At 39.3% G+C, this 72089-nt stretch overlaps 1 protein-coding gene across 1 annotated transcript in view; it reads right to left on the minus strand.

Moving 5' to 3' along the window:
- The window catches only part of LOC308296665 (uncharacterized protein), an 11752-nt gene extending 10684 nt beyond the window's left edge, over positions 1–1068 (minus strand). The window contains exons 1-2 of the mRNA XM_080739993.1: positions 1012–1068; positions 524–553 (exon numbers count right to left, since the gene is read on the minus strand). The gene's annotated coding sequence lies outside the window, so the exon portion shown is untranslated. The remainder of the gene's footprint in view (positions 1–523; positions 554–1011) is intronic.
- Positions 1069–72089: the final 71021 nt, after the last annotated feature.

Consider the following 72089-nt stretch of genomic DNA (forward strand, 5'->3'; position numbering starts at 1 on the left):
TGCATAAAAAAAAACACTTTTATGTTTTACACTTGTATGACTGGGACTAAATGTTTAAGTAGTGCAGAAACCAGTGGTGGAAAAAAGTACTCAATTTTTTTAATTAAAATAATATGAGTGAAAGTGAAAGTCTGGTATTCAAAAGCTTTAAAGCCATTTTCAGAATGATGTAGCTTTCAAGATGTTATCAATTTTCTTAACCATCTTGACAAAGGCTAGATCAATACATCTTCAACAGCACATCAAATGAGTTGAGTACAGTTGGTATTCATATTAAGAGAATTCTCCACATGCATCCGTTTGTAGCATTTACATAGTTGTGTGTTTTATTCAATCACTCAAGAGTCAACTAGTAGTGCAGCTACATATTTTGTAAGTAACTTAGTAGCTTTAATAACGAATAACTTAGTAGAATGGAGAGCCACATTGTTTAATTTGTCCAACACTGAACACACTTTATTAGTACAACTAATATCATGTATTATTAATTGTGAGTTGTGTGTTTTAAGTTGTTGGTACTCACTGCTAGGGAGGTGATGAATGGCAAAGAAACCTGTAGCATAAGGGTGAAGGGGGGGGGGGGGGGGCATGAAGAAATAAATGCATAATACAATCAAATATCATCATGATCAAATATAATATTCCAGTGGCCACCATGGACCATTACAGTTCTATAACTAAACAATACGCACTGATATTCAGAACCTGGCTTTATAAACAAACTTAAACAAGCACAGGGTAGTTATGATAAATAAATACACAGATGAAGGCCGACATTAGACGCGATACACTATAGTAGCCTGGTTGGTTTAGATTGACATGCTGAACGCATGACCAGTGACCACTTACTAGTCGGGAGTAATGGCTCGAGACGTTGCTTCATATGTCCCACAAAACACAGTCTAAAGCGTCACTCCCACCAGATAAAGATAACTATAACTTTATGTCGGCGTAATCATGTATTTACTGTATTACATTTACATGCAGACAAGCATAGATATAAAAAATTACCTACCGTCCTCAGTCGCTGGCCGCTATCTGTAAAATGTAAACATAACAACTTCTTCACTCTTCAGTCAGTCTAAACTTCAGACGGAAGTGCAGAACTCGAATCGTCGCTCAGTGCCAACTAGCCAATCACAGCGCGGCCTTTGCGAAAAGACCCGCCTTTACCTGCCTCTGATTGGCCTACCCAAACGTCAGTTATAAGGAAGCTTGCCTCGTTTGGCTTGGCTCCCATGTTGCTTCCTTATATGCATCCGGTCTAAATAGGATACGGAAATAGTCTAAGTGTGTCAATGTAGGTATGCGTTGTGAAAAACAGGATGCAAAACAATTCAGAGCAATTGGGCCGTAACGTGATATATTTATTAAATATTATTATTTACAATACACATTTATCACATGTATCACATGCGATAAAAGTGTCAGAAAAAGTAATTTATTAAAACACACTGAGCTAGATAGGTTCTTCAGATCTTTATTGACAACAAAAATAGTATCAGTTAAACAAGCTTCTGAACGGAAGTATTGCATGTGATGTCTAGAGGCGTCAATTGGGTATGGCAAGCTATGGCGGCTGCCATACCTTGGCTACAGGGGGAAATAATAAAATGTACTTTTCATCGTGCCTGTTGCTAAGGTATGGCAACATGACTGGTGTCTTGCACGCGCGCGAGGGCGCGCGTGCAAGACACCAGTCATGTTGCCATACCTTAGCCTTTTCTGAACTGACGCCACTGGTGACTGCTTTCCAAAGCGGCGTCAATTGGGTATGGCAAGCTATGGCGGCTGCCATACCTTGGCTACAGGGGGAAATAATAAAATATACTTTTCATCGTGCCTGTTGCTAAGGTATGGCAACATGACTGGTGTCTTGCACGCGCGCGAGGGCGCGCGTGCAAGACACCAGTCATGTTGCCATACCTTAGCCTTTTCTGAACTGACGCCACTGGTGACTGCTTTCCAAAGCCGTGAGGCTTTGGAAAGTTAATATAAACGTTCTTTCTCAACAAAATTAGCCATAGAAATATGACCAAATTAGTACCGAAATGCTGAGGAAAATAGCAGGATTCTGTGGGTGGTGGTGTGTGGTCTGGTGCATTTAAAACAAGCTTTTTATCGCACGTTCTGTAAATCCAGTGTTGTTGTCAATGGGACGCCTAAAAAGGCAGATTTACGCCAGCTCGGGGACGCCTAAAAAGGCAAATTTACGCCAGCTCGGGGACGCCTAAAAAGGCAGATTTACGCCAGCTCGGGAATGAACCAGCATGAACCCTGAAAGGCGCATTTTGCCTGCACAGGCGTCCCGCGACGGCAAACTGCTCCATTTGCGGATACTGTCCCAAAGGCCATATTTGACGTTTTAGGTATGAGAGTGTGTTGACAGTATACAACTGGAACCAAGTCCATTTGTATACAGCCAGTTAAGGGGAGACCTTGAAATCCAAGTTAGAGAAACAGTGCTCTAGTTTAGTGTATAACAAGGGCAACACTCCCATTATCTTATATATACATTCCTCTAAGAGCCGCATCCCACTTCACGCCCCCTTTACATCGACTTCAACTCATAGGTAGTCGTCTAGGACGTAAGGAGTACCGCCCCTAACCCTATGCCGTCCGCTCATTCGCTAAGCACGAGAGAGAGGAGGCAACAGGGGAGGGGGTGCGGGCAAGCAAGAGAGAGAGAGAGAGAGTGAAATTTGACACCACTGTGTTTGCATGTGCCTGCTGCAGAAAAATAGCAGAGGCTTAACAGTCACTTCTCTCCAGTGCGTCCGGCGGTCAAATATGTCCAACCGGAAACGTGCGCTGCGGCACAATAGTTCCGCCACAATAGTTCCCCCCCCCCCACATTTTTTTTTTTTTTAACTTTTTTTTTAAACTTTTTTTTTTTTTTTTTTTTTTTTTTACTTTTTTTCTTATATATTTTTTTTAATTTTTTTTTTTTTTTTTTAGCGGGCGTGGACTCTAGATGTGAACCTGGGTAAAATCTGGACTCTAGATGCGAACCTCTAGTGTTACACAAATGAAAAGAATCCATACAGGGCTAAACTGTGTATTGCAAGCACAACAACAAAGACAACATACAAGACAGGGCAACATGTAGAACAACACTCTGCCTTCATAAGTGCAAATGATAAAATGACAAAACATTTACAAAACAATGCTGCTCCGTATGTTTTTAAACCAAATTATGTAAGGTATATGCACCTTTCTAAAGTGACAAATTAACTACTGTTTAATAGATCTAAAAAAAATAGCCGTTGTGAGCATGTTGATGTGCTATTTTCACAATAGAATAGTACAGGGGGGTCTTCAACGTTTTCAGGCCAAGGATCCCTTGGTTGAGAAAGAGATGGAGCGGGGACCCCCACAACCTTTTCATAGATTCCATAGTTTCACCAGTGTATGTTGGATTCATGACAATTTGTGTTTTAACTTAACTTGATATTTCACTCTGTACTTAGTCTGCTCTTTTTCCCCTCTACACCAAATGTCTTTGCCGAAAGTATCCGATCTAGAAGCTCACAACGCCGCACAGCGCGAGGCGTTGAGCTTGATGTAGAGTGATGTAGGTATGTACGTCACTAGAATTAAGTTATATGATGTGAATACAGCTAACATGCTAGTTTTCACCACCCTGTGTTAGTCATCAAATGCGGTAATATCGAGACTCCATTACTTATAGCGATGCAAACCACACTATTTATCTCGTTCATTTAATGCCACGTATGTTCCAAATGAACCACGTTACGTTGTTATAATGATTTAATCTATTATTTATTTAATTATTATTCCGGTTTTCTTCTTCTCTTGTGTGGAAAAAATGATCTGTTTCCTGCCTGGAGGCGTCTGTGATTGGCTTCGACTCGTTTTACTTCCGCAAACGGTGCAGTCCTTTGTCGTTGAGTTAGCTTAGCATTGAATAGAATAGTGTCATCGTAAACTATCTATCTATCTATTTAACATTCAGAGCGTTTTTTTAGACAATAAAACATTGACAGGAATGACAGCCAGGGGAAAAAATCCATCAGAAGGACACATGGAATGCAATCGTTCCCTCGACGTCGGAAAGTTGACTTATTAGACTATTCTGGATGACTGTCTATTAGTGGCTAACAGCTAATGCTAACGCTAGCTAAGCGCTAGCTGCAGGCTAATGTAGGCATGGTATAAACATGGAATAAAACGCGACCCAACTATTGTTGCTCTTCTACAAGCTCACAACGCCGGGGCGGTTAAGCCTGTAGATTGTGGTTTATTATAGGGTCAGAACCGTCAGATTATCCTTCTGACTGAAGTTACACAAACACAAACACTGATGTTACATAAAGCACTTTATAGCACAGTTAGCTGACCAATTTCGATAGGTCACGAGTTATGGTGTTGCGCATGTAGCTTCCCGTAGAGCAACGTGGACTGACGAAAACGGGTGCCCCATAGAACTTTGTGCCGCTATAGGAAGAAATACTTTTCTTGTTTACTTAAGTAAAAGTATATGCCCACTGCAATTTAGATATACTCTGTTACAAGTAGAAGTCTGGTATTAAATACATATATTTTTAAAATAGCAGATCTACAAGCTCACAATGTGAGCTATTTTCAAATGGCCAAAATGTGTATAGGCTACAATATCAGCTGAAGTGAAATCTTCAAAGCAATAACTAAAGTTTTGAAATAAATGTAGGCCTAGTCGAGTAGAAGTTAAAATATTGGAAATTGGATTTACTAAAGTAAAGTACAAATAGTCAAGTTCTCCAAGTTAGAATGTATGCAAACGTTTGTGTTCTCATGTCAATAAAGCTTCTTTGAATTGAAGATTGCTCTCTACTTCCCCATGTGGTAGAGTCAGGTCATTGCAGGTTAGAAATGTATTTAAAACTTGAATATCTCAAAAGTACTATTTCTGCATGGCATAACTCTATAAGCCATATCTACAAAACTGTTGGGTCAATCTTCACAACCAATATATCATTTGTAGCTATGATTCCCAGCTTTCAAATTAAATGAAAAAATGAAAATGAAAAAAAAAATTCAATGACTAGCCCTCAGCTGTGTTCGGTCACATATATTCAAGAATTAAAGGGCGAGGTAGCATGTCACCCTGAGGTCGCAAGTCACCCTCAGGTGTCTTGTAGTAGTATCATTGTATTAATTAACATGGTTACAAAACAAAGGGTTAGGTAGATCAGACTTCCATTCTTTCTCCGTATTAGAGGGTTTTATTTATTTGTTTATCAGGGACAAAGCACATTAATCAACACACCAGTTTTTTTTTCATGAGTGTAAATGGGCCAGAGTTAAACATTTTCATCTGTAGTCCCTGAGCAGGCTATAAAAGGGTAGATAATTGTCCTCTTTGGGGGCATTTACACATTATGAGATACCACGTTTGATCACCCAGAATGCAAATGGTGAACACATGGTGGCCCATCGACACCTAGGAGGCATTGAAATGCTAAGTCTGACCTGGTCTATGAAGACCGATGGCTGTTCTGTATGACATTCTTGGCTGTTCTGTATGACATTCTTGTACAGAAACCAGACCACTGTCTTCTATTAAGTCAAATCAATTTAAAGGATGGAGTAATGTGTGTTCATGGCAATTTAGCACAACCTTTGGCTGTACTACCTGTACTGTTAATAATCATGGTTTCTATGCAAGATTTGACTTTGCCTTGTTAGAAAGGATCAGAAACATATAATTGAATATGAAATATGAGAATATGAACCAGAGGTGTGTGTATGGTGCAATGTGGGTGATATTAGTTAGTTACCGCTTAGGTATATTAGCAACTTCAGTGTTAATAATGTGCATTAATTTTGTCTTGCTTTTTAAATAAACATTGAAAGTCATGAGATGCATTGTAATATGTGGTTTATATGAGTAGGCCACTGTGATTTTAGCATAACCTTTATAACCTTTGGCTGTACTGCAATGCTGTTCATAGTAATACTTATAACACCACAGTAAGGTGGTGTTCTGGTGGTGTAGCCAGTTTCTGGTTAGTGTGAAGACTGGAGTTCAAAACTGACTCTCATAAATCTTCATGATCTCTGCCTCAGTTACCTGTCTATACAGTCTTATTTAAATAGGGCAAAAGAGTACAACCCACATCATAAAAAGGGCATTCTTGTACCGCTGAAAAACATGTATCAGAGTGCCAAAAATACAATGAATCTTTATAAAAGAATATACATTTTGTCAGGGTCAAAACTCACCAAATAAGCTAAAATTAGCTACTTCAGAGCAGGTGTGAAAACCATCGTAGATCCCCTGCTCATATCTCCTAATCCAGTACCAAAGCTGAAAGCCCAAAGTTTTGGCTCAAATCCAAATAGTAACAGAATGTCCACTTGAATTATTTTTATATGTGCCATAGTGTATCCACCCATACATATATTGATTTGATAGATATGTGTCATCATAATAGAGATATGTTCATACTGTATATTGATGCTAAAAATGCTTTTTTGTCATAGATAGGCTATAGTTTAATTTGTTGCCACTTCATTTGTACAAGGTTGCATGGATCATATCTGGGGGGAGGACGGAGGGGTGGAGCAATGTATGTCACTCTGTGATTGGTGGAGAGATGGTTCTATTGTTCTCATTGGCCAATCATTCATAGTAGTTAGTGTTTTCACCCCCAGACTCTCTAATATAAGAAGAGTTGGTCTGTGACATGTCTCCACAAGTCTTCCAGGATATCATCATTTCTGATCAAATCTTACTGTGGACTCCAGACTTCAGGGGAAGATGAACTCTCTCAACCTCAACTCTGCTGAACAGGAGGAAAACAAAGACTTTGGTATGTTACTTACTCTGCCTACCCTTTTGCTCATATTTTTTCCAATAGTTTCATTATTCAATGTGGTCTCAGTATTTCATGTTGTTTCATTGTAATTGTGTTAAATTGACCTTCTTAGATGAATATCATTTATGTGGGCACACAGAATAGCCATTATATAATGCTAGTTATTTTAGTATTACTTAAGTCTTAAGTAACCACTTGCCTAGTTTAGTTTGTATCATGCCATTTATTTAAGGATATTTTTTGTGCAAGGTAATCCACAACAATTAACTTTTTAAGTACTGTTAATAGTACTTATTAATAGAGTTCACACTAATAGAGAGACCTGTTTTTCCCCCTTTTCAATCTAGTGTTGCATCACCAGTCTGTCTTCCCTGTCCTACAAGAGGTGAATGGAAAAAGAAGGTTGGCTAAGGAAAAACAACACTACTGTGATCAGTGTGGAAAACACTTCCCTGCCATCTCCAAACTTAAAAGCCACCAGAGAATTCACACTGGAAAGAAACCCTATGGGTGTGATCAGTGTGGACAACAATTCTCTCGAATGTCACACCTTAACATCCACACAAGAGTTCACACTGGAGAGAAACCATATGGGTGTGATCAGTGTGGACAACAATTCTCTATGATGGCAAACCTTAAAAGCCACCAGAAAATTCACACTGGAGAGAAATTGTACAGATGTGATACGTGTGGACAACGCTTTGCTTACATGGAAAACCTTAAAAGACACCAGAAAATTCACACTGGAGAGAAACTTTATGGATGTGATACGTGTGGACAACACTTTTCTCTAATGGCAGGCCTTAAAAGCCACCAGAGAATTCACACTGGAGAGAAACCATATGGATGTGATCATTGTGGACAACAATTCGCTGACATGCAGAGCCGTATAAGACACCATAGAATTCACACAGGAGAGAAACCATATGGGTGTGATCAATGTGGACGCCACTTCTCTCAAATGTCTAGCCTTAAAAGCCATCTGAGAATCCACACTGGAGAGAAACCTTATGGATGTGATACATGTGGACAACACTTCTCTCAAATTTCCAACCTAAAAAGACACCACAAAATTCACACATTGTGATGTTTCCTTGTGGTCAGTGTGGAAAGAGTTTTACTGCCTCACACACCTGAAAACGTCATGAGCGCAGTCATATGAAAGAAAACATTTGATCAGTGTGAATAGTAAAACAATACCTTCATAATAGACAAAGAGAAACATCAGTACATCCACATAACAATGTGTGAAAATGTATTTAGTGCGACATATCATTGTTTTTAGTGTGTTGTCAAATTAAAAAAAATGTTGATTGTGCAGTCACAAATAAAGGCAAACATTCAACTTCAAAAAGAGGTGTTTTTGAGCGTGTGTGTGTGTGGCAAATAGTCAATCACATTAAAGTATTATGTGTATGTGAAACAAAGCATGTTTCCTCTATCCTGTAAAATAACAATTAATTGAAGAAACATGTTTTTCTTAGACTATGGAGACTTTTTGTGGTTCTTTTACGTTTGGCGGTCATATATGTCTATACTATATTAAAAGGATTCGTTTGGGTAAAAGCTTGATAGAATCACTCCAGGGATGTATAAACATGTTTAGGATTTATTTAGAATTGGGGTAGTAGCGTTGGCTACTTCACCGCAACTTGACAGTATACAACTGGAACCAAGTCCATTTGTATACAGCCAGTTAAGGGGAGACCTTGAAATCCAAGTTAGAGAAACAGTGCTCTAGTTTAGTGTATAACAAGGGCAACACTCCCAGAGCCGCATCCCACTTCACGCCCCCTTTACATCGACTTCAACTCATAGGTAGTCGTCTAGGACGTAAGGAGTACCGCCCCTAACCCTATGCCGTCCGCTCATTCGCTAAGCACGAGAGAGAGGAGGCAACAGGGGAGGGGGTGCGGGCAAGCGAGAGAGAGAGAGTGAAATTTGACACCACTGTGTTTGCATGTGCCTGCTGCAGAAAAATAGCAGAGGCTTAACAGTCACTTCTCTCCAGTGCGTCCGGCGGTCAAATATGTCCAACCGGAAACGTGCGCTGCGGCACAATAGTTCCGCCACAATAGTTCCCCCCCCCCACAATTTTTTTTTTTTTTTTAACTTTTTTTTAAAACTTTTTTTTTTTTTTTTTTTTTTACTTTTTTTCTTTTTTTTTTTTTTTTTCTTTTTTTTTTAGCTGGCGTGGACTCTATATGTGAGCGGGCCGAAGGCCCGCGAACCTCTAGTGTTACACAAATGAAAAGAATCCATACAGGGCTAAACTGTGTATTGCAAGCACAACAACAAAGACAACATACAAGACAGGGCAACATGTAGAACAACACTCTGCCTTCATAAGTGCAAATGATAAAATGACAAAACATTTACAAAACAATGCTGCTCCGTATGTTTTTTAAACCAAATTATGTAAGGTATATGCACCTTTCTAAAGTGACAAATTAACTACTGTTTAATAGATCTAAAAAAAATAGCCGTTGTGAGCATGTTGATGTGCTATTTTCACAATAGAATAGTACAGGGGGGTCTTCAACGTTTTCAGGCCAAGGATCCCTTGGTTGAGAAAGAGATGGAGCGGGGACCCCCACAACCTTTTCATAGATTCCATAGTTTCACCAGTGTATGTTGGATTCATGACAATTTGTGTTTTAACTTAACTTGATATTTCACTCTGTACTTAGTCTGCTCTTTTTCCCCTCTACACCAAATGTCTTTGCCGAAAGTATCCGATCTAGAAGCTCACAACGCCGCACAGCGCGAGGCGTTGAGCTTGATGTAGAGTGATGTAGGTATGTACGTCACTAGAATTAAGTTATATGATGTGAATACATTGTGTGCACACTGTAATGTATAGGCATACACCTACAAAGGTGATACCACAGCAATTCGTGTTTTGTATCTTGTAAAAATGTTCATAAAACCTACATTGGTTCATGGTGACTTGTTCTGAAAGTTTCCTGTTTACAAAAGTACTGTGTGATTGCAGAATGTTAATAAAGTTTTCATACAACTTCTAAATGACTCAAATATTAATTAACACAACTCAAACCTGGATTCCATTTCATGATCTGCCATCAAAGTGGTCAAACAAACTGTATCCTATGTTAAGACCTACATGATTTGTTCCATTCTATAAACATTTGAGTGTGCCACTCAGTCAACCCATAGTGATGTCCTTCTATTGTGTATGAGTTCTCACTTACAAACTGAATTGCAAATCAATGGTAAAACAATAGACCGAACAATGACTAATGACACATCATTATGGCTTGACTCACCTTTAATGACAATGAACCATCATCATTATGCAGTTACCTGAATTACATGTGAATAGTAAAGCTGTAGACTAATCAATGGCACAGTCTAATCTCACTTCCAAGGCAAAGGATGTTTTGTTTTTAAAGCGACAATGTTTCGATCTCACAGTTCAGTAACCTAATGAGTATATAGTCTAATATATATATATATATATATATATATATATATATATATATATATATATATATATATATATATATATACATACACACACTTTTGTACGTTCTTTCATAGTAGTTCTAATTCTATTGCCCCACTGCCCAGTATCCACCGCCCATACTGTATGTGTGGCAATAAGTATGGTTTAAAGGGATATTTCACTTTCAAAAACATTTTTGGTAATTTTATCATCTAATCAGGCTTTTATGAACACCCTCAACAGTTTTTAATTTGCTTGATTAAATATTTAGTATTTGCCATTATGACGTTTTGTTTAGTTTTTTCTCTAAAATGTAATAACGCCACAACAGCATCTCAAAATATCTAGGCTACATTTCACTTAAACGCCAGAGCTTAACTGCATGTAAATAAGACTTTTTTTTTATTAATGTGAGAGATCGGGACATAATTTTGTTGGTCCTCCCGGAATACAGCTAACATGCTAGTTTTCACCACCCTGTGTTAGTCATCAAATGCGGTAATATCGAGACTCCATTACTTATAGCGATGCAAACCACACTATTTATCTCGTTCATTTAATGCCACGTATGTTCCAAATGAACCACGTTACGTTGTTATAATGATTTAATCTATTATTTATTTAATTATTATTCCGGTTTTCTTCTTCTCTTGTGTGGAAAAAATGATCTGTTTCCTGCCTGGAGGCGTCTGTGATTGGCTTCGACTCGTTTTACTTCCGCAAACGGTGCAGTCCTTTGTCGTTGAGTTAGCTTAGCATTGAATAGAATAGTGTCATCGTAAACTATCTATCTATCTATTTAACATTCAGAGCGTTTTTTTAGACAATAAAACATTGACAGGAATGACAGCCAGGGGAAAAGATCCATCAGAAGGACACATGGAATGCAATCGTTCCCTCGACGTCGGAAAGTTGACTTATTAGACTATTCTGGATGACTGTCTATTAGTGGCTAACGGCTAATGCTAACGCTAGCTAAGCGCTAGCTGCAGGCTAATGTAGGCATGGTATAAACATGGAATAAAACGCGACCCAACTATTGTTGCTCTTCTACAAGCTCACAACGCCGGGGCGGTTAAGCCTGTAGATTGTGGTTTATTATAGGGTCAGAACCGTCAGATTATCCTTCTGACTGAAGTTACACAAACACAAACACTGATGTTACATAAAGCACTTTATAGCACAGTTAGCTGACCAATTTCGATAGGTCACGAGTTATGGTGTTGCGCATGTAGCTTCCCGTAGAGCAACGTGGACTGACGAAAACGGGTGCCCCATAGAACTTTGTGCCGCTATAGGAAGAAATACTTTTCTTGTTTACTTAAGTAAAAGTATATGCCCACTGCAATTTAGATATACTCTGTTACAAGTAGGAGTCTGGTATTAAATACATATATTTTTAAAATAGCAGATCTACAAGCTCACAATGTGAGCTATTTTCAAATGGCCAAAATGTGTATAGGCTACAATATCAGCTGAAGTGAAATCTTCAAAGCAATAACTAAAGTTTTGAAATAAATGTAGGTCTAGTCGAGTAGAAGTTAAAATATTGGAAATTGGATTTACTAAAGTAAAGTACAAATAGCCAAGTTCTCCAAGTTAGAATGTATGCAAACGTTTGTGTTCTCATGTCAATAAAGCTTCTTTGAATTGAAGATTGCTCTCTACTTCCCCATGTGGCAGAGTCAGGTCATTGCAGGTTAGAAATGTATTTAAAACTTGAATATCTCAAAAGTACTATTTCTGCATGGCATAACTCTATAAGCCATATCTACAAAACTGTTGGGTCAATCTTCACAACCAATATATCATTTGTAGCTATGATTCCCAGCTTTCAAATTAAATGAAAAAATGAAAATGAAAAAAAAATTCAATGACTAGCCCTCAGCTGTGTTCGGTCACATATATTCAAGAATTAAAGGGCGAGGTAGCATGTCACCCTGAGGTCGCAAGTCACCCTCAGGTGTCTTACTAGTATCATTGTATTAATTAACATGGTTACAAAACAAAGGGTTAGGTAGATCAGACTTCCATTCTTTCTCCGTATTAGAGGGTTTTATTTATTTGTTTATCAGGGACAAAGCACATTAATCAACACACCAGTTTTTTTTTCATGAGTGTAAATGGGCCAGAGTTAAACATTTGCATCTGTAGTCCCTGAGCAGGCTATAAAAGGGTAGATAATTGTCCTCTTTGGGGGCATTTACACATTATGAGATACCACGTTTGATCACCCAGAATGCAAATGGTGAACACATGGTGGCCCATCGACACCTAGGAGGCATTGAAATGCTAAGTCTGACCTGTTCTATGAAGACAGATGGCTGTTCTGTATGACATTCTTGGCTGTTCTGTATGACATTCTTGTACAGAAACCAGACCACTGTCTTCTATTAAGTCAAATCAATTTAAAGGATGGAGTAATGTGTGTTCATGGCAATTTAGCACAACCTTTGGCTGTACTACCTGTACTGTTAATAATCATGGTTTCTATGCAAGATTTGACTTTGCCTTGTTAGAAAGGATCAGAAACATATAATGGAATATGAGAATATGAACCAGAGGTGTGTCGTGTGTATGGTGCAATGTGGGTGATATTAGTTAGTTACCGCTTAGATATATTAGCAACTTCAGTGTTAATAATGTGCATTAATTTTGTCTTGCTTTTTAAATAAACATTGAAAGTCATGAGATGCATTGTAATATGTGGTTTATATGAGTAGGCCCTACTGTGATTTTAGCATAACCTTTATAACCTTTGGCTGTACTGCAATGCTGTTCTGGTGGTGTAGCCGCTAGCATTAAGCTAGCATTAAGCTGGTGGTGTAGACAGTTTCTGGTTAGTGTGAAGACTGGAGTTCAAAACTGACTCTCATAAATCTTCATGATCTCTGCCTCAGTTACCTGTCTATACATTCTTATTTAAATAGGGCAAAAGAGTACAACCCACATCATAAAAAGGGCATTCTTGTACCGCTGAAAAACATGTATCAGAGTGCCAAAAATACAATGAATCTTTATAAAAGAATATACATTTTGTCAGGGTCAAAACTCACCAAATAAGCTAAAATTAACTACTTCAGAGCCGGTGTGAAAACCATGGTAGATCCCCTGCTCATATCTCCTAATCCAGTACCAAAGCTTAAAGCCCAAAGTTTTGGCTCAAATCCAAATAGTAACAGAATGTCCACTTGAATTATTTTATATGTGCCATAGTGTATCCACCCATACATATATTGATTTGATAGATATGTGTCATCATAATAGAGATATGTTCATACTGTATATTGATGCTAAAATGCTTTTTTGTCATAGATGGGCTATAGTTTAATTTGTTGCCACTTCATTTGTACAAGGTTGCATGGATCATATCTGGGGGGAGGACGGAGGGGTGGAGCAATGTATGTCACTCTGTGATTGGTGGAGAGATGGTTCTATTGTTCTCATTGGCCAATCATTCATAGTAGTTAGTGTTTTCACCCCCAGACTCTCTAATATAAGAAGAGTTCGTCTGTGACATGTCTCCACAAGTCTTCCAGGATATCATCATTTCTGATCAAATCTTACTGTGGACTCCAGACTTCAGGGGAAGATGAACTCTCTCAACCTCAACTCTGCTGAACAGGAGGAAAACAAAGACGTTGGTATGTTACTTACTCTGCCTACCCTTTTGCTCATATTTTTTCCAATAGTTTCATTACTCAATGTGGTCTCAGTATTTCATGTTGTTTCATTGTAATTGTGTTAAATTGACCTTCTCAGATGAATATCATTTATGTGGGCACACAGAATAGCCATTATATAATGCTAGTTATTTTAGTATTACTTAACACTTTGACCGCCACGGAGGTCATATGACGTCACGCTTTTACCCCCCCCGCGCTGCCACCGGCGTCAGTTGACGCCGGAATGTCTTTTTTTTAATTAACACAAGATTAGGAGCATATGTATCACTGACGCTTGGATTCAGCCGTCCTGGGCCCTGGAATGACTAAAATCACCATGGTTACCATTGTGTGGCCAATCAGCTTGTGTTACCTTGTGTTACCATGGTGATTTGGTACATGACCGTCCTCCCCAGGCCTGGGATTGCTGGATGGACGGCATTCACGGAAGGAGCAGCAGCCATGTGTTTGGGGGGTGGTTTAGTTTAGTGCTTTACTATAATACTGAGGACTACTTCTACAGCCGTTACATGTGATCTGAAAAGTTTTACTGGATCGTCATGGTTCATCGACCAGGCCACCAGGGACCACCGAGCCGCGGCGTCGCAGCGAATAGAACTGCTATATAAAGTAAGTGGTTGTTGCTAGATTGATTGATTGATATACAGTGGTGTATTGGCGTGTTTGGGGGGGTCGCCGACGTCGCTCCGAGAGCAAGCATGAGATGAGAGATGATTATGCTCATCTCGGATCACAACAGGTGGTCCGCGCGCGGACCACCGATCGAGCAGGGCGTTTAGCTCAGCTGCGTCAGTTCAGAAAAAGCTAAGTTATGGCAACATGACTGGTGTCTTTCACGCGCGCGAGGCTCGCGTGCAAGACACCAGTCATGTTTCCAACAGGCACGATTACAGTACATTTTATTATATTCCCCCTGTAGCCAAGGTATGGCAGCTGCCATAGCTTGCCATACCCAATTGACGCCTCTTTAGCTTAGCTTGGTGAGAAAGGAGGACAGATTTAGTGCAAAACAAACACATCCCAGCAAAACAACCACTATAAGTCACTCGCAAACGTCGCAGTCTGACCAATCCAGCGAGATGGAGATCGAAAAAGAATCCCAGTGGTAATCCTCATTGTATGTTTATAGTTTTATCGTGTTTTATTCTAAAGGTAACCCATCGAAGCGGTGCCAACGTTGTTTGCTAAGCCTGCTCAGATTTCCTCTCTCTCTTCCTCTCTCTCTCTCTCTCTCTCTCTCTCTCTCTCTCTCTCTCTCTCTCTCTCTCTCTCTCTTTTTTTTCGCTAGAGAACCAACTGCGTTAGAATAAACCTTACAGCCATGATACAAGAGAGAAAGTTGGGGAGAGAGAGATTGATTGATTGATTGATTGATTGATTGATTGAAGACTTAGAAGTTTGCATAGGAAAAGGTACAGTTTCATGACGGTACAGTTCACTGGTACAAGGTCTACTAAAAGGAGATCATGAGATCCATGAAAAGACTATGCTTATTTCCATAGTAAACCATTGCAGTATCTCATATAACATTGAATGACAGACGGATAGAACACAGTACTATGCAGTAGATATAGTCAGGAAAAAAGAGGGAAATAAAAAACAGTATAAAAACATACAGTAGGTAAATACAAAGAAGGGATTGATTGATTGATTGATTGATTGAAGACTTTATTAGAAGTTTGCATAGGAAAAGGTACAGTTTCATGACGGTACAGTTCACTGGTACAAGGTCTACTAAAAGGAGAGCCATGAAAATACTAAGCTCATAGTGCCTTGCTGGGCTATGAGCTTGTAGATCGGCTATTAGGCATCATATGTAAATGGCAGATCTACAAGCTCATAGCGCGGTGCCGGGCTATGAGCTTGTAGATCTGCTATTTTGGAAATATATGTACCTGTGTATATAAAATGTATAGCAAATAATTATATATACCTTATGGTAATTATGTTTTTTTTTTCATAATTACTCTTACTTGCAGTTGCCTGGTCTGGATTCTAACATGGTGAAGTTTGTCGCAGTTGGCTTGACTTTGTCAATACAAACATTTCCATATGAATGTACATAAATTTTTATTTAATTTTATGTATTATGACTTTGAATTGCTCAGGGTAGTTTGACCGTTTTAGTTTGAAGTGACTAAAATGATGATTGCAATGGAACACATCTACAACTATACTGAAGTGAAACAGCAATGTAAAGTTTTTTTTTAATCTTTATCAGAGTTTTTATCTTTATTTTTGAGATGTCTGATGTCTAACTGAAGGCTTGAATAAAAAATCCCAGGTCAAAACACAGTGGATTCTACTCTGTCTCTCCTTCATCCTGGGAAGATGAAAAAAGAGCCTCTGTCAGTCTCCTGGCTTCTTCCACTTTCCTGCCTTATAACTAGACCACGGTACAACTTTTTTTAACTTTTTTTTTTACAGCATTATGGTCGGCACCCTGTTCTTCATTTAGAGGTACTGTGTGTTCTTGTACCATTTACCAATTTGTTTCTAGGGCTTCTGAAAGTTTTTTTCCTTTGACCTCAATTATCTCAGAAAGTAAATTTCTGATGCTCCTTTTTCATCTGTACAGCTTTCGCTCTCCCTCAGGTTTCTCCACAGCAGAACACCACAGCAGGACGAAATTTTTATGGTGAAAGCTAAGGTTCCGACTCTATATTCTCTGAAATTTTTGTCAATTTTCGTACATCCTACCATTTTCAATTTATTCCGTCAAAAATGAATGGGCCTCTATGGTGGCAAGGGTTTTACCCTTAAAACCCTTAACATTGTGGCAGTCAAAGTGTTAAGTCTTAAGTAACCACTTGCCTAGTTTAGTTTGTATCATGCCATTTATTTAAGGATATTTTTTGTGCAAGGTAATCCACAACAATTAACTTTTTAAGTACGGTTAATAGTACTTATTAATAGAGTTCACACTAATAGAGAGACCTGTTTTTCCCCCTTTTCAATCTAGTGTTGCATCACCAGTCTGTCTTCCCTGTCCTACAAGAGGTGAATGGAAAAAGAAGGTTGGCTAAGGAAAAACAACACTACTGTGATCAGTGTGGAAAACACTTCCCTGCCATCTCCAAACTTAAAAGCCACCAGAGAATTCACACTGGAAAGAAACCCTATGGGTGTGATCAGTGTGGACAACAATTCTCTCGAATGTCACACCTTAACATCCACACAAGAGTTCACACTGGAGAGAAACCATATGGGTGTGATCAGTGTGGACAACAATTCTCTATGATGGCAAACCTTAAAAGCCACCAGAAAATTCACACTGGAGAGAAATTGTACAGATGTGATACGTGTGGACAACGCTTTGCTTACATGGAAAACCTTAAAAGACACCAGAAAATTCACACTGGAGAGAAACTTTATGGATGTGATACGTGTGGACAACACTTTTCTCTAATGGCAGGCCTTAAAAGCCACCAGAGAATTCACACTGGAGAGAAACCATATGGATGTGATCATTGTGGACAACAATTCGCTGACATGCAGAGCCGTATAAGACACCATAGAATTCACACAGGAGAGAAACCATATGGGTGTGATCAATGTGGATGCCACTTCTCTCAAATATCTAGCCTTAAAAGCCATCTGAGAATCCACACTGGAGAGAAACCTTATGGATGTGATACATGTGGACAACACTTCTCTCAAATTTCCAGCCTAAAAAGACACCACAAAATTCACACATTGTGATGTTTCCTTGTGGTCAGTGTGGAAAGAGTTTTACTGCCTCACACACTTGAAAACGTCATGAGCGCAGTCATATGAAAGAAAACATTTGATCAGTGTGAAACAGTGCTCTAGTTTAGTGTATAACAAGGGCAACACTCCCATTATGTTACACAAATGAAGAGAATCCATACAGGGCTAAACTGTGTATTGCAAGCACAACAACAAAGACAACATACAAGACAGGGCAACATGTAGAACAACACTCTGCCTTCATAAGTGCAAATTAATTCAGGTCTTACATCTTATAAAGACAACCTGTCTTTTCAGAGATGCCCGACTTAACAGTAGTGACATTTAAAACAGTGTTTCTCAATTTGTTATTTTTAATGATAAAACATTTACAAAACAATGCTGCTCCGTATGTTTTTAAACCAAATTATGTAAGGTATATGCACCTTTCTAAAGTGACAAATTAACTACTGTTTAATAGATCTAAAAAAAATAGCCGTTGTGAGCATGTTGATGTGCTATTTTCACAATAGAATAGTACTGGGGGGTCTTCAACGTTTTCAGGCCAAGGATCCCTTGGTTGAGAAAGAGATGGAGCGGGGACCCCCACAACCTTTTCATAGATTCCATAGTTTCACCAGTGTATGTTGGATTCATGACAATTTGTGTTTGAACTTAACTTTATATTTCACTCTGTACTTAGTCTGCTCTTTTTCCCCTCTACACCAAATGTCTTTGCCGAAAGTATCCGATCTAGAAGCTCACAACGCCGCACAGCGCAAGGCGTTGAGCTTGTAGATCTGTAATTGTTGGCTAAAGTTCTCAGAATATGGACGATTGGACGCTATAGGATTCAAGTGGTTAATGTAAAAATAAAATCACACAAAGATTAGGAGGACCCCCTGTAGTAACTCTGAGGACCCCCTAGGGGTCCCGGACCCCCTGTTGAAGACCCTTGTAATAGTGTTTTATAAAATGTAATGCTTCAACTCTTTTTGCTCGTCAGGGTGGGGGTCCCCAGTTAAAATATAATTTTGGTGGTCGCAGCCTGAAAAAGTTGAGAACCACTGGATTAAAGGAGGTAGGAAAAATAAGTATGGTTTAAAGGGATATTTCACTTTCAAAAACATTTTTGGTAATTTTATCATCTAATCAGGCTTTTATGAACACCCTCAACAGTTTTTAATTTGCTTGATTCAATATTTAGATATTTGCCATTATGACGTTTTGTTTAGTTTTTTCTCTAAAATGTAATAACGCCACATTATTCCGGTTTTCTTCTTCTCTTGTGTGGAAAAAATGATCTGTTTCCTGCCTGGAGGCGTCTGTGATTGGCTTCGACTCGTTTTACTTCCGCAAACGGTGCAGTCCTTTGTCGTTGAGTTAGCTTAGCATTGAATAGAATAGTGTCATCGTAAACTATCTATCTATCTATTTAACATTCAGAGCGTTTTTTTAGACAATAAAACATTGACAGGAATGACAGCCAGGGGAAAAGATCCATCAGAAGGACACATGGAATGCAATCGTTCCCTCGACGTCGGAAAGTTGACTTATTAGACTATTCTGGATGACTGTCTATTAGTGGCTAACGGCTAATGCTAACGCTAGCTAAGCGCTAGCTGCAGGCTAATGTAGGCATGGTATAAACATGGAATAAAACGCGACCCAACTATTGTTGCTCTTCTACAAGCTCACAACGCCGGGGCGGTTAAGCCTGTAGATTGTGGTTTATTATAGGGTCCGAACCGTCAGATTATCCTTCTGACTGAAGTTACACAAACACAAACACTGATGTTACATAAAGCACTTTATAGCACAGTTAGCTGACCAATTTCGATAGGTCACGAGTTATGGTGTTGCGCATGTAGCTTCCCGTAGAGCAACGTGGACTGACGAAAACGGGTGCCCCATAGAACTTTGTGCCGCTATAGGAAGAAATACTTTTCTTGTTTACTTAAGTAAAAGTATATGCCCACTGCAATCTAGATATACTCTGTTACAAGTAGAAGTCTGGTATTAAATACATATATTTTTAAAATAGCAGATCTACAAGCTCACAATGTGAGCTATTTTCAAATGGCCAAAATGTGTATAGGCTACAATATCAGCTGAAGTGAAATCTTCAAAGCAATAACTAAAGTTTTGAAATAAATGTAGGTCTAGTCGAGTAGAAGTTAAAATATTGGAAATTGGATTTACTAAAGTAAAGTACAAATAGCCACGTTCTCCAAGTTAGAATGTATGCAAACGTTTGTGTTCTCATGTCAATAAAGCTTCTTTGAATTGAAGATTGCTCTCTACTTCCCCATGTGGCAGAGTCAGGTCATTGCAGGTTAGAAATGTATTTAAAACTTGAATATCTCAAAAGTACTATTTCTGCATGGCATAACTCTATAAGCCATATCTACAAAACTCTTGGGTCAATCTTCACAACCAATATATCATTTGTAGCTATGATTCCCAGCTTTCAAATTAAATGAAAAAATGAAAATGAAAAAAAGCCCTCGGCTGTGTTCGGTCACATATATTCAAGAATTAAAGGGCGAGGTAGCATGTCACCCTGAGGTCGCAAGTCACCCTCAGGTGTCTTACTAGTATCATTGTATTAATTAACATGGTTACAAAACAAAGGGTTAGGTAGATCAGACTTCCATTCTTTCTCCGTATTAGAGGGTTTTATTTATTTGTTTATCAGGGACAAAGCACATTAATCAACACACCAGTTTTTTTTTTCATGAGTGTAAATGGGCCAGAGTTAAACATTTGCATCTGTAGTCCCTGAGCAGGCTATAAAAGGGTAGATAATTGTCCTCTTTGGGGGCATTTACACATTATGAGATACCACGTTTGATCACCCAGAATGCAAATGGTGAACACATGGTGGCCCATCGACACCTAGGAGGCATTGAAATGCTAAGTCTGACCTGTTCTATGAAGACAGATGGCTGTTCTGTATGACATTCTTGGCTGTTCTGTATGACATTCTTGTACAGAAACCAGACCACTGTCTTCTATTAAGTCAAATCAATTTAAAGGATGGAGTAATGTGTGTTCATGGCAATTTAGCACAACCTTTGGCTGTACTACCTGTACTGTTAATAATCATGGTTTCTATGCAAGATTTGACTTTGCCTTGTTAGAAAGGATCAGAAACATATAATGGAATATGAAATATGAGAATATGAACCAGAGGTGTGTCGTGTGTATGGTGCAATGTGGGTGATATTAGTTAGTTACCGCTTAGATATATTAGCAACTTCAGTGTTAATAATGTGCATTAATTTTGTCTTGCTTTTTAAATAAACATTGAAAGTCATGAGATGCATTGTAATATGTGGTTTATATGAGTAGGCCCTACTGTGATTTTAGCATAACCTTTATAACCTTTGGCTGTACTGCAATGCTGTTCATAGTAATACTTATAACACCACAGTAAGGTGGTGTTCTGGTGGTGTAGCCAGTTTCTGGTTAGTGTGAAGACTGGAGTTCAAAACTGACTCTCATAAATCTTCATGATCTCTGCCTCAGTTACCTGTCTATACATTCTTATTTAATAGGGCAAAAGAGTACAACCCACATCATAAAAAGGGCATTCTTGTACCGCTGAAAAACATGTATCAGAGTGCCAAAAATACAATGAATCTTTATAAAAGAATATACATTTTGTCAGGGTCAAAACTCACCAAATAAGCTAAAATTAACTACTTCAGAGCCGGTGTGAAAACCATCGTAGATCCCCTGCTCATATCTCCTAATCCAGTACCAAAGCTTAAAGCCCAAAGTTTTGGCTCAAATCCAAATAGTAACAGAATGTCCACTTGAATTATTTTATATGTGCCATAGTGTATCCACCCATACATATATTGATTTGATAGATATGTGTCATCATAAATAGAGATATGTTCATACTGTATATTGATGCTAAAATGCTTTTTTGTCATAGATGGGCTATAGTTTAATTTGTTGCCACTTCATTTGTACAAGGTTGCATGGATCATATCTGGGGGGAGGACGGAGGGGTGGAGCAATGTATGTCACTCTGTGATTGGTGGAGAGATGGTTCTATTGTTCTCATTGGCCAATCATTCATAGTAGTTAGTGTTTTCACCCCCAGACTCTCTAATATAAGAAGAGTTCGTCTGTGACATGTCTCCACAAGTCTTCCAGGATATCATCATTTCTGATCAAATCTTACTGTGGACTCCAGACTTCAGGGGAAGATGAACTCTCTCAACCTCAACTCTGCTGAACAGGAGGAAAACAAAGACGTTGGTATGTTACTTACTCTGCCTACTTACTCTGTTTTTATCTTTATTTTTGAGATGTCTGATGTCTAACTGAAGGCTTGAATAAAAAATCCCAGGTCAAAACACAGTGGATTCTACTCTGTCTCTCCTTCATCCTGGGAAGATGAAAAAAGAGCCTCTGTCAGTCTCCTGGCTTCTTCCACTTTCCTGCCTTATAACTAGACCACGGTACAACTTTTTTTAACTTTTTTTTTTACAGCATTATGGTCGGCACCCTGTTCTTCATTTAGAGGTACTGTGTGTTCTTGTACCATTTACCAATTTGTTTCTAGGGCTTCTGAAAGTTTTTTTCCTTTGACCTCAATTATCTCAGAAAGTAAATTTCTGATGCTCCTTTTTCATCTGTACAGCTTTCGCTCTCCCTCAGGTTTCTCCACAGCAGAACACCACAGCAGGACGAAATTTTTATGGTGAAAGCTAAGGTTCCGACTCTATATTCTCTGAAATTTTTGTCAATTTTCGTACATCCTACCATTTTCAATTTATTCCGTCAAAAATGAATGGGCCTCTATGGTGGCAAGGGTTTTACCCTTAAAACCCTTAACATTGTGGCAGTCAAAGTGTTAAGTCTTAAGTAACCACTTGCCTAGTTTAGTTTGTATCATGCCATTTATTTAAGGATATTTTTTGTGCAAGGTAATCCACAACAATTAACTTTTTAAGTACGGTTAATAGTACTTATTAATAGAGTTCACACTAATAGAGAGACCTGTTTTTCCCCCTTTTCAATCTAGTGTTGCATCACCAGTCTGTCTTCCCTGTCCTACAAGAGGTGAATGGAAAAAGAAGGTTGGCTAAGGAAAAACAACACTACTGTGATCATTGTGGAAAACACTTCCCTGCCATCTCCAAACTTAAAAGCCACCAGAGAATTCACACTGGAAAGAAACCCTATGGGTGTGATCAGTGTGGACAACAATTCTCTCGAATGTCACACCTTAACATCCACACAAGAGTTCACACTGGAGAGAAACCATATGGGTGTGATCAGTGTGGACAACAATTCTCTATGATGGCAAACCTTAAAAGCCACCAGAAAATTCACACTGGAGAGAAATTGTACAGATGTGATACGTGTGGACAACGCTTTGCTTACATGGAAAACCTTAAAAGACACCAGAAAATTCACACTGGAGAGAAACTTTATGGATGTGATACGTGTGGACAACACTTTTCTCTAATGGCAGGCCTTAAAAGCCACCAGAGAATTCACACTGGAGAGAAACCATATGGATGTGATCATTGTGGACAACAATTCGCTGACATGCAGAGCCGTATAAGACACCATAGAATTCACACAGGAGAGAAACCATATGGGTGTGATCAATGTGGACGCCACTTCTCTCAAATATCTAGCCTTAAAAGCCATCTGAGAATCCACACTGGAGAGAAACCTTATGGATGTGATACATGTGGACAACACTTCTCTCAAATTTCCAGCCTAAAAAGACACCACAAAATTCACACATTGTGATGTTTCCTTGTGGTCAGTGTGGAAAGAGTTTTACTGCCTCACACACTTGAAAACGTCATGAGCGCAGTCATATGAAAGAAAACATTTGATCAGTGTGAAACAGTGCTCTAGTTTAGTGTATAACAAGGGCAACACTCCCATTATGTTACACAAATGAAGAGAATCCATACAGGGCTAAACTGTGTATTGCAAGCACAACAACAAAGACAACATACAAGACAGGGCAACATGTAGAACAACACTCTGCCTTCATAAGTGCAAATTAATTCAGGTCTTACATCTTATAAAGACAACCTGTCTTTTCAGAGATGCCCGACTTAACAGTAGTGACATTTAAAACAGTGTTTCTCAATTTGTTATTTTTAATGATAAAACATTTACAAAACAATGCTGCTCCGTATGTTTTTAAACCAAATTATGTAAGGTATATGCACCTTTCTAAAGTGACAAATTAACTACTGTTTAATAGATCTAAAAAAAATAGCCGTTGTGAGCATGTTGATGTGCTATTTTCACAATAGAATAGTACTGGGGGGTCTTCAACGTTTTCAGGCCAAGGATCCCTTGGTTGAGAAAGAGATGGAGCGGGGACCCCCACAACCTTTTCATAGATTCCATAGTTTCACCAGTGTATGTTGGATTCATGACAATTTGTGTTTGAACTTAACTTGATATTTCACTCTGTACTTAGTCTGCTCTTTTTCCCCTCTACACCAAATGTCTTTGCCGAAAGTATCCGATCTAGAAGCTCACAACGCCGCACAGCGCAAGGCGTTGAGCTTGTAGATCTGTAATTGTTGGCTAAAGTTCTCAGAATATGGACGATTGGACGCTATAGGATTCAAGTGGTTAATGTAAAAATAAAATCACACAAAGATTAGGAGGACCCCCTGTAGTAACTCTGAGGACCCCCTAGGGGTCCCGGACCCCCTGTTGAAGACCCTTGTAATAGTGTTTTATAAAATGTAATGCTTCAACTCTTTTTGCTCGTCAGGGTGGGGGTCCCCAGTTAAAATATAATTTTGGTGGTCGCAGCCTGAAAAAGTTGAGAACCACTGGATTAAAGGAGGTAGGAAAAATAAGTATGGTTTAAAGGGATATTTCACTTTCAAAAACATTTTTGGTAATTTTATCATCTAATCAGGCTTTTATGAACACCCTCAACAGTTTTTAATTTGCTTGATTCAATATTTAGATATTTGCCATTATGACGTTTTGTTTAGTTTTTTCTCTAAAATGTAATAACGCCACATTATTCCGGTTTTCTTCTTCTCTTGTGTGGAAAAAATGATCTGTTTCCTGCCTGGAGGCGTCTGTGATTGGCTTCGACTCGTTTTACTTCCGCAAACGGTGCAGTCCTTTGTCGTTGAGTTAGCTTAGCATTGAATAGAATAGTGTCATCGTAAACTATCTATCTATCTATTTAACATTCAGAGCGTTTTTTTAGACAATAAAACATTGACAGGAATGACAGCCAGGGGAAAAGATCCATCAGAAGGACACATGGAATGCAATCGTTCCCTCGACGTCGGAAAGTTGACTTATTAGACTATTCTGGATGACTGTCTATTAGTGGCTAACGGCTAATGCTAACGCTAGCTAAGCGCTAGCTGCAGGCTAATGTAGGCATGGTATAAACATGGAATAAAACGCGACCCAACTATTGTTGCTCTTCTACAAGCTCACAACGCCGGGGCGGTTAAGCCTGTAGATTGTGGTTTATTATAGGGTCCGAACCGTCAGATTATCCTTCTGACTGAAGTTACACAAACACAAACACTGATGTTACATAAAGCACTTTATAGCACAGTTAGCTGACCAATTTCGATAGGTCACGAGTTATGGTGTTGCGCATGTAGCTTCCCGTAGAGCAACGTGGACTGACGAAAACGGGTGCCCCATAGAACTTTGTGCCGCTATAGGAAGAAATACTTTTCTTGTTTACTTAAGTAAAAGTATATGCCCACTGCAATCTAGATATACTCTGTTACAAGTAGAAGTCTGGTATTAAATACATATATTTTTAAAATAGCAGATCTACAAGCTCACAATGTGAGCTATTTTCAAATGGCCAAAATGTGTATAGGCTACAATATCAGCTGAAGTGAAATCTTCAAAGCAATAACTAAAGTTTTGAAATAAATGTAGGTCTAGTCGAGTAGAAGTTAAAATATTGGAAATTGGATTTACTAAAGTAAAGTACAAATAGCCACGTTCTCCAAGTTAGAATGTATGCAAACGTTTGTGTTCTCATGTCAATAAAGCTTCTTTGAATTGAAGATTGCTCTCTACTTCCCCATGTGGCAGAGTCAGGTCATTGCAGGTTAGAAATGTATTTAAAACTTGAATATCTCAAAAGTACTATTTCTGCATGGCATAACTCTATAAGCCATATCTACAAAACTCTTGGGTCAATCTTCACAACCAATATATCATTTGTAGCTATGATTCCCAGCTTTCAAATTAAATGAAAAAATGAAAATGAAAAAAAGCCCTCGGCTGTGTTCGGTCACATATATTCAAGAATTAAAGGGCGAGGTAGCATGTCACCCTGAGGTCGCAAGTCACCCTCAGGTGTCTTACTAGTATCATTGTATTAATTAACATGGTTACAAAACAAAGGGTTAGGTAGATCAGACTTCCATTCTTTCTCCGTATTAGAGGGTTTTATTTATTTGTTTATCAGGGACAAAGCACATTAATCAACACACCAGTTTTTTTTTTCATGAGTGTAAATGGGCCAGAGTTAAACATTTGCATCTGTAGTCCCTGAGCAGGCTATAAAAGGGTAGATAATTGTCCTCTTTGGGGGCATTTACACATTATGAGATACCACGTTTGATCACCCAGAATGCAAATGGTGAACACATGGTGGCCCATCGACACCTAGGAGGCATTGAAATGCTAAGTCTGACCTGTTCTATGAAGACAGATGGCTGTTCTGTATGACATTCTTGGCTGTTCTGTATGACATTCTTGTACAGAAACCAGACCACTGTCTTCTATTAAGTCAAATCAATTTAAAGGATGGAGTAATGTGTGTTCATGGCAATTTAGCACAACCTTTGGCTGTACTACCTGTACTGTTAATAATCATGGTTTCTATGCAAGATTTGACTTTGCCTTGTTAGAAAGGATCAGAAACATATAATGGAATATGAAATATGAGAATATGAACCAGAGGTGTGTCGTGTGTATGGTGCAATGTGGGTGATATTAGTTAGTTACCGCTTAGATATATTAGCAACTTCAGTGTTAATAATGTGCATTAATTTTGTCTTGCTTTTTAAATAAACATTGAAAGTCATGAGATGCATTGTAATATGTGGTTTATATGAGTAGGCCCTACTGTGATTTTAGCATAACCTTTATAACCTTTGGCTGTACTGCAATGCTGTTCATAGTAATACTTATAACACCACAGTAAGGTGGTGTTCTGGTGGTGTAGCCAGTTTCTGGTTAGTGTGAAGACTGGAGTTCAAAACTGACTCTCATAAATCTTCATGATCTCTGCCTCAGTTACCTGTCTATACATTCTTATTTAAATAGGGCAAAAGAGTACAACCCACATCATAAAAAGGGCATTCTTGTACCGCTGAAAAACATGTATCAGAGTGCCAAAAATACAATGAATCTTTATAAAAGAATATACATTTTGTCAGGGTCAAAACTCACCAAATAAGCTAAAATTAACTACTTCAGAGCCGGTGTGAAAACCATCGTAGATCCCCTGCTCATATCTCCTAATCCAGTACCAAAGCTTAAAGCCCAAAGTTTTGGCTCAAATCCAAATAGTAACAGAATGTCCACTTGAATTATTTTATATGTGCCATAGTGTATCCACCCATACATATATTGATTTGATAGATATGTGTCATCATAATAGAGATATGTTCATACTGTATATTGATGCTAAAATGCTTTTTTGTCATAGATGGGCTATAGTTTAATTTGTTGCCACTTCATTTGTACAAGGTTGCATGGATCATATCTGGGGGGAGGACGGAGGGGTGGAGCAATGTATGTCACTCTGTGATTGGTGGAGAGATGGTTCTATTGTTCTCATTGGCCAATCATTCATAGTAGTTAGTGTTTTCACCCCCAGACTCTCTAATATAAGAAGAGTTCGTCTGTGACATGTCTCCACAAGTCTTCCAGGATATCATCATTTCTGATCAAATCTTACTGTGGACTCCAGACTTCAGGGGAAGATGAACTCTCTCAACCTCAACTCTGCTGAACAGGAGGAAAACAAAGACGTTGGTATGTTACTTACTCTGCCTACTTACTCTGTTTTTATCTTTATTTTTGAGATGTCTGATGTCTAACTGAAGGCTTGAATAAAAAATCCCAGGTCAAAACACAGTGGATTCTACTCTGTCTCTCCTTCATCCTGGGAAGATGAAAAAAGAGCCTCTGTCAGTCTCCTGGCTTCTTCCACTTTCCTGCCTTATAACTAGACCACGGTACAACTTTTTTTAACTTTTTTTTTTACAGCATTATGGTCGGCACCCTGTTCTTCATTTAGAGGTACTGTGTGTTCTTGTACCATTTACCAATTTGTTTCTAGGGCTTCTGAAAGTTTTTTTCCTTTGACCTCAATTATCTCAGAAAGTAAATTTCTGATGCTCCTTTTTCATCTGTACAGCTTTCGCTCTCCCTCAGGTTTCTCCACAGCAGAACACCACAGCAGGACGAAATTTTTATGGTGAAAGCTAAGGTTCCGACTCTATATTCTCTGAAATTTTTGTCAATTTTCGTACATCCTACCATTTTCAATTTATTCCGTCAAAAATGAATGGGCCTCTATGGTGGCAAGGGTTTTACCCTTAAAACCCTTAACATTGTGGCAGTCAAAGTGTTAAGTCTTAAGTAACCACTTGCCTAGTTTAGTTTGTATCATGCCATTTATTTAAGGATATTTTTTGTGCAAGGTAATCCACAACAATTAACTTTTTAAGTACGGTTAATAGTACTTATTAATAGAGTTCACACTAATAGAGAGACCTGTTTTTCCCCCTTTTCAATCTAGTGTTGCATCACCAGTCTGTCTTCCCTGTCCTACAAGAGGTGAATGGAAAAAGAAGGTTGGCTAAGGAAAAACAACACTACTGTGATCATTGTGGAAAACACTTCCCTGCCATCTCCAAACTTAAAAGCCACCAGAGAATTCACACTGGAAAGAAACCCTATGGGTGTGATCAGTGTGGACAACAATTCTCTCGAATGTCACACCTTAACATCCACACAAGAGTTCACACTGGAGAGAAACCATATGGGTGTGATCAGTGTGGACAACAATTCTCTATGATGGCAAACCTTAAAAGCCACCAGAAAATTCACACTGGAGAGAAATTGTACAGATGTGATACGTGTGGACAACGCTTTGCTTACATGGAAAACCTTAAAAGACACCAGAAAATTCACACTGGAGAGAAACTTTATGGATGTGATACGTGTGGACAACACTTTTCTCTAATGGCAGGCCTTAAAAGCCACCAGAGAATTCACACTGGAGAGAAACCATATGGATGTGATCATTGTGGACAACAATTCGCTGACATGCAGAGCCGTATAAGACACCATAGAATTCACACAGGAGAGAAACCATATGGGTGTGATCAATGTGGACGCCACTTCTCTCAAATATCTAGCCTTAAAAGCCATCTGAGAATCCACACTGGAGAGAAACCTTATGGATGTGATACATGTGGACAACACTTCTCTCAAATTTCCAGCCTAAAAAGACACCACAAAATTCACACATTGTGATGTTTCCTTGTGGTCAGTGTGGAAAGAGTTTTACTGCCTCACACACTTGAAAACGTCATGAGCGCAGTCATATGAAAGAAAACATTTGATCAGTGTGAAACAGTGCTCTAGTTTAGTGTATAACAAGGGCAACACTCCCATTATGTTACACAAATGAAGAGAATCCATACAGGGCTAAACTGTGTATTGCAAGCACAACAACAAAGACAACATACAAGACAGGGCAACATGTAGAACAACACTCTGCCTTCATAAGTGCAAATTAATTCAGGTCTTACATCTTATAAAGACAACCTGTCTTTTCAGAGATGCCCGACTTAACAGTAGTGACATTTAAAACAGTGTTTCTCAATTTGTTATTTTTAATGATAAAACATTTACAAAACAATGCTGCTCCGTATGTTTTTAAACCAAATTATGTAAGGTATATGCACCTTTCTAAAGTGACAAATTAACTACTGTTTAATAGATCTAAAAAAAATAGCCGTTGTGAGCATGTTGATGTGCTATTTTCACAATAGAATAGTACTGGGGGGTCTTCAACGTTTTCAGGCCAAGGATCCCTTGGTTGAGAAAGAGATGGAGCGGGGACCCCCACAACCTTTTCATAGATTCCATAGTTTCACCAGTGTATGTTGGATTCATGACAATTTGTGTTTGAACTTAACTTGATATTTCACTCTGTACTTAGTCTGCTCTTTTTCCCCTCTACACCAAATGTCTTTGCCGAAAGTATCCGATCTAGAAGCTCACAACGCCGCACAGCGCAAGGCGTTGAGCTTGTAGATCTGTAATTGTTGGCTAAAGTTCTCAGAATATGGACGATTGGACGCTATAGGATTCAAGTGGTTAATGTAAAAATAAAATCACACAAAGATTAGGAGGACCCCCTGTAGTAACTCTGAGGACCCCCTAGGGGTCCCGGACCCCCTGTTGAAGACCCTTGTAATAGTGTTTTATAAAATGTAATGCTTCAACTCTTTTTGCTCGTCAGGGTGGGGGTCCCCAGTTAAAATATAATTTTGGTGGTCGCAGCCTGAAAAAGTTGAGAACCACTGGATTAAAGGAGGTAGGAAAAATAAGTATGGTTTAAAGGGATATTTCACTTTCAAAAACATTTTTGGTAATTTTATCATCTAATCAGGCTTTTATGAACACCCTCAACAGTTTTTAATTTGCTTGATTCAATATTTAGATATTTGCCATTATGACGTTTTGTTTAGTTTTTTCTCTAAAATGTAATAACGCCACATTATTCCGGTTTTCTTCTTCTCTTGTGTGGAAAAAATGATCTGTTTCCTGCCTGGAGGCGTCTGTGATTGGCTTCGACTCGTTTTACTTCCGCAAACGGTGCAGTCCTTTGTCGTTGAGTTAGCTTAGCATTGAATAGAATAGTGTCATCGTAAACTATCTATCTATCTATTTAACATTCAGAGCGTTTTTTTAGACAATAAAACATTGACAGGAATGACAGCCAGGGGAAAAGATCCATCAGAAGGACACATGGAATGCAATCGTTCCCTCGACGTCGGAAAGTTGACTTATTAGACTATTCTGGATGACTGTCTATTAGTGGCTAACGGCTAATGCTAACGCTAGCTAAGCGCTAGCTGCAGGCTAATGTAGGCATGGTATAAACATGGAATAAAACGCGACCCAACTATTGTTGCTCTTCTACAAGCTCACAACGCCGGGGCGGTTAAGCCTGTAGATTGTGGTTTATTATAGGGTCCGAACCGTCAGATTATCCTTCTGACTGAAGTTACACAAACACAAACACTGATGTTACATAAAGCACTTTATAGCACAGTTAGCTGACCAATTTCGATAGGTCACGAGTTATGGTGTTGCGCATGTAGCTTCCCGTAGAGCAACGTGGACTGACGAAAACGGGTGCCCCATAGAACTTTGTGCCGCTATAGGAAGAAATACTTTTCTTGTTTACTTAAGTAAAAGTATATGCCCACTGCAATCTAGATATACTCTGTTACAAGTAGAAGTCTGGTATTAAATACATATATTTTTAAAATAGCAGATCTACAAGCTCACAATGTGAGCTATTTTCAAATGGCCAAAATGTGTATAGGCTACAATATCAGCTGAAGTGAAATCTTCAAAGCAATAACTAAAGTTTTGAAATAAATGTAGGTCTAGTCGAGTAGAAGTTAAAATATTGGAAATTGGATTTACTAAAGTAAAGTACAAATAGCCAAGTTCTCCAAGTTAGAATGTATGCAAACGTTTGTGTTCTCATGTCAATAAAGCTTCTTTGAATTGAAGATTGCTCTCTACTTCCCCATGTGGCAGAGTCAGGTCATTGCAGGTTAGAAATGTATTTAAAACTTGAATATCTCAAAAGTACTATTTCTGCATGGCATAACTCTATAAGCCATATCTACAAAACTCTTGGGTCAATCTTCACAACCAATATATCATTTGTAGCTATGATTCCCAGCTTTCAAATTAAATGAAAAAATGAAAATGAAAAAAAGCCCTCGGCTGTGTTCGGTCACATATATTCAAGAATTAAAGGGCGAGGTAGCATGTCACCCTGAGGTCGCAAGTCACCCTCAGGTGTCTTACTAGTATCATTGTATTAATTAACATGGTTACAAAACAAAGGGTTAGGTAGATCAGACTTCCATTCTTTCTCCGTATTAGAGGGTTTTATTTATTTGTTTATCAGGGACAAAGCACATTAATCAACACACCAGTTTTTTTTTTCATGAGTGTAAATGGGCCAGAGTTAAACATTTGCATCTGTAGTCCCTGAGCAGGCTATAAAAGGGTAGATAATTGTCCTCTTTGGGGGCATTTACACATTATGAGATACCACGTTTGATCACCCAGAATGCAAATGGTGAACACATGGTGGCCCATCGACACCTAGGAGGCATTGAAATGCTAAGTCTGACCTGTTCTATGAAGACAGATGGCTGTTCTGTATGACATTCTTGGCTGTTCTGTATGACATTCTTGTACAGAAACCAGACCACTGTCTTCTATTAAGTCAAATCAATTTAAAGGATGGAGTAATGTGTGTTCATGGCAATTTAGCACAACCTTTGGCTGTACTACCTGTACTGTTAATAATCATGGTTTCTATGCAAGATTTGACTTTGCCTTGTTAGAAAGGATCAGAAACATATAATGGAATATGAAATATGAGAATATGAACCAGAGGTGTGTCGTGTGTATGGTGCAATGTGGGTGATATTAGTTAGTTACCGCTTAGATATATTAGCAACTTCAGTGTTAATAATGTGCATTAATTTTGTCTTGCTTTTTAAATAAACATTGAAAGTCATGAGATGCATTGTAATATGTGGTTTATATGAGTAGGCCCTACTGTGATTTTAGCATAACCTTTATAACCTTTGGCTGTACTGCAATGCTGTTCATAGTAATACTTATAACACCACAGTAAGGTGGTGTTCTGGTGGTGTAGCCAGTTTCTGGTTAGTGTGAAGACTGGAGTTCAAAACTGACTCTCATAAATCTTCATGATCTCTGCCTCAGTTACCTGTCTATACATTCTTATTTAAATAGGGCAAAAGAGTACAACCCACATCATAAAAAGGGCATTCTTGTACCGCTGAAAAACATGTATCAGAGTGCCAAAAATACAATGAATCTTTATAAAAGAATATACATTTTGTCAGGGTCAAAACTCACCAAATAAGCTAAAATTAACTACTTCAGAGCCGGTGTGAAAACCATCGTAGATCCCCTGCTCATATCTCCTAATCCAGTACCAAAGCTTAAAGCCCAAAGTTTTGGCTCAAATCCAAATAGTAACAGAATGTCCACTTGAATTATTTTATATGTGCCATAGTGTATCCACCCATACATATATTGATTTGATAGATATGTGTCATCATAATAGAGATATGTTCATACTGTATATTGATGCTAAAATGCTTTTTTGTCATAGATGGGCTATAGTTTAATTTGTTGCCACTTCATTTGTACAAGGTTGCATGGATCATATCTGGGGGGAGGACGGAGGGGTGGAGCAATGTATGTCACTCTGTGATTGGTGGAGAGATGGTTCTATTGTTCTCATTGGCCAATCATTCATAGTAGTTAGTGTTTTCACCCCCAGACTCTCTAATATAAGAAGAGTTCGTCTGTGACATGTCTCCACAAGTCTTCCAGGATATCATCATTTCTGATCAAATCTTACTGTGGACTCCAGACTTCAGGGGAAGATGAACTCTCTCAACCTCAACTCTGCTGAACAGGAGGAAAACAAAGACGTTGGTATGTTACTTACTCTGCCTACTTACTCTGTTTTTATCTTTATTTTTGAGATGTCTGATGTCTAACTGAAGGCTTGAATAAAAAATCCCAGGTCAAAACACAGTGGATTCTACTCTGTCTCTCCTTCATCCTGGGAAGATGAAAAAAGAGCCTCTGTCAGTCTCCTGGCTTCTTCCACTTTCCTGCCTTATAACTAGACCACGGTACAACTTTTTTTAACTTTTTTTTTACAGCATTATGGTCGGCACCCTGTTCTTCATTTAGAGGTACTGTGTGTTCTTGTACCATTTACCAATTTGTTTCTAGGGCTTCTGAAAGTTTTTTTCCTTTGACCTCAATTATCTCAGAAAGTAAATTTCTGATGCTCCTTTTTCATCTGTACAGCTTTCGCTCTCCCTCAGGTTTCTCCACAGCAGAACACCACAGCAGGACGAAATTTTTATGGTGAAAGCTAAGGTTCCGACTCTATATTCTCTGAAATTTTTGTCAATTTTCGTACATCCTACCATTTTCAATTTATTCCGTCAAAAATGAATGGGCCTCTATGGTGGCAAGGGTTTTACCCTTAAAACCCTTAACATTGTGGCAGTCAAAGTGTTAAGTCTTAAGTAACCACTTGCCTAGTTTAGTTTGTATCATGCCATTTATTTAAGGATATTTTTTGTGCAAGGTAATCCACAACAATTAACTTTTTAAGTACGGTTAATAGTACTTATTAATAGAGTTCACACTAATAGAGAGACCTGTTTTTCCCCCTTTTCAATCTAGTGTTGCATCACCAGTCTGTCTTCCCTGTCCTACAAGAGGTGAATGGAAAAAGAAGGTTGGCTAAGGAAAAACAACACTACTGTGATCATTGTGGAAAACACTTCCCTGCCATCTCCAAACTTAAAAGCCACCAGAGAATTCACACTGGAAAGAAACCCTATGGGTGTGATCAGTGTGGACAACAATTCTCTCGAATGTCACACCTTAACATCCACACAAGAGTTCACACTGGAGAGAAACCATATGGGTGTGATCAGTGTGGACAACAATTCTCTATGATGGCAAACCTTAAAAGCCACCAGAAAATTCACACTGGAGAGAAATTGTACAGATGTGATACGTGTGGACAACGCTTTGCTTACATGGAAAACCTTAAAAGACACCAGAAAATTCACACTGGAGAGAAACTTTATGGATGTGATACGTGTGGACAACACTTTTCTCTAATGGCAGGCCTTAAAAGCCACCAGAGAATTCACACTGGAGAGAAACCATATGGATGTGATCATTGTGGACAACAATTCGCTGACATGCAGAGCCGTATAAGACACCATAGAATTCACACAGGAGAGAAACCATATGGGTGTGATCAATGTGGACGCCACTTCTCTCAAATATCTAGCCTTAAAAGCCATCTGAGAATCCACACTGGAGAGAAACCTTATGGATGTGATACATGTGGACAACACTTCTCTCAAATTTCCAGCCTAAAAAGACACCACAAAATTCACACATTGTGATGTTTCCTTGTGGTCAGTGTGGAAAGAGTTTTACTGCCTCACACACTTGAAAACGTCATGAGCGCAGTCATATGAAAGAAAACATTTGATCAGTGTGAAACAGTGCTCTAGTTTAGTGTATAACAAGGGCAACACTCCCATTATGTTACACAAATGAAGAGAATCCATACAGGGCTAAACTGTGTATTGCAAGCACAACAACAAAGACAACATACAAGACAGGGCAACATGTAGAACAACACTCTGCCTTCATAAGTGCAAATTAATTCAGGTCTTACATCTTATAAAGACAACCTGTCTTTTCAGAGATGCCCGACTTAACAGTAGTGACATTTAAAACAGTGTTTCTCAATTTGTTATTTTTAATGATAAAACATTTACAAAACAATGCTGCTCCGTATGTTTTTAAACCAAATTATGTAAGGTATATGCACCTTTCTAAAGTGACAAATTAACTACTGTTTAATAGATCTAAAAAAAATAGCCGTTGTGAGCATGTTGATGTGCTATTTTCACAATAGAATAGTACTGGGGGGTCTTCAACGTTTTCAGGCCAAGGATCCCTTGGTTGAGAAAGAGATGGAGCGGGGACCCCCACAACCTTTTCATAGATTCCATAGTTTCACCAGTGTATGTTGGATTCATGACAATTTGTGTTTGAACTTAACTTGATATTTCACTCTGTACTTAGTCTGCTCTTTTTCCCCTCTACACCAAATGTCTTTGCCGAAAGTATCCGATCTAGAAGCTCACAACGCCGCACAGCGCAAGGCGTTGAGCTTGTAGATCTGTAATTGTTGGCTAAAGTTCTCAGAATATGGACGATTGGACGCTATAGGATTCAAGTGGTTAATGTAAAAATAAAATCACACAAAGATTAGGAGGACCCCCTGTAGTAACTCTGAGGACCCCCTAGGGGTCCCGGACCCCCTGTTGAAGACCCTTGTAATAGTGTTTTATAAAATGTAATGCTTCAACTCTTTTTGCTCGTCAGGGTGGGGGTCCCCAGTTAAAATATAATTTTGGTGGTCGCAGCCTGAAAAAGTTGAGAACCACTGGATTAAAGGAGGTAGGAAAAATAAGTATGGTTTAAAGGGATATTTCACTTTCAAAAACATTTTTGGTAATTTTATCATCTAATCAGGCTTTTATGAACACCCTCAACAGTTTTTAATTTGCTTGATTCAATATTTAGATATTTGCCATTATGACGTTTTGTTTAGTTTTTTCTCTAAAATGTAATAACGCCACATTATTCCGGTTTTCTTCTTCTCTTGTGTGGAAAAAATGATCTGTTTCCTGCCTGGAGGCGTCTGTGATTGGCTTCGACTCGTTTTACTTCCGCAAACGGTGCAGTCCTTTGTCGTTGAGTTAGCTTAGCATTGAATAGAATAGTGTCATCGTAAACTATCTATCTATCTATTTAACATTCAGAGCGTTTTTTTAGACAATAAAACATTGACAGGAATGACAGCCAGGGGAAAAGATCCATCAGAAGGACACATGGAATGCAATCGTTCCCTCGACGTCGGAAAGTTGACTTATTAGACTATTCTGGATGACTGTCTATTAGTGGCTAACGGCTAATGCTAACGCTAGCTAAGCGCTAGCTGCAGGCTAATGTAGGCATGGTATAAACATGGAATAAAACGCGACCCAACTATTGTTGCTCTTCTACAAGCTCACAACGCCGGGGCGGTTAAGGCTGTAGATTGTGGTTTATTATAGGGTCCGAACCGTCAGATTATCCTTCTGACTGAAGTTACACAAACACAAACACTGATGTTACATAAAGCACTTTATAGCACAGTTAGCTGACCAATTTCGATAGGTCACGAGTTATGGTGTTGCGCATGTAGCTTCCCGTAGAGCAACGTGGACTGACGAAAACGGGTGCCCCATAGAACTTTGTGCCGCTATAGGAAGAAATACTTTTCTTGTTTACTTAAGTAAAAGTATATGCCCACTGCAATCTAGATATACTCTGTTACAAGTAGAAGTCTGGTATTAAATACATATATTTTTAAAATAGCAGATCTACAAGCTCACAATGTGAGCTATTTTCAAATGGCCAAAATGTGTATAGGCTACAATATCAGCTGAAGTGAAATCTTCAAAGCAATAACTAAAGTTTTGAAATAAATGTAGGTCTAGTCGAGTAGAAGTTAAAATATTGGAAATTGGATTTACTAAAGTAAAGTACAAATAGCCAAGTTCTCCAAGTTAGAATGTATGCAAACGTTTGTGTTCTCATGTCAATAAAGCTTCTTTGAATTGAAGATTGCTCTCTACTTCCCCATGTGGCAGAGTCAGGTCATTGCAGGTTAGAAATGTATTTAAAACTTGAATATCTCAAAAGTACTATTTCTGCATGGCATAACTCTATAAGCCATATCTACAAAACTCTTGGGTCAATCTTCACAACCAATATATCATTTGTAGCTATGATTCCCAGCTTTCAAATTAAATGAAAAAATGAAAATGAAAAAAAGCCCTCGGCTGTGTTCGGTCACATATATTCAAGAATTAAAGGGCGAGGTAGCATGTCACCCTGAGGTCGCAAGTCACCCTCAGGTGTCTTACTAGTATCATTGTATTAATTAACATGGTTACAAAACAAAGGGTTAGGTAGATCAGACTTCCATTCTTTCTCCGTATTAGAGGGTTTTATTTATTTGTTTATCAGGGACAAAGCACATTAATCAACACACCAGTTTTTTTTTTCATGAGTGTAAATGGGCCAGAGTTAAACATTTGCATCTGTAGTCCCTGAGCAGGCTATAAAAGGGTAGATAATTGTCCTCTTTGGGGGCATTTACACATTATGAGATACCACGTTTGATCACCCAGAATGCAAATGGTGAACACATGGTGGCCCATCGACACCTAGGAGGCATTGAAATGCTAAGTCTGACCTGTTCTATGAAGACAGATGGCTGTTCTGTATGACATTCTTGGCTGTTCTGTATGACATTCTTGTACAGAAACCAGACCACTGTCTTCTATTAAGTCAAATCAATTTAAAGGATGGAGTAATGTGTGTTCATGGCAATTTAGCACAACCTTTGGCTGTACTACCTGTACTGTTAATAATCATGGTTTCTATGCAAGATTTGACTTTGCCTTGTTAGAAAGGATCAGAAACATATAATGGAATATGAAATATGAGAATATGAACCAGAGGTGTGTCGTGTGTATGGTGCAATGTGGGTGATATTAGTTAGTTACCGCTTAGATATATTAGCAACTTCAGTGTTAATAATGTGCATTAATTTTGTCTTGCTTTTTAAATAAACATTGAAAGTCATGAGATGCATTGTAATATGTGGTTTATATGAGTAGGCCCTACTGTGATTTTAGCATAACCTTTATAACCTTTGGCTGTACTGCAATGCTGTTCATAGTAATACTTATAACACCACAGTAAGGTGGTGTTCTGGTGGTGTAGCCAGTTTCTGGTTAGTGTGAAGACTGGAGTTCAAAACTGACTCTCATAAATCTTCATGATCTCTGCCTCAGTTACCTGTCTATACATTCTTATTTAAATAGGGCAAAAGAGTACAACCCACATCATAAAAAGGGCATTCTTGTACCGCTGAAAAACATGTATCAGAGTGCCAAAAATACAATGAATCTTTATAAAAGAATATACATTTTGTCAGGGTCAAAACTCACCAAATAAGCTAAAATTAACTACTTCAGAGCCGGTGTGAAAACCATCGTAGATCCCCTGCTCATATCTCCTAATCCAGTACCAAAGCTTAAAGCCCAAAGTTTTGGCTCAAATCCAAATAGTAACAGAATGTCCACTTGAATTATTTTATATGTGCCATAGTGTATCCACCCATACATATATTGATTTGATAGATATGTGTCATCATAATAGAGATATGTTCATACTGTATATTGATGCTAAAATGCTTTTTTGTCATAGATGGGCTATAGTTTAATTTGTTGCCACTTCATTTGTACAAGGTTGCATGGATCATATCTGGGGGGAGGACGGAGGGGTGGAGCAATGTATGTCACTCTGTGATTGGTGGAGAGATGGTTCTATTGTTCTCATTGGCCAATCATTCATAGTAGTTAGTGTTTTCACCCCCAGACTCTCTAATATAAGAAGAGTTCGTCTGTGACATGTCTCCACAAGTCTTCCAGGATATCATCATTTCTGATCAAATCTTACTGTGGACTCCAGACTTCAGGGGAAGATGAACTCTCTCAACCTCAACTCTGCTGAACAGGAGGAAAACAAAGACGTTGGTATGTTACTTACTCTGCCTACTTACTCTGTTTTTATCTTTATTTTTGAGATGTCTGATGTCTAACTGAAGGCTTGAATAAAAAATCCCAGGTCAAAACACAGTGGATTCTACTCTGTCTCTCCTTCATCCTGGGAAGATGAAAAAAGAGCCTCTGTCAGTCTCCTGGCTTCTTCCACTTTCCTGCCTTATAACTAGACCACGGTACAACTTTTTTTAACTTTTTTTTTTACAGCATTATGGTCGGCACCCTGTTCTTCATTTAGAGGTACTGTGTGTTCTTGTACCATTTACCAATTTGTTTCTAGGGCTTCTGAAAGTTTTTTTCCTTTGACCTCAATTATCTCAGAAAGTAAATTTCTGATGCTCCTTTTTCATCTGTACAGCTTTCGCTCTCCCTCAGGTTTCTCCACAGCAGAACACCACAGCAGGACGAAATTTTTATGGTGAAAGCTAAGGTTCCGACTCTATATTCTCTGAAATTTTTGTCAATTTTCGTACATCCTACCATTTTCAATTTATTCCGTCAAAAATGAATGGGCCTCTATGGTGGCAAGGGTTTTACCCTTAAAACCCTTAACATTGTGGCAGTCAAAGTGTTAAGTCTTAAGTAACCACTTGCCTAGTTTAGTTTGTATCATGCCATTTATTTAAGGATATTTTTTGTGCAAGGTAATCCACAACAATTAACTTTTTAAGTACGGTTAATAGTACTTATTAATAGAGTTCACACTAATAGAGAGACCTGTTTTTCCCCCTTTTCAATCTAGTGTTGCATCACCAGTCTGTCTTCCCTGTCCTACAAGAGGTGAATGGAAAAAGAAGGTTGGCTAAGGAAAAACAACACTACTGTGATCATTGTGGAAAACACTTCCCTGCCATCTCCAAACTTAAAAGCCACCAGAGAATTCACACTGGAAAGAAACCCTATGGGTGTGATCAGTGTGGACAACAATTCTCTCGAATGTCACACCTTAACATCCACACAAGAGTTCACACTGGAGAGAAACCATATGGGTGTGATCAGTGTGGACAACAATTCTCTATGATGGCAAACCTTAAAAGCCACCAGAAAATTCACACTGGAGAGAAATTGTACAGATGTGATACGTGTGGACAACGCTTTGCTTACATGGAAAACCTTAAAAGACACCAGAAAATTCACACTGGAGAGAAACTTTATGGATGTGATACGTGTGGACAACACTTTTCTCTAATGGCAGGCCTTAAAAGCCACCAGAGAATTCACACTGGAGAGAAACCATATGGATGTGATCATTGTGGACAACAATTCGCTGACATGCAGAGCCGTATAAGACACCATAGAATTCACACAGGAGAGAAACCATATGGGTGTGATCAATGTGGACGCCACTTCTCTCAAATATCTAGCCTTAAAAGCCATCTGAGAATCCACACTGGAGAGAAACCTTATGGATGTGATACATGTGGACAACACTTCTCTCAAATTTCCAGCCTAAAAAGACACCACAAAATTCACACATTGTGATGTTTCCTTGTGGTCAGTGTGGAAAGAGTTTTACTGCCTCACACACTTGAAAACGTCATGAGCGCAGTCATATGAAAGAAAACATTTGATCAGTGTGAAACAGTGCTCTAGTTTAGTGTATAACAAGGGCAACACTCCCATTATGTTACACAAATGAAGAGAATCCATACAGGGCTAAACTGTGTATTGCAAGCTGTTACGACTGACCCGCTAGGGACGGGAGAAGCAACATAAATGGACAGGACAACGACTTTCCAAAAAAAGGTTTCTTTTATTATTATTTTTTCAGAGACAAAATCTCTATTTTTATGCTTTTTTTCAAGTGTTGAGAAAAGGCTTCGAGGTGCTGGTTTACATTTGAGAAAAACCACTACACTGAAAAGAAAATATCCCTAATCTGAAACCCCTAACAAAAATAAAGATACAAATACTTAACCCTAACTTACCTATCTAAATAACTTTACAAAAAGAAAGGGGACCAAAACAAAAGACCAAACACCCCTACATTGTGACAACACAAAAGTGGAACAATAAGGAATGAATAACAATACTAAACAACAGAGGTTGGGAGGGCTGGAGAAAACTAAGTCAAAATACACTGAAGATGAACTAATAACGAAAGTAGGCAAAAGTATGTACTGGAACTTACAACAATCAACACAGGCCAAGGCAACGAAACAAACTAAAGCAAAAGTAAAGGCAATGGGTTCGAAGGAGAGAGGAATCGAGCCTCTGCTGCAAACAAGCCGTCTGTCCTTCACTGCTGTTAGCTCAGAATGGCACTTTTGTAGAAACAGCCTCATCAGGATGGCCAATCCTGGCCTGGGCGTCAACAGGTATCGGCGAATGGGACTGGCATGGGCAGGTCTGAGGGCCGGACCTGGCAATCTGCTCACTCATTCAATAACCACCTCAAGCTCATGCATGGCACCACAACTCAACTCTGCACTCTGCATTCACTCCACAGCCAGTCTCCATTCACCACCTTGATAATAGAAAGAAGTACATTTTCATACAAGCCTCAAATCATATATACATTCCAACCCACCATAACTCTAAATGAATTCCATTATACAAAGTCCAAACACAAATAAGAATAATAATGGAATCATAATACCAAATAATAATCATAATAATACGACCACTGGCCGTAACACCCCCCCTCCTAAAGAGAACCTCCCCCTCCCAAAAAGAAGGTTTCTAGGCTGGGGAAAACACGCGAGAAAGGGCGTCTGCCAAGACATTATCAGCCCCTCTCTTGTGGCAAATATCCAAATTAAAGTCCTGTACCAGTAAGGACCACCTCATAAGTCTTTGATTCGAATTCTTCATTTGTCTCAAAAAAACCAAAGGATTATGATCAGTGTAAACAACCACAGGCATTGGGCTAGAACCCACGTAGACTTCAAAAAATTGTACAGCAAGCAACAGAGACAAAGTCTCTTTTTCTATGGTACTGTAGTGGCTCTGCGGTGTGTTAAACTTTTTGGAGTAGTAACAAATGGGATGGTTTATACCTGAGACATCCTCCTGCAGCAGAACTGCCCCGGCTCCATTGTCACTCGCATCCACCTCCAGCTTGAAGGGCATCTTAAAGTTTGGAGCAGCCAGAACAGGAGTGCTGCAGAGAAGAGCCTTACAACACTCAAAAGCATGCTGACAAGCAGGCGACCAGATGTAGGGCCTTTTAGTACTAGTTAGACTGGTTAAAGGAGCGACTACATCAGCGAAATTTTTACAGAAGGCGCGGTAATAACTAGACATACCTAGAAAACGTCGCAGACTACGGCGACTAGTAGGAACAGGGTAATTAACAATGGCCTTGACCTTGGCATCAATGGCCCGAACTTGACCCTGGCCCACCTCCTTACCCAGATACGTGACAGTAGCACGGCCAAATTCACACTTTGACAGATTGAGTGTCAGGTTAGCCCGCGCCAACCTACCGAAAATCAACCCTAGAGTGTGCATATGCTCTGGCCACGTATCCGAATAGGCAACCACATCATCGAGATACACCTCACAGTTTTCAACTCCCCTTAACACATTGTGCATAAGCCGTTGAAATGTAGCGGGTGCATTACGAAGCCCGAATGGCATAACAGTATACTGATACAACCCATCGGGAGTAACGAAAGCAGAGATGTCTGAAGCACGATCAGTTAAAGGGACCTGCCAATATCCTTTAAGCAGATCGAGCTTCGTAACAAATTTAGCAGCACCAACGCGGTCTACACAGTCCTCCATACGAGGTAGAGGATACGAATCAGGCTTAGTAACACCATTTACTTTCCTGTAATCTGTACAGAAGCGCTGACTGCCGTCAGATTTTGGCACAAGCAAACATGGAGAGCTCCAGGGACTAGAACTGGGAATGGCCAGCCCATTTTCTAGCAAATAATCCACCTCTTTCTTAAACAAAGAGCGTTTAGTGGGATTTACCCTATAAGCATGCTGCTTAATAGGAGAACTCTCACCTACGTCCACATCATGGGAGAGGACCGTAGTGCGGGATGGTACATCTGAGAAGAGAGTAGGATTATTTTTAATCAAAGCACCAATGTCTGCTTGAGCCAATAAATCCAAGTGCTGCAAATGATAAGGCAGATTTTTCAGAATTTCAGAGTTTCGCAAACTAGAGCCAGAAGAGCCCTTAGGATGCAAACCATCACTTTCTGGGGAATAAAGTGAAGGTGCAACGGACACAACAGAAGCTACGGGGGCAGGTGAAACTGGAGGCGCAACACTCTCAGAGCGAACGAAATATGGCTTGAGCATATTAATGTGGCACACTCTAGTCTTTCTACGGCGGTCTGGGGTCCCAATAACATAATCCGTGTCACTCAGTTTTTTCTCGACAACATATGGACCACAGAATTTAGCATGCAGAGAAGTAGTGAGCATAGGGAGCAAAAGCAGCACCCTGTCACCCACTTGAAACTCACGTTTAACAGATTTGCGATCATATCGCTCTTTCATTTTCCCCTGTGACTCAGCCAATGCACTGCGGGCAAAATCACGGGCCTTGTGCAGGCGCTCTCTAAACGCAGACACATAATCCAACACATTCGAGGCGGGAACATTTGGATTTAACAGCAATCGGTCACGGAGCACCCGGAGAGGACCACGTACACTATGCCCAAACACAAGCTCATTAGGGGAAAAACCAAGTGACTCTTGAACACTCTCTCTGACTGCCATAAGCAAAAAAGGTAGACCCACATCCCATTCTCTGCCAGTCTCTGCACAGTACTTTTTCATTGTCGATTTAAGAGTGGAATGGAATCTCTCCAAAACACCTTGGGACTCAGGATGAAAAGCGGAAGACAGTTTGCGTTTGATGGACAAGGACGCCATGGCCTGCTTAAACACCTTTGAGGTGAAATTGCTGCCTCTGTCAGATTGGCAGGAAATCGGTAGGCCAAAGATAGAGAAAAAATTAACAAGAGCATTTATCACGTATTTGGCCTTTAATGTGCGCAATGGAATTGCCTCAGGGTAACGAGTGGCAGCGCACATTATAGTCAGCAAATACTGATAACCAGACTTAGTCTTAGGGAGTGGACCCACACAGTCAATAATGATATGTTCGAATGGTTCTCCAATTGCCGGAATAGGCACTAAAGGAGCAGGAGGGATAACCTGGTTAGGTTTACCCATCATTTGACAAACATGACAGGTGCGGCAAAATTTTGACACATCAGATTTAAGCCCAGGCCACCAAAAGTAACGCATAATGCGATGGTACGTTTTTCGTACACCTAGGTGACCAGAAACACTGTCATGGGCGAGACTTAGAATTTGGGAACGAAATGGTTGCGGAACAATCACCTGCTTAATCGAATTCCAGCCAAGATCACCAACACCAGGCGGGAACCAAGTGCGCACCAAAATGCCATCCTCCACACTGTACGCGCTCGGCGCGTCCTGCGCACGAGCGCCCCCCCAGCAGACAGAGAGAGATGGATCATTTTGCTGTGCAGAAACAAAAGCATCCTTGTTAACATCGAACACAAAGTCAGTCTTTATGGGCAGTACATCATCTACCTTTTTCTTAGGCTTAATGTCAGAGCGAGTCACCGGTGAGTCAGAACACATAAATGTGTCGTTCAAAGTCACATTATCGTAGCCCTTCCGAGCTTGTGCACGGGTCACAGCGCAAGCAGGGAAAAGAGCCGAGGTGCCCATAACAGACTGATCCAAATCGATCACAGGATTCTCAACCACCCTTGGCGTGGGGAAAACCTTTTCACCAGCCAAGTCGTTGCCAAGAATCAACGATACGCCGCCGACTGGTAAGCATTCACGAGTACCCACCTGCACAAAACCAGTAACCAGAGGCGAGCGCAAAAACACACTATGCAGTGGAGCACGCAGTGAATTCATCTCTACTCCCAACACAAGGGCATCTGAACCACAAAACGACTTCTCAGAGAAAGGCAGCACATTATTCAAAATGAGAGACTGTGACGCCCCCGTGTCACGTAGTATAGTGATCGGTACCTGATCACCCTCCTGACCTGACAGGGACACTGAACCTTTGGTGAGAAACGGGCCAAAACATTCCTCCATTTCACCTGCTACAGGCGAACGCGGAGGAGAAATGGATTTAATAAACCCCACAGTTTTTGGTTTAGCTGAGCCTGAATTTTCCTTGCGTTTTAGAGCAGAACAATGCTTAATCACATGACCCTTTTCGTGGCAATAGAAACATTCCCGACTCTCTGAGGAGCCACTATTACCATTACTATCAGACTGAGGTGGGTTTCTTAACACAGAAAACTTCTTTCCCCCCTTGCCGCCCACAGGGTCACGGCGCGCAGAGGGAGAAGGAAACACAGATTTGTGAGTCAGCATGAATTCGTCAGCGCGCACTGCAGCTTGAGCCAAAGTATCTACTTTTTGTTCATTTAAGTAGAGAACCACACGATCAGGAAGACAGGATTTAAATTCCTCTAAGAGGACCAATTCTCGCATTAGGTGCATAGACTTAACGTTACTGGCGGAACACCATTTATCAAATAGCACAGCTTTTTCTCTGGCAAATTCCCCGTGAGTCTGATTTGCAGATTTCTCACAGGATCGGAACCGCTGGCGATATGCCTCGGGGACAAGCTCATAGGCACGGAGAATTGTCTCCTTAACTGTGGCATAATCAAGGCTCTCGGCCATAGACAAGGCTGCGCAAACTTCCCGAGCTTTTCCCACTAACTTGGTTTGCAACAACAGACTCCACACATCTTGAGGCCATTTAACAATGGTTGCAATGCGCTCAAACGCATCGAAATATGAGTCAATCTCAGCCTCTCTAAAGTGAGGAACTAATGCAAGGTGCTTCGTAATGTCAAAGGCACTGACAGTGGCTGACTGAGAAGGTGTTGACGTACCTGGTGGTGTAGTTACTGTCATAGGACGATGAGGGTTAGGCAACCTATCGAGCTCCACGGCTCTGTTGCGCAAACGCAACAGCTCAACTTCTTGGGTTTTCATTTGAAGTTCCACCTCTCGGAGGCGGAGAGCCAGCTCGAGACCCCCTGGGTCACCCTCAGACAGTTTGTTAGGAGTCGTCGGCGAAACTTTAGTACCGTAGCCAGGGGGTGAAGCCGCAGCCTCGTCTACCCCCTGGCCGCTATGCGCCCTTGGGCGCACAGATGGAATCACCGCCGGCTCAGACACCCCATCGATTATACCTTTCTCAATTAATTTATCCACCACAGACTGTTTAATTTCAGCCTTATTCGCACCAGCATTAACATCAGCCTTGAATACTTTAGCGATCAGAAGCAGCTCCGGCTTCGTGCACTCATCCAACTTAGTTATAGTGGGAGAACTCGGGAAATAATGCACCTCATCCGGCTCATCCACCGGCCCACCTGAAGCCAAACTAGCCATGACTAGAAATAGAATACAAACCCCGTGCAACAGAATAAATCCGCCAGACAACATCAAGATCTACGCACCAAATCGAGAAATAGAACCCATTAACCTTTAAATCAATACGAATGAAACAGAAGTAACCAGAAGTAACCAAAAGTACAAAGATAAGCCTACTTAACGAAATAAGGACTAGACTAAGGGATACTATGAATCAAGCTGCAAATTAATTCCAAATAAGGACAATTTTTACCCGAGACCGAGAAAAAAAAGTCGCAAAAAGTATTGGAATTAACCAGGTTCGAAAAGACCGGACTGGAGCCCCCAATTTATGTTACGACTGACCCGCTAGGGACGGGAGAAGCAACATAAATGGACAGGACAACGACTTTCCAAAAAAAGGTTTCTTTTATTATTATTTTTTCAGAGACAAAATCTCTATTTTTATGCTTTTTTTCAAGTGTTGAGAAAAGGCTTCGAGGTGCTGGTTTACATTTGAGAAAAACCACTACACTGAAAAGAAAATATCCCTAATCTGAAACCCCTAACAAAAATAAAGATACAAATACTTAACCCTAACTTACCTATCTAAATAACTTTACAAAAAGAAAGGGGACCAAAACAAAAGACCAAACACCCCTACATTGTGACAACACAAAAGTGGAACAATAAGGAATGAATAACAATACTAAACAACAGAGGTTGGGAGGGCTGGAGAAAACTAAGTCAAAATACACTGAAGATGAACTAATAACGAAAGTAGGCAAAAGTATGTACTGGAACTTACAACAATCAACACAGGCCAAGGCAACGAAACAAACTAAAGCAAAAGTAAAGGCAATGGGTTCGAAGGAGAGAGGAATCGAGCCTCTGCTGCAAACAAGCCGTCTGTCCTTCACTGCTGTTAGCTCAGAATGGCACTTTTGTAGAAACAGCCTCATCAGGATGGCCAATCCTGGCCTGGGCGTCAACAGGTATCGGCGAATGGGACTGGCATGGGCAGGTCTGAGGGCCGGACCTGGCAATCTGCTCACTCATTCAATAACCACCTCAAGCTCATGCATGGCACCACAACTCAACTCTGCACTCTGCATTCACTCCACAGCCAGTCTCCATTCACCACCTTGATAATAGAAAGAAGTACATTTTCATACAAGCCTCAAATCATATATACATTCCAACCCACCATAACTCTAAATGAATTCCATTATACAAAGTCCAAACACAAATAAGAATAATAATGGAATCATAATACCAAATAATAATCATAATAATACGACCACTGGCCGTAACACAAGCACAACAACAAAGACAACATACAAGACAGGGCAACATGTAGAACAACACTCTGCCTTCATAAGTGCAAATTAATTCAGGTCTTACATCTTATAAAGACAACCTGTCTTTTCAGAGATGCCCGACTTAACAGTAGTGACATTTAAAACAGTGTTTCTCAATTTGTTATTTTTAATGATAAAACATTTACAAAACAATGCTGCTCCGTATGTTTTTAAACCAAATTATGTAAGGTATATGCACCTTTCTAAAGTGACAAATTAACTACTGTTTAATAGATCTAAAAAAAATAGCCGTTGTGAGCATGTTGATGTGCTATTTTCACAATAGAATAGTACTGGGGGGTCTTCAACGTTTTCAGGCCAAGGATCCCTTGGTTGAGAAAGAGATGGAGCGGGGACCCCCACAACCTTTTCATAGATTCCATAGTTTCACCAGTGTATGTTGGATTCATGACAATTTGTGTTTGAACTTAACTTGATATTTCACTCTGTACTTAGTCTGCTCTTTTTCCCCTCTACACCAAATGTCTTTGCCGAAAGTATCCGATCTAGAAGCTCACAACGCCGCACAGCGCAAGGCGTTGAGCTTGTAGATCTGTAATTGTTGGCTAAAGTTCTCAGAATATGGACGATTGGACGCTATAGGATTCAAGTGGTTAATGTAAAAATAAAATCACACAAAGATTAGGAGGACCCCCTGTAGTAACTCTGAGGACCCCCTAGGGGTCCCGGACCCCCTGTTGAAGACCCTTGTAATAGTGTTTTATAAAATGTAATGCTTCAACTCTTTTTGCTCGTCAGGGTGGGGGTCCCCAGTTAAAATATAATTTTGGTGGTCGCAGCCTGAAAAAGTTGAGAACCACTGGATTAAAGGAGGTAGGAAAAATAAGTATGGTTTAAAGGGATATTTCACTTTCAAAAACATTTTTGGTAATTTTATCATCTAATCAGGCTTTTATGAACACCCTCAACAGTTTTTAATTTGCTTGATTCAATATTTAGATATTTGCCATTATGACGTTTTGTTTAGTTTTTTCTCTAAAATGTAATAACGCCACATTATTCCGGTTTTCTTCTTCTCTTGTGTGGAAAAAATGATCTGTTTCCTGCCTGGAGGCGTCTGTGATTGGCTTCGACTCGTTTTACTTCCGCAAACGGTGCAGTCCTTTGTCGTTGAGTTAGCTTAGCATTGAATAGAATAGTGTCATCGTAAACTATCTATCTATCTATTTAACATTCAGAGCGTTTTTTTAGACAATAAAACATTGACAGGAATGACAGCCAGGGGAAAAGATCCATCAGAAGGACACATGGAATGCAATCGTTCCCTCGACGTCGGAAAGTTGACTTATTAGACTATTCTGGATGACTGTCTATTAGTGGCTAACGGCTAATGCTAACGCTAGCTAAGCGCTAGCTGCAGGCTAATGTAGGCATGGTATAAACATGGAATAAAACGCGACCCAACTATTGTTGCTCTTCTACAAGCTCACAACGCCGGGGCGGTTAAGCCTGTAGATTGTGGTTTATTATAGGGTCCGAACCGTCAGATTATCCTTCTGACTGAAGTTACACAAACACAAACACTGATGTTACATAAAGCACTTTATAGCACAGTTAGCTGACCAATTTCGATAGGTCACGAGTTATGGTGTTGCGCATGTAGCTTCCCGTAGAGCAACGTGGACTGACGAAAACGGGTGCCCCATAGAACTTTGTGCCGCTATAGGAAGAAATACTTTTCTTGTTTACTTAAGTAAAAGTATATGCCCACTGCAATCTAGATATACTCTGTTACAAGTAGAAGTCTGGTATTAAATACATATATTTTTAAAATAGCAGATCTACAAGCTCACAATGTGAGCTATTTTCAAATGGCCAAAATGTGTATAGGCTACAATATCAGCTGAAGTGAAATCTTCAAAGCAATAACTAAAGTTTTGAAATAAATGTAGGTCTAGTCGAGTAGAAGTTAAAATATTGGAAATTGGATTTACTAAAGTAAAGTACAAATAGCCAAGTTCTCCAAGTTAGAATGTATGCAAACGTTTGTGTTCTCATGTCAATAAAGCTTCTTTGAATTGAAGATTGCTCTCTACTTCCCCATGTGGCAGAGTCAGGTCATTGCAGGTTAGAAATGTATTTAAAACTTGAATATCTCAAAAGTACTATTTCTGCATGGCATAACTCTATAAGCCATATCTACAAAACTCTTGGGTCAATCTTCACAACCAATATATCATTTGTAGCTATGATTCCCAGCTTTCAAATTAAATGAAAAAATGAAAATGAAAAAAAGCCCTCGGCTGTGTTCGGTCACATATATTCAAGAATTAAAGGGCGAGGTAGCATGTCACCCTGAGGTCGCAAGTCACCCTCAGGTGTCTTACTAGTATCATTGTATTAATTAACATGGTTACAAAACAAAGGGTTAGGTAGATCAGACTTCCATTCTTTCTCCGTATTAGAGGGTTTTATTTATTTGTTTATCAGGGACAAAGCACATTAATCAACACACCAGTTTTTTTTTTCATGAGTGTAAATGGGCCAGAGTTAAACATTTGCATCTGTAGTCCCTGAGCAGGCTATAAAAGGGTAGATAATTGTCCTCTTTGGGGGCATTTACACATTATGAGATACCACGTTTGATCACCCAGAATGCAAATGGTGAACACATGGTGGCCCATCGACACCTAGGAGGCATTGAAATGCTAAGTCTGACCTGTTCTATGAAGACAGATGGCTGTTCTGTATGACATTCTTGGCTGTTCTGTATGACATTCTTGTACAGAAACCAGACCACTGTCTTCTATTAAGTCAAATCAATTTAAAGGATGGAGTAATGTGTGTTCATGGCAATTTAGCACAACCTTTGGCTGTACTACCTGTACTGTTAATAATCATGGTTTCTATGCAAGATTTGACTTTGCCTTGTTAGAAAGGATCAGAAACATATAATGGAATATGAAATATGAGAATATGAACCAGAGGTGTGTCGTGTGTATGGTGCAATGTGGGTGATATTAGTTAGTTACCGCTTAGATATATTAGCAACTTCAGTGTTAATAATGTGCATTAATTTTGTCTTGCTTTTTAAATAAACATTGAAAGTCATGAGATGCATTGTAATATGTGGTTTATATGAGTAGGCCCTACTGTGATTTTAGCATAACCTTTATAACCTTTGGCTGTACTGCAATGCTGTTCATAGTAATACTTATAACACCACAGTAAGGTGGTGTTCTGGTGGTGTAGCCAGTTTCTGGTTAGTGTGAAGACTGGAGTTCAAAACTGACTCTCATAAATCTTCATGATCTCTGCCTCAGTTACCTGTCTATACATTCTTATTTAAATAGGGCAAAAGAGTACAACCCACATCATAAAAAGGGCATTCTTGTACCGCTGAAAAACATGTATCAGAGTGCCAAAAATACAATGAATCTTTATAAAAGAATATACATTTTGTCAGGGTCAAAACTCACCAAATAAGCTAAAATTAACTACTTCAGAGCCGGTGTGAAAACCATCGTAGATCCCCTGCTCATATCTCCTAATCCAGTACCAAAGCTTAAAGCCCAAAGTTTTGGCTCAAATCCAAATAGTAACAGAATGTCCACTTGAATTATTTTATATGTGCCATAGTGTATCCACCCATACATATATTGATTTGATAGATATGTGTCATCATAATAGAGATATGTTCATACTGTATATTGATGCTAAAATGCTTTTTTGTCATAGATGGGCTATAGTTTAATTTGTTGCCACTTCATTTGTACAAGGTTGCATGGATCATATCTGGGGGGAGGACGGAGGGGTGGAGCAATGTATGTCACTCTGTGATTGGTGGAGAGATGGTTCTATTGTTCTCATTGGCCAATCATTCATAGTAGTTAGTGTTTTCACCCCCAGACTCTCTAATATAAGAAGAGTTCGTCTGTGACATGTCTCCACAAGTCTTCCAGGATATCATCATTTCTGATCAAATCTTACTGTGGACTCCAGACTTCAGGGGAAGATGAACTCTCTCAACCTCAACTCTGCTGAACAGGAGGAAAACAAAGACGTTGGTATGTTACTTACTCTGCCTACCCTTTTGCTCATATTTTTTCCAATAGTTTCATTACTCAATGTGGTCTCAGTATTTCATGTTGTTTCATTGTAATTGTGTTAAATTGACCTTCTTAGATGAATATCATTTATGTGGGCACACAGAATAGCCATTATATAATGCTAGTTATTTTAGTATTACTTAACACTTTGACCGCCATGGAGGTCATATGACGTCACGCTTTTACCCCCCCCGCGCTGCCACCGGCGTCAGTTGACGCCGGAATGTCTTTTTTTTAATTAACACAAGATTAGGAGCATATGTATCACTGACGCTTGGATTCAGCCGTCCTGGGCCCTGGAATGACTAAAATCACCATGGTTACCATTGTGTGGCCAATCAGCTTGTGTTACCTTGTGTTACCATGGTGATTTGGTACATGACCGTCCTCCCCAGGCCTGGGATTGCTGGATGGACGGCATTCACGGAAGGAGCAGCAGCCATGTGTTTGGGGGGTGGTTTAGTTTAGTGCTTTACTATACTACTGAGGACTACTTCTACAGCCGTTACATGTGATCTGAAAAGTTTTACTGGATCGTCATGGTTCATCGACCAGGCCACCAGGGACCACCGAGCCGCGGCGTCGCAGCGAATAGAACTGCTATATAAAGTAAGTGGTTGTTGCTAGATTGATTGATTGATATACAGTGGTGTATTGGCGTGTTTGGGGGGGTCGCCGACGTCGCTCCGAGAGCAAGCATGAGATGAGAGATGATTATGCTCATCTCGGATCACAACAGGTGGTCCGCGCGCGGACCACCGATCGAGCAGGGCGTTTAGCTCAGCGGCGTCAGTTCAGAAAAAGCTAAGTTATGGCAACATGACTGGTGTCTTTCACGCGCGCGAGGCTCGCGTGCAAGACACCAGTCATGTTTCCAACAGGCACGATTACAGTACATTTTATTATATTCCCCCTGTAGCCAAGGTATGGCAGCTGCCATAGCTTGCCATACCCAATTGACGCCTCTTTAGCTTAGCTTGGTGAGAAAGGAGGACAGATTTAGTGCAAAACAAACACATCCCAGCAAAACAACCACTATAAGTCACTCGCAAACGTCGCAGTCTGACCAATCCAGCGAGATGGAGATCGAAAAAGAATCCCAGTGGTAATCCTCATTGTATGTTTATAGTTTTATCGTGTTTTATTCTAAAGGTAACCCATCGAAGCGGTGCCAACGTTGTTTGCTAAGCCTGCTCAGATTTCCTCTCTCTCTTCCTCTCTCTCTCTCTCTCTCTCTCTCTCTCTCTCTCTCTCTCTCTCTCTCTCTCTCTTTTTTTTTCGCTAGAGAACCAACTGCGTTAGAATAAACCTTACAGCCATGATACAAGAGAGAAAGTTGGGGAGAGAGAGATTGATTGATTGATTGATTGATTGATTGATTGAAGACTTAGAAGTTTGCATAGGAAAAGGTACAGTTTCATGACGGTACAGTTCACTGGTACAAGGTCTACTAAAAGGAGATCATGAGATCCATGAAAAGACTATGCTTATTTCCATAGTAAACCATTGCAGTATCTCATATAACATTGAATGACAGACGGATAGAACACAGTACTATGCAGTAGATATAGTCAGGAAAAAAGAGGGAAATAAAAAACAGTATAAAAACATACAGTAGGTAAATACAAAGAAGGGATTGATTGATTGATTGATTGATTGAAGACTTTATTAGAAGTTTGCATAGGAAAAGGTACAGTTTCATGACGGTACAGTTCACTGGTACAAGGTCTACTAAAAGGAGAGCCATGAAAATACTAAGCTCATAGTGCCTTGCTGGGCTATGAGCTTGTAGATCGGCTATTAGGCATCATATGTAAATGGCAGATCTACAAGCTCATAGCGCGGTGCCGGGCTATGAGCTTGTAGATCTGCTATTTTGGAAATATATGTACCTGTGTATATAAAATGTATAGCAAATAATTATATATACCTTATGGTAATTATGTTTTTTTTTTCATAATTACTCTTACTTGCAGTTGCCTGGTCTGGATTCTAACATGGTGAAGTTTGTCGCAGTTGGCTTGACTTTGTCAATACAAACATTTCCATATGAATGTACATACATTTTTATTTAATTTTATGTATTATGACTTTGAATTGCTCAGGGTAGTTTGACCGTTTTAGTTTGAAGTGACTAAAATGATGATTGCAATGGAACACATCTACAACTATACTGAAGTGAAACAGCAATGTAAAGTTTTTTTTTAATCTTTATCAGAGTTTTTATCTTTATTTTTGAGATGTCTGATGTCTAACTGAAGGCTTGAATAAAAAATCCCAGGTCAAAACACAGTGGATTCTACTCTGTCTCTCCTTCATCCTGGGAAGATGAAAAAAGAGCCTCTGTCAGTCTCCTGGCTTCTTCCACTTTCCTGCCTTATAACTAGACCACGGTAAAACTTTTTTTAACTTTTTTTTTTACAGCATTATGGTCGGCACCCTGTTCTTCATTTAGAGGTACTGTGTGTTCTTGTACCATTTACCAATTTGTTTCTAGGGCTTCTGAAAGTTTTTTTCCTTTGACCTCAATTATCTCAGAAAGTAAATTTCTGATGCTCCTTTTTCATCTGTACAGCTTTCGCTCTCCCTCAGGTTTCTCCACAGCAGAACACCACAGCAGGACGAAATTTTTATGGTGAAAGCTAAGGTTCCGACTCTATATTCTCTGAAATTTTTGTCAATTTTCGTACATCCTACCATTTTCAATTTATTCCGTCAAAAATGAATGGGCCTCTATGGTGGCAAGGGTTTTACCCTTAAAACCCTTAACATTGTGGCAGTCAAAGTGTTAAGTCTTAAGTAACCACTTGCCTAGTTTAGTTTGTATCATGCCATTTATTTAAGGATATTTTTTGTGCAAGGTAATCCACAACAATTAACTTTTTAAGTACGGTTAATAGTACTTATTAATAGAGTTCACACTAATAGAGAGACCTGTTTTTCCCCCTTTTCAATCTAGTGTTGCATCACCAGTCTGTCTTCCCTGTCCTACAAGAGGTGAATGGAAAAAGAAGGTTGGCTAAGGAAAAACAACACTACTGTGATCAGTGTGGAAAACACTTCCCTGCCATCTCCAAACTTAAAAGCCACCAGAGAATTCACACTGGAAAGAAACCCTATGGGTGTGATCAGTGTGGACAACAATTCTCTCGAATGTCACACCTTGACATCCACACAAGAGTTCACACTGGAGAGAAACCATATGGGTGTGATCAGTGTGGACAACAATTCTCTATGATGGCAAACCTTAAAAGCCACCAGAAAATTCACACTGGAGAGAAATTGTACAGATGTGATACGTGTGGACAACGCTTTGCTTACATGGAAAACCTTAAAAGACACCAGAAAATTCACACTGGAGAGAAACTTTATGGATGTGATACGTGTGGACAACACTTTTCTCTAATGGCAGGCCTTAAAAGCCACCAGAGAATTCACACTGGAGAGAAACCATATGGGTGTGATCAATGTGGACGCCACTTCTCTCAAATATCTAGCCTTAAAAGCCATCTGAGAATCCACACTGGAGAGAAACCTTATGGATGTGATACATGTGGACAACACTTCTCTCAAATTTCCAGCCTAAAAAGACACCACAAAATTCACACATTGTGATGTTTCCTTGTGGTCAGTGTGGAAAGAGTTTTACTGCCTCACACACTTGAAAACGTCATGAGCGCAGTCATATGAAAGAAAACATTTGATCAGTGTGAAACAGTGCTCTAGTTTAGTGTATAACAAGGGCAACACTCCCATTATGTTACACAAATGAAGAGAATCCATACAGGGCTAAACTGTGTATTGCAAGCACAACAACAAAGACAACATACAAGACAGGGCAACATGTAGAACAACACTCTGCCTTCATAAGTGCAAATTAATTCAGGTCTTACATCTTATAAAGACAACCTGTCTTTTCAGAGATGCCCGACTTAACAGTAGTGACATTTAAAACAGTGTTTCTCAATTTGTTATTTTTAATGATAAAACATTTACAAAACAATGCTGCTCCGTATGTTTTTAAACCAAATTATGTAAGGTATATGCACCTTTCTAAAGTGACAAATTAACTACTGTTTAATAGATCTAAAAAAAATAGCCGTTGTGAGCATGTTGATGTGCTATTTTCACAATAGAATAGTACTGGGGGGTCTTCAACGTTTTCAGGCCAAGGATCCCTTGGTTGAGAAAGAGATGGAGCGGGGACCCCCACAACCTTTTCATAGATTCCATAGTTTCACCAGTGTATGTTGGATTCATGACAATTTGTGTTTGAACTTAACTTGATATTTGACTCTGTACTTAGTCTGCTCTGTTTCCCCTCTACACCAAATGTCTTTGCCGAAAGTATCCGATCTAGAAGCTCACAACGCCGCACAGCGCAAGGCGTTGAGCTTGTAGATCTGTAATTGTTGGCTAAAGTTCTCAGAATATGGACGATTGGACGCTATAGGATTCAAGTGGTTAATGTAAAAATAAAATCACACAAAGATTAGGAGGACCCCCTGTAGTAACTCTGAGGACCCCCTAGGGGTCCCGGACCCCCTGTTGAAGACCCTTGTAATAGTGTTTTATAAAATGTAATGCTTCAACTCTTTTTGCTCGTCAGGGTGGGGGTCCCCAGTTAAAATATAATTTTGGTGGTCGCAGCCTGAAAAAGTTGAGAACCACTGGATTAAAGGAGGTAGGAAAAATAAGTATGGTTTAAAGGGATATTTCACTTTCAAAAACATTTTTGGTAATTTTATCATCTAATCAGGCTTTTATGAACACCCTCAACAGTTTTTAATTTGCTTGATTCAATATTTAGATATTTGCCATTATGACGTTTTGTTTAGTTTTTTCTCTAAAATGTAATAACGCCACATTATTCCGGTTTTCTTCTTCTCTTGTGTGGAAAAATGATCTGTTTCCTGCCTGGAGGCGTCTGTGATTGGCTTCGACTCGTTTTACTTCCGCAAACGGTGCAGTCCTTTGTCGTTGAGTTAGCTTAGCATTGAATAGAATAGTGTCATCGTAAACTATCTATCTATCTATTTAACATTCAGAGCGTTTTTTTAGACAATAAAACATTGACAGGAATGACAGCCAGGGGAAAAGATCCATCAGAAGGACACATGGAATGCAATCGTTCCCTCGACGTCGGAAAGTTGACTTATTAGACTATTCTGGATGACTGTCTATTAGTGGCTAACGGCTAATGCTAACGCTAGCTAAGCGCTAGCTGCAGGCTAATGTAGGCATGGTATAAACATGGAATAAAACGCGACCCAACTATTGTTGCTCTTCTACAAGCTCACAACGCCGGGGCGGTTAAGCCTGTAGATTGTGGTTTATTATAGGGTCCGAACCGTCAGATTATCCTTCTGACTGAAGTTACACAAACACAAACACTGATGTTACATAAAGCACTTTATAGCACAGTTAGCTGACCAATTTCGATAGGTCACGAGTTATGGTGTTGCGCATGTAGCTTCCCGTAGAGCAACGTGGACTGACGAAAACGGGTGCCCCATAGAACTTTGTGCCGCTATAGGAAGAAATACTTTTCTTGTTTACTTAAGTAAAAGTATATGCCCACTGCAATCTAGATATACTCTGTTACAAGTAGAAGTCTGGTATTAAATACATATATTTTTAAAATAGCAGATCTACAAGCTCACAATGTGAGCTATTTTCAAATGGCCAAAATGTGTATAGGCTACAATATCAGCTGAAGTGAAATCTTCAAAGCAATAACTAAAGTTTTGAAATAAATGTAGGTCTAGTCGAGTAGAAGTTAAAATATTGGAAATTGGATTTACTAAAGTAAAGTACAAATAGCCAAGTTCTCCAAGTTAGAATGTATGCAAACGTTTGTGTTCTCATGTCAATAAAGCTTCTTTGAATTGAAGATTGCTCTCTACTTCCCCATGTGGCAGAGTCAGGTCATTGCAGGTTAGAAATGTATTTAAAACTTGAATATCTCAAAAGTACTATTTCTGCATGGCATAACTCTATAAGCCATATCTACAAAACTCTTGGGTCAATCTTCACAACCAATATATCATTTGTAGCTATGATTCCCAGCTTTCAAATTAAATGAAAAAATGAAAATGAAAAAAAGCCCTCGGCTGTGTTCGGTCACATATATTCAAGAATTAAAGGGCGAGGTAGCATGTCACCCTGAGGTCGCAAGTCACCCTCAGGTGTCTTACTAGTATCATTGTATTAATTAACATGGTTACAAAACAAAGGGTTAGGTAGATCAGACTTCCATTCTTTCTCCGTATTAGAGGGTTTTATTTATTTGTTTATCAGGGACAAAGCACATTAATCAACACACCAGTTTTTTTTTTCATGAGTGTAAATGGGCCAGAGTTAAACATTTGCATCTGTAGTCCCTGAGCAGGCTATAAAAGGGTAGATAATTGTCCTCTTTGGGGGCATTTACACATTATGAGATACCACGTTTGATCACCCAGAATGCAAATGGTGAACACATGGTGGCCCATCGACACCTAGGAGGCATTGAAATGCTAAGTCTGACCTGTTCTATGAAGACAGATGGCTGTTCTGTATGACATTCTTGGCTGTTCTGTATGACATTCTTGTACAGAAACCAGACCACTGTCTTCTATTAAGTCAAATCAATTTAAAGGATGGAGTAATGTGTGTTCATGGCAATTTAGCACAACCTTTGGCTGTACTACCTGTACTGTTAATAATCATGGTTTCTATGCAAGATTTGACTTTGCCTTGTTAGAAAGGATCAGAAACATATAATGGAATATGAAATATGAGAATATGAACCAGAGGTGTGTCGTGTGTATGGTGCAATGTGGGTGATATTAGTTAGTTACCGCTTAGATATATTAGCAACTTCAGTGTTAATAATGTGCATTAATTTTGTCTTGCTTTTTAAATAAACATTGAAAGTCATGAGATGCATTGTAATATGTGGTTTATATGAGTAGGCCCTACTGTGATTTTAGCATAACCTTTATAACCTTTGGCTGTACTGCAATGCTGTTCATAGTAATACTTATAACACCACAGTAAGGTGGTGTTCTGGTGGTGTAGCCAGTTTCTGGTTAGTGTGAAGACTGGAGTTCAAAACTGACTCTCATAAATCTTCATGATCTCTGCCTCAGTTACCTGTCTATACATTCTTATTTAAATAGGGCAAAAGAGTACAACCCACATCATAAAAAGGGCATTCTTGTACCGCTGAAAAACATGTATCAGAGTGCCAAAAATACAATGAATCTTTATAAAAGAATATACATTTTGTCAGGGTCAAAACTCACCAAATAAGCTAAAATTAACTACTTCAGAGCCGGTGTGAAAACCATCGTAGATCCCCTGCTCATATCTCCTAATCCAGTACCAAAGCTTAAAGCCCAAAGTTTTGGCTCAAATCCAAATAGTAACAGAATGTCCACTTGAATTATTTTATATGTGCCATAGTGTATCCACCCATACATATATTGATTTGATAGATATGTGTCATCATAATAGAGATATGTTCATACTGTATATTGATGCTAAAATGCTTTTTTGTCATAGATGGGCTATAGTTTAATTTGTTGCCACTTCATTTGTACAAGGTTGCATGGATCATATCTGGGGGGAGGACGGAGGGGTGGAGCAATGTATGTCACTCTGTGATTGGTGGAGAGATGGTTCTATTGTTCTCATTGGCCAATCATTCATAGTAGTTAGTGTTTTCACCCCCAGACTCTCTAATATAAGAAGAGTTCGTCTGTGACATGTCTCCACAAGTCTTCCAGGATATCATCATTTCTGATCAAATCTTACTGTGGACTCCAGACTTCAGGGGAAGATGAACTCTCTCAACCTCAACTCTGCTGAACAGGAGGAAAACAAAGACTTTGGTATGTTACTTACTCTGCCTACCCTTTTGCTCATATTTTTTCCAATAGTTTCATTACTCAATGTGGTCTCAGTATTTCATGTTGTTTCATTGTAATTGTGTTAAATTGACCTTCTTAGATGAATATCATTTATGTGGGCACACAGAATAGCCATTATATAATGCTAGTTATTTTAGTATTACTTAACACTTTGACCGCCACGGAGGTCATATGCCGTCACGCTTTTACCCCCCCGCGCTGCCACCGGCGTCAGTTGACGCCGGAATGTCTTTTTTTTAATTAACACAAGATTAGGAGCATATGTATCACTGACGCTTGGATTCAGCCGTCCTGGGCCCTGGAATGACTAAAATCACCATGGTTACCATTGTGTGGCCAATCAGCTTGTGTTACCTTGTGTTACCATGGTGATTTGGTACATGACCGTCCTCCCCAGGCCTGGGATTGCTGGATGGACGGCATTCACGGAAGGAGCAGCAGCCATGTGTTTGGGGGGGGGTTTAGTTTAGTGCTTTACTATACTACTGAGGACTACTTCTACAGCCGTTACATGTGATCTGAAAAGTTTTACTGGATCGTCATGGTTCATCGACCAGGCCACCAGGGACCACCGAGCCGCGGCGTCGCAGCGAAAAGAACTGCTATATAAAGTAAATGGTTGTTGCTAGATTGATTGATTGATATACAGTGGTGTATTGGCGTGTTTGGGGGGGTCGCCGACGTCGCTCCGAGAGCAAGCATGAGATGAGAGATGATTATGCTCATCTCGGATCACAACAGGTGGTCCGCGCGCGGACCACCGATCGAGCAGGGCGTTTAGCTCAGCGGCGTCAGTTCAGAAAAAGCTAAGTTATGGCAACATGACTGGTGTCTTTCACGCGCGCGAGGCTCGCGTGCAAGACACCAGTCATGTTTCCAACAGGCACGATTACAGTACATTTTATTATATTCCCCCTGTAGCCAAGGTATGGCAGCTGCCATAGCTTGCCATACCCAATTGACGCCTCTTTAAATTAGCTTGGTGAGAAAGGAGGACAGATGCTCCATTTAGTGCAAAACAAACACATCCCAGCAAAACAACCACTATAAGTCACTCGCAAACGTCGCAGTCTGACCAATCCAGCGAGATGGAGATCGAAAAAGAATCCCAGTGGTAATCCTCATTGTATGTTTATAGTTTTATCGTGTTTTATTCTAAAGGTAACCCATCGAAGCGGTGCCAACGTTGTTTGCTAAGCCTGCTCAGATTTCCTCTCTCTCTTCCTCTCTCTCTCTCTCTCTCTCTCTCTCTCTCTCTCTCTCTCTCTCTCTCTCTCTCCCTCTCTCTCTCTCTCTCTCTCTCTCTCTCTTTTTTTTTCGCTAGAGAACCAACTGCGTTAGAATAAACCTTACAGCCATGATACAAGAGAGAAAGTTGGGGAGAGAGAGATTGATTGATTGATTGATTGATTGATTGATTGAAGACTTTATTAGAAGTTTGCATAGGAAAAGGTACAGTTTCATGACGGTACAGTTCACTGGTACAAGGTCTACTAAAAGGAGATCATGAGATCCATGAAAAGACTATGCTTATTTCCATAGTAAACCATTGCAGTATATCATATAACATTGAATGACAGACGGATAGAACACAGTACTATGCAGTAGATATAGTCAGGAAAAAAGAGGGAAATAAAAAACAGTATAAAAACATACAGTAGGTAAATACAAAGAAGGGATTGATTGATTGATTGATTGATTGAAGACTTTATTAGAAGTTTGCATAGGAAAAGGTACAGTTTCATGACGGTACAGTTCACTGGTACAAGGTCTACTAAAAGGAGAGCCATGAAAATACTAAGCTCATAGTGCCTTGCTGGGCTATGAGCTTGTAGATCGGCTATTAGGCATCATATGTAAATGGCAGATCTACAAGCTCATAGCGCGGTGCCGGGCTATGAGCTTGTAGATCTGCTATTTTGGAAATATATGTACCTGTGTATATAAAATGTATAGCAAATAATTATATATACCTTATGGTAATTATGTTTTTTTTTTCATAATTACTCTTACTTGCAGTTGCCTGGTCTGGATTCTAACATGGTGAAGTTTGTCGCAGTTGGCTTGACTTTGTCAATACAAACATTTCCATATGAATGTACATAAATTTTTATTTAATTTTATGTATTATGACTTTGAATTGCTCAGGGTAGTTTGACCGTTTTAGTTTGAAGTGACTAAAATGATGATTGCAATGGAACACATCTACAACTATACTGAAGTGAAACAGCAATGTAAAGTTTTTTTTTAATCTTTATCAGAGTTTTTATCTTTATTTTTGAGATGTCTGATGTCTAACTGAAGGCTTGAATAAAAAATCCCAGGTCAAAACACAGTGGATTCTACTCTGTCTCTCCTTCATCCTGGGAAGATGAAAAAAGAGCCTCTGTCAGTCTCCTGGCTTCTTCCACTTTCCTGCCTTATAACTAGACCACGGTACAACTTTTTTTAACTTTTTTTTTACAGCATTATGGTCGGCACCCTGTTCTTCATTTAGAGGTACTGTGTGTTCTTGTACCATTTACCAATTTGTTTCTAGGGCTTCTGAAAGTTTTTTTCCTTTGACCTCAATTATCTCAGAAAGTAAATTTCTGATGCTCCTTTTTCATCTGTACAGCTTTCGCTCTCCCTCAGGTTTCTCCACAGCAGAACACCACAGCAGGACGAAATTTTTATGGTGAAAGCTAAGGTTCCGACTCTATATTCTCTGAAATTTTTGTCAATTTTCGTACATCCTACCATTTTCAATTTATTCCGTCAAAAATGAATGGGCCTCTATGGTGGCAAGGGTTTTACCCTTAAAACCCTTAACATTGTGGCAGTCAAAGTGTTAAGTCTTAAGTAACCACTTGCCTAGTTTAGTTTGTATCATGCCATTTATTTAAGGATATTTTTTGTGCAAGGTAATCCACAACAATTAACTTTTTAAGTACGGTTAATAGTACTTATTAATAGAGTTCACACTAATAGAGAGACCTGTTTTTCCCCCTTTTCAATCTAGTGTTGCATCACCAGTCTGTCTTCCCTGTCCTACAAGAGGTGAATGGAAAAAGAAGGTTGGCTAAGGAAAAACAACACTACTGTGATCAGTGTGGAAAACACTTCCCTGCCATCTCCAAACTTAAAAGCCACCAGAGAATTCACACTGGAAAGAAACCCTATGGGTGTGATCAGTGTGGACAACAATTCTCTCGAATGTCACACCTTGACATCCACACAAGAGTTCACACTGGAGAGAAACCATATGGGTGTGATCAGTGTGGAGAACAATTCTCTATGATGGCAAACCTTAAAAGCCACCAGAAAATTCACACTGGAGAGAAATTGTACAGATGTGATACGTGTGGACAACGCTTTGCTTACATGGAAAACCTTAAAAGACACCAGAAAATTCACACTGGAGAGAAACTTTATGGATGTGATACGTGTGGACAACACTTTTCTCTAATGGCAGGCCTTAAAAGCCACCAGAGAATTCACACTGGAGAGAAACCATATGGATGTGATCATTGTGGACAACAATTCGCTGACATGCAGAGCCGTATAAGACACCATAGAATTCACACAGGAGAGAAACCATATGGGTGTGATCAATGTGGACGCCACTTCTCTCAAATGTCTAGCCTTAAAAGCCATCTGAGAATCCACACTGGAGAGAAACCTTATGGATGTGATACATGTGGACAACACTTCTCTCAAATTTCCAGCCTAAAAAGACACCACAAAATTCACACATTGTGATGTTTCCTTGTGGTCAGTGTGGAAAGAGTTTTACTGCCTCACACACTTGAAAACGTCATGAGCGCAGTCATATGAAAGAAAACATTTGATCAGTGTGAAACAGTGCTCTAGTTTAGTGTATAACAAGGGCAACACTCCCATTATGTTACACAAATGAAGAGAATCCATACAGGGCTAAACTGTGTATTGCAAGCACAACAACAAAGACAACATACAAGACAGGGCAACATGTAGAACAACACTCTGCCTTCATAAGTGCAAATTAATTCAGGTCTTACATCTTATAAAGACAACCTGTCTTTTCAGAGATGCCCGACTTAACAGTAGTGACATTTAAAACAGTGTTTCTCAATTTGTTATTTTTAATGATAAAACATTTACAAAACAATGCTGCTCCGTATGTTTTTAAACCAAATTATGTAAGGTATATGCACCTTTCTAAAGTGACAAATTAACTACTGTTTAATAGATCTAAAAAAAATAGCCGTTGTGAGCATGTTGATGTGCTATTTTCACAATAGAATAGTACTGGGGGGTCTTCAACGTTTTCAGGCCAAGGATCCCTTGGTTGAGAAAGAGATGGAGCGGGGACCCCCACAACCTTTTCATAGATTCCATAGTTTCACCAGTGTATGTTGGATTCATGACAATTTGTGTTTGAACTTAACTTGATATTTCACTCTGTACTTAGTCTGCTCTTTTTCCCCTCTACACCAAATGTCTTTGCCGAAAGTATCCGATCTAGAAGCTCACAACGCCGCACAGCGCAAGGCGTTGAGCTTGTAGATCTGTAATTGTTGGCTAAAGTTCTCAGAATATGGACGATTGGACGCTATAGGATTCAAGTGGTTAATGTAAAAATAAAATCACACAAAGATTAGGAGGACCCCCTGTAGTAACTCTGAGGACCCCCTAGGGGTCCCGGACCCCCTGTTGAAGACCCTTGTAATAGTGTTTTATAAAATGTAATGCTTCAACTCTTTTTGCTCGTCAGGGTGGGGGTCCCCAGTTAAAATATAATTTTGGTGGTCGCAGCCTGAAAAAGTTGAGAACCACTGGATTAAAGGAGGTAGGAAAAATAAGTATGGTTTAAAGGGATATTTCACTTTCAAAAACATTTTTGGTAATTTTATCATCTAATCAGGCTTTTATGAACACCCTCAACAGTTTTTAATTTGCTTGATTCAATATTTAGATATTTGCCATTATGACGTTTTGTTTAGTTTTTTCTCTAAAATGTAATAACGCCACAACAGCATCTCAAAATATCTAGGCTACATTTCACTTAAACGCCAGAGCTTAACTGCATGTAAATAAGACTTTTTTTTAATTAATGTGAGAGATCGGGACATAATTGTGTTGGTCCTCCCAGAATACAGCTAACATGCTAGTTTTCACCACCCTGTGTTAGTCATCAAATGCGGTAATATCGAGACTCCATTACTTATAGCGATGCAAACCACACTATTTATCTCGTTCATTTAATGCCACGTATGTTCCAAATGAACCACGTTACGTTGTTATAATGATTTAATCTATTATTTATTTAATTATTATTCCGGTTTTCTTCTTCTCTTGTGTGGAAAAAATGATCTGTTTCCTGCCTGGAGGCGTCTGCACCGCAAACGGTGCAGTCCTTTGTCGTTGAGTTAGCTTAGCATTGAATAGAATAGTGTCATCGTAAACTATCTATCTATCTATTTAACATTCAGAGCGTTTTTTTTAGACAATAAAACATTGACAGGAATGACAGCCAGGGGAAAAAATCCATCAGAAGGACACATGGAATGCAATCGTTCCCTCGACGTCGGAAAGTTGACTTATTAGACTATTCTGGATGACTGTCTATTAGTGGCTAACGGCTAATGCTAACGCTAGCTAAGCGCTAGCTGCAGGCTAATGTAGGCATGGTATAAACATGGAATAAAACGCGACCCAACTATTGTTGCTCTTCTACAAGCTCACAACGCCGGGCGGTTAAGCCTGTAGATTGTGGTTTATTATAGGGTCAGAACCGTCAGATTATCCTTCTGACTGAAGTTACACAAACACAAACACTGATGTTACATAAAGCACTTTATAGCACAGTTAGCTGACCAATTTCGATAGGTCACGAGTTATGGTGTTGCGCATGTAGCTTCCCGTAGAGCAACGTGGACTGACGAAAACGGGTGCCCCATAGAACTTTGTGCCGCTATAGGAAGAAATACTTTTCTTGTTTACTTAAGTAAAAGTATATGCCCACTGCAATTTAGATATACTCTGTTACAAGTAGAAGTCTGGTATTAAATACATATATTTTTAAAATAGCAGATCTACAAGCTCACAATGTGAGCTATTTTCAAATGGCCAAAATGTGTATAGGCTACAATATCAGCTGAAGTGAAATCTTCAAAGCAATAACTAAAGTTTTGAAATAAATGTAGGCCTAGTCGAGTAGAAGTTAAAATATTGGAAATTGGATTTACTAAAGTAAAGTACAAATAGTCAAGTTCTCCAAGTTAGAATGTATGCAAACGTTTGTGTTCTCATGTCAATAAAGCTTCTTTGAATTGAAGATTGCTCTCTACTTCCCCATGTGGTAGAGTCAGGTCATTGCAGGTTAGAAATGTATTTAAAACTTGAATATCTCAAAAGTACTATTTCTGCATGGCATAACTCTATAAGCCATATCTACAAAACTGTTGGGTCAATCTTCACAACCAATATATCATTTGTAGCTATGATTCCCAGCTTTCAAATTAAATGAAAAAATGAAAATGAAAAAAAAAATTCAATGACTAGCCCTCAGCTGTGTTCGGTCACATATATTCAAGAATTAAAGGGCGAGGTAGCATGTCACCCTGAGGTCGCAAGTCACCCTCAGGTGTCTTACTAGTATCATTGTATTAATTAACATGGTTACAAAACAAAGGGTTAGGTAGATCAGACTTCCATTCTTTCTCCGTATTAGAGGGTTTTATTTATTTGTTTATCAGGGACAAAGCACATTAATCAACACACCAGTTTTTTTTTCATGAGTGTAAATGGGCCAGAGTTAAACATTTTCATCTGTAGTCCCTGAGCAGGCTATAAAAGGGTAGATAATTGTCCTCTTTGGGGGCATTTACACATTATGAGATACCACGTTTGATCACCCAGAATGCAAATGGTGAACACATGGTGGCCCATCGACACCTAGGAGGCATTGAAATGCTAAGTCTGACCTGGTCTATGAAGACCGATGGCTGTTCTGTATGACATTCTTGGCTGTTCTGTATGACATTCTTGTACAGAAACCAGACCACTGTCTTCTATTAAGTCAAATCAATTTAAAGGATGGAGTAATGTGTGTTCATGGCAATTTAGCACAACCTTTGGCTGTACTACCTGTACTGTTAATAATCATGGTTTCTATGCAAGATTTGACTTTGCCTTGTTAGAAAGGATCAGAAACATATAATTGAATATGAAATATGAGAATATGAACCAGAGGTGTGTGTATGGTGCAATGTGGGTGATATTAGTTAGTTACCGCTTAGGTATATTAGCAACTTCAGTGTTAATAATGTGCATTAATTTTGTCTTGCTTTTTAAATAAACATTGAAAGTCATGAGATGCATTGTAATATGTGGTTTATATGAGTAGGCCACTGTGATTTTAGCATAACCTTTATAACCTTTGGCTGTACTGCAATGCTGTTCATAGTAATACTTATAACACCACAGTAAGGTGGTGTTCTGGTGGTGTAGCCAGTTTCTGGTTAGTGTGAAGACTGGAGTTCAAAACTGACTCTCATAAATCTTCATGATCTCTGCCTCAGTTACCTGTCTATACAGTCTTATTTAAATAGGGCAAAAGAGTACAACCCACATCATAAAAAGGGCATTCTTGTACCGCTGAAAAACATGTATCAGAGTGCCAAAAATACAATGAATCTTTATAAAAGAATATACATTTTGTCAGGGTCAAAACTCACCAAATAAGCTAAAATTAGCTACTTCAGAGCAGGTGTGAAAACCATCGTAGATCCCCTGCTCATATCTCCTAATCCAGTACCAAAGCTGAAAGCCCAAAGTTTTGGCTCAAATCCAAATAGTAACAGAATGTCCACTTGAATTATTTTTATATGTGCCATAGTGTATCCACCCATACATATATTGATTTGATAGATATGTGTCATCATAATAGAGATATGTTCATACTGTATATTGATGCTAAAATGCTTTTTTGTCATAGATAGGCTATAGTTTAATTTGTTGCCACTTCATTTGTACAAGGTTGCATGGATCATATCTGGGGGGAGGACGGAGGGGTGGAGCAATGTATGTCACTCTGTGATTGGTGGAGAGATGGTTCTATTGTTCTCATTGGCCAATCATTCATAGTAGTTAGTGTTTTCACCCCCAGACTCTCTAATATAAGAAGAGTTGATCTGTGACATGTCTCCACAAGTCTTCCAGGATATCATCATTTCTGATCAAATCTTACTGTGGACTCCAGACTTCAGGGGAAGATGAACTCTCTCAACCTCAACTCTGCTGAACAGTAGGAAAACAAAGACTTTGGTATGTTACTTACTCTGCCTACCCTTTTGCTCATATTTTTTCCAATAGTTTCATTATTCAATGTGGTCTCGGTATTTCATGTTGTTTCATTGTAATTGTGTTAAATTGACCTTCTTAGATGAATATCATTTATGTGGGCACACAGAATAGCCATTATATAATGCTAGTTATTTTAGTATTACTTAAGTCTTAAGTAACCACTTGCCTAGTTTAGTTTGTATCATGCCATTTATTTAAGGATATTTTTTGTGCAAGGTAATCCACAACAATTAACTTTTTAAGTACTGTTAATAGTACTTATTAATAGAGTTCACACTAATAGAGAGACCTGTTTTTCCCCCTTTTCAATCTAGTGTTGCATCACCAGTCTGTCTTCCCTGTCCTACAAGAGGTGAATGGAAAAAGAAGGTTGGCTAAGGAAAAACAACACTACTGTGATCAGTGTGGAAAACACTTCCCTGCCATGTCCAAACTTAAAAGCCACCAGAGAATTCACACTGGAAAGAAACCATATGGGTGTGATCAGTGTGGACAACAATTCTCTCGAATGTCACACCTTAACATCCACACAAGAGTTCACACTGGAGAGAAACCATATGGGTGTGATCAGTGTGGACAACAATTCTCTATGATGGCAAACCGTAAAAGCCACCAGAAAATTCACACTGGAGAGAAATTGTACAGATGTGATACGTGTGGACAACGCTTTGCTTACATGGAAAACCTTAAAAGACACCAGAAAACTCACACTGGAGAGAAACTTTATGGATGTGATACGTGTGGACAACACTTTTCTCTAATGGCAGGCCTTAAAAGCCACCAGAGAATTCACACTGGAGAGAAACCATATGGATGTGATCATTGTGGACAACAATTCGCTGACATGCAGAGCCGTATAAGACACCATAGAATTCACACGGGAGAGAAACCATATGGGTGTGATCAATGTGGACGCCACTTCTCTCAAATGTCTAGCCTTAAAAGCCATCTGAGAATCCACACTGGAGAGAAACCTTATGGATGTGATACATGTGGACAACACTTCTCTCAAATTTCCAGCCTAAAAAGACACCACAAAATTCACACATTGTGATGTTTCCTTGTGGTCAGTGTGGAAAGAGTTTTACTGCCTCACACACCTGAAAACGTCATGAGCGCAGTCATATGAAAGAAAACATTTGATCAGTGTGAATAGTAAAACAATACCTTCATAATAGACAAAGAGAAACATCAGTACATCCACATAACAATGTGTGAAAATGTATTTAGTGCGACATATCATTGTTTTTAGTGTGTTGTCAAATGAAAAAAAATGTTGATTGTGCAGTCACAAATAAAGGCAAACATTCAACTTCAAAAAGAGGTGTTTTTGAGCGTGTGTGTGTGGCAAATAGTCAATCACATTAAAGTATTATGTGTATGTGAAACAAAGCATGTTTCCTCTATCCTGTAAAATAACAATTAATTGAAGAAACATGTTTTTCTTAGACTATGGAGACTTTTTGTGGTTCTTTTAGGTTTGGCGATCATATATGTCTATACTATATTAAAAGGATTCGTTTGGGTAAAAGCTTGATAGAATCACTCCAGGGATGTATAAACATGTTTAGGATTTATTTAGAATTGGGGTAGTAGCGTTGGCTACTTCACCGCAACTTGACAGTATACAACTGGAACCACGTCCATTTGTATACAACCAGTTAAGGGGAGACCTTGAAATCCAAGTTAGAGAAACAGTGCTCTAGTTTAGTGTATAACAAGGGCAAGGGCAAAGGAGACATTATTTTTGTCTCGGATCTGTTGAAATAGATAAATATTTTTTGTTTACAGGCAGTATTTAACTCAAATTAAATATTTTTCAACTTAAACAATGCAGACCCAAGCAGAAAACATGACATTTAACAAAAAGTTATTTCCCCGGCTGGGGCTGCCTCGTCTTTTCAGGGATATAAGTGTAGGGCTTTTCTTCACCACAGGTAACAGGTGAATTCTGTGTTTCTTTTCCCCCACATGTACATTAAGTTTGGTGTATCTTACTTGAGCTGCAGCTGTAATAAACTATTGCCCTGCTATATATATACATTCTGTGGTGCTTATTAAGGGAAATAACAGAATTTAACAGCATGAATGGCATTCCTGTACAGAAACCAGACGACTGTCTTTTATGTACTTGAGTCAATCAAGTAGTAGATGGAGCAAGTTGTTTTACAAAACTTTATTGGCATTCTGCAGTCACAATCATTTCATAAGCATTCAGAGCAAGCCATTATAAACTGATGTAGGTTGTATGAACATCAAGATAGAACACAATTATTGATAGATATTTGATTTATTTGATTTGTAGTATGTTAAAGCACGCACACAAAGCATTAACCTCAGGTAGTATTTGAAGTGAATCAAAGTAATCACACAAAGTATTCACTTTGGTATTATCTCTGAGAGATCTGTGGCTTTTCTCCTCTAAGAAGTTCTCACACAGGTTCTTCAAGGCCAAGTTGATAGGAGGTTTGTCCTGTGGGGAGTTTGTTCTGCAAACAGGACACTCCCTGTTCTGTTTTACCGTCCACCATTGCTGCAGACAGGCTTTACAGAAGCTGTGGCTACAAGACAGGACAACAGGATGTTTAAAGATGTCACAGCACACAGGACAGCTGAGCTCCTCTTCCTGTCCAGTCAAACAGGAAGCCACTCTGTCAGCTAGCATCACTCCCTCCTCTGGAAAGTTCACTGAGGCGGACATGGTTGTGAATCACCAGTGTTGCAACTTTACAGCAGGAGATCTAGTAGAGGAAAGAACAATGTTAACATTATGAGTAGCTGTGGTTTTGATAGATGTAGAATTCATCTGACTCGTTTACAGTTCACTTGTTTGAAAATATTAACTAATGAACACTTATGCGTCGCATAACAGCAAACCGCTACTCCGGATTTGTAAAATTAGACAAATGTTGATTGACTGCAACGTCCATCACCCTTCAGATATTAGCTAGTCAAGTCAAGACAAACACAAACTGCATACCTGATTACTTCACCAAGTCCAGAAGAGAGAAGTTCAGCTCTCAACAACAACACAGAATACAGTGACACAAAACAAAATAAAGGTCTGTTAAATACTCACAGAGGGTGTCTGTGATGGACTGGTGGTCCAATCAGAGTGGTGGGTGGGGCATACAAACAATAGACAGAAACTGGACAACTATTAGTTAACAACCCCCAATTAATCCACTAAATCCCTGCTCAAATTTAAGTCCAAATTAGAGTTGAATCAAGTACATAATTAAAACAGGTGGAAAAGAAAGACAAATCTGGATTTAAATCAGGAAAAACAAGTCAAACACTGGTATTACTATCAGTGACACGTGAAGATGGGAGTCACATATGAAGACAAGTTTTGGCTGCACAGATTGTGGCTAAATGTTCAATAAAAAAGGTAAAACTAAAGACGCACATAATGATTCATACAGGGGAAAGGCCCTATACTTGTACAGTTTGTGAGAAAGGACACATGAGAACACATACGGGAAAGCCCTATACTTGTACAGTTTCTGGGAAAGGACACATACAGGGAAAGCACTTTGAATGTACATTTTGTGGTAAAGGCTGTAGTCTAAAGGGTAACCTAAAATTAGAACACATATAGGATAAGTGAAGCACCAGTGTTGTTAGGATAAGACTATATTCAAATGGTTCATCTAAAAAACGCAAAAGAACACATAAAGACAGCCATTTTAAGTACATCACTCGTACAACAAAATGTGTTTTACTTGAACAAATATGCTTATTAGATTATTGTTTTAATCGAGTCCCAGCTCTAATGAGAATGTTGTTGACTTAAATC

The sequence above is a fragment of the Nannobrachium achirus genome (genome assembly GCF_963921795.1).
Source record: "Nannobrachium achirus genome assembly, chromosome: 13".
Taxonomy (NCBI): Eukaryota; Metazoa; Chordata; class Actinopteri; order Myctophiformes; family Myctophidae; genus Nannobrachium; species Nannobrachium achirus.